Raw genomic sequence first — 72089 nt, forward strand, 5'->3', positions numbered from 1 at the left:
TTCCCTTCCTCATGCACAAGCAATTCACCTCAAGCATCAAGCAATGTTCTTTCGTACATGCATGGAGGCTATGTAATCCTTCCTTGAAAAAATACACCTTTTTCTCCCCTGTGCACACTTCTCAATCCAGATTCGATCATTTGTTTATCTCTAAAGAGTTATCACAACACTTACTAAACTTGGAGATTGGCACAATATTAATTTCTCATCATGTTACGGTTATTGTAGATGTACATCTCCTCCCTGTTTATAGTGTTAATATTGATAGAATCAATGCCAATGTTTATAATGATAAATTTGTACATAAGAATGAAATCACATCACTATTATCAAATTTGCCTGTCATGGACTCTCCTTTAACCCAGCTCTGAAATATATGGTCAAGCAGGCTCTGCGAACTAGCCCTGAGGTTACTGATTGACAGGTCACAGGTGGGTTGGCATGTAGCCAGCAGACAAACGTGCGAAGAGGAAACTAACGTCCATCCCCCAGATAAGCGCAGCGACACAACAATGGTCCAAGGGGATTCGCCCCAATAAAGCACACATGGCCAGAGGGGTATGCACATTCCCCAAAAAAACATAAAGTCAGACGCCAAATGAAGTTAGGAGCACACAGCCAATCACGACACAGCACACACAATACACGCAGTGATCTCGTGCCCCTCAGGCTGGACATCTGGACACATTATCCACCGGCCCACATTGTGTCCATTCAAGGTCGAGGCCCACCTGCATTTGCCTTCAGGGGCCCTACTTTTTTTTTTTACCAAAAAAGGATCTGCAGAGGTACTTTATGATACCCCAAAAAATGTATAAAAAAATGTTCAGTTTGAATGTACTTTGAGACAGTCCTCAGACCCACTCCTGCAACTGTTCTCCCAGCTGAAGTGTTTAATTAAACCGACTGTTCCTGTTATGTCAAACACCTCTTGTCTTTTGTTTTGTAAGGTAAATTCATATTCAAGCAACACTAGATCCACACGGAAATGGCAGTTTAATAATTTACTTTTACTGAATAATATTTGTACTGGCCGTTTTGCAGCTTTAAGAAGGAATGTTTTGTGTTTCAATCATACGCCTGATATATCATTACTAACTCTTTGGGACTCTTTCAAAGCGGCAGCCCGTGATAATATTATTTCATATGTTTTTCAGAAACACTTATTTTATACTATCAAATTGTCCACTTGTCTCACTGATTTAATCAAAGCTAAATTGCTATTGAACAAACTCTGCACAGAAAATGCTACTTCCTTCTTACTACGATTTAGTGCTAAATATTATGGAGGACAAAATAAGGCTAGTAAACTCTTAGCTAATTACCTACAAATTAAAAAAGAATGTGTTAATATAGACATACTACTAAGCACTGAGAAGATCCCTCTGTTTCTGGATAAAGATATTTTAGAGGAATTTAAGAAATATTATCAACATTTGTATACCCATGAAACATCTCCCTCTTCTGAATCCATTCAACAATGTTTTTACAATTGAGTTATAACGTTTCTTTCTCACATCTTTTGGTCCTTAAGTTATTCCACTTATTCACACTTTTCTTAGGACAAACAAAACAGGTGATAGAAATTCCTGGAATAATTAATCTGTCCGATCCCAAGGGAAGAGAAGGACCCGAAGTATGGAAAAACTATAGACCTATTTCTTTAGTAAACATAGATTATGAGATCATTGCAAAACGTATTGCTCTCCGGATGGATTCATTGTTGCCAAATTGATGGGAAAAGAAAAATCAGGGTTTGTCAAAGGCAGACTGATTTCTGATAACACTAGACCTCTGTTTCATGTTTTAAGCAATATCCATGAAACATTGCCCTCTTCTGAATCCATTCAACAATATCTTGATCCTATCCATATACAACATGATGTTAATCTTGATTTTTCCACTTTGGAAGATGATGTCTTATCCAAGGAAATACTTTGTACTATGAACTTGATCAAATTAGGAAAGACTTCTGGCCCATATGTTTTTACAAATGAGTTATAACGTTTTTTCTCACATCTTTTGGTTCCTAAGCTATTCCACTTATTTACGCTTTTTTTTAGGACAAACAAAACAGGTGATTGAAATTCCTGGAAGAATCAATCCGTCTGATCCCAAGGGAAGGACCCGAAGTATGTAAAAAAACTATAGACCTATTTCTTTAGTAAACATAGATTATGAGATCATTACAAAACGTATTACTCTCCGGATGGATTAATTGTTGCCAAATTGATAGGGAAAGAACAATCACAGTTTGTCAAAGCTAGACTGATTTTTGATAACACTAGACCTCTGTGTAATGGTTTAAGCAAATCCCATGTTCATGAACATGCCTTAGCCGCTATTTCTCTTGATGCAGAGAATGCTTTCAATAGAATGGGCTGGAACTTCATTTTTCACACTCTAAAATGGTTTGGTTTTGACCTAAATTTCAGAACCTGGTTTCACTTTTGTATTCCTCTGCAAGGGCGTCTTTTTTTGTTAATGGTTTACAATCCCACTTCTTTTCCTTACATAGAGGTGTCCATCAAGGATGTGCGTTATCTCCCTCGCTCTTCATTCTTACTTTGATCAGAATCCGACAAAACCCAAATATTCAAGCATTTCAATATAAAGACAATCAGGTGAAGATAGCTGAATATGCCGATGACATTTTCTTACTTATATCCAGTGACTTATTTGCCTGCATTTTTATCTGACGTAGACCAATTTGCTACAGTCTCAAGCTGTAGACTTAATTCAGATAAATGCTAAATTCTCCCTCTTAATTAATTTGGTTTGAAGCAGGACTTTACTTGTGCTAAATTTACATGGACCTCACAAAAAAATTAAAACGTTGGATTGTGGTTTACGAACAATATTAAAGAAACAATTTCTTTGAATCTTAATTTTTCAATGACTAAGAGCTTGATTTATATTTCGGCAGACACGTTACTCCGTCACAACTGTGATGGGTATCCTGTCCGCTGAAATATAAATCCCATAGGATGTAATGGAGTTTATATTTCGGCGGACAGCTTAGCCATCCCCTTTGTCACAGAGTAACCTGTCCGACGAAATATAAATCAGTTCCTGAGTTGGCTACTCTGCCTTCTAAATGGAATTCATTATATTTTTCATGGTGGGCTCTATTGAATTCAAATTAGATGATGCTTGTTCCTCTTATCGTGTACACTCTTTAAAATATTACTGTACAAATTCCATCTATGTATTTTAAGAAGCTTTATTAGAACATTGAATTGTTGGGAGCTTCATGGAAGACAATGGAGTGCTCGGGGCTTCTAATGGCAGGTAGAAACCCCGAGCTCCAACATTCCTATTTGTTCACATCTCTTGCTGTGAACAAACGGCCTCACGGAGCCCCAGTGGATTTCATTCCCCTGGGGTTCGTGAGTCCTTTCATTTACAAATTAGAACATTCTGCCCTCTGGAGGTGCAATGTTCTAATAGCCTTTGAGCCCTCTGTATTGGCCTCTACTGGCCATTAAAGACCCTCGACTTTGTCTCAGGCCTTTACTGCTGGAGCGGGCCTTTAATGGCCGGTAGAGCCCACTACGGTGGGCTCTAAGGCTATATGCAATCCTTTCTAATTTTTTATGGCATAATAAAAAACCTCAACTGTCTATTTTCAAATTACAACGTACTGATGAGGTGGAAGGTGTCAATTTCACTAATTTCCTTTCTAATCATTCAGATTTTTGTTTGAAACAGTCAACATATTTTCACTTTACAGATGATTCTACACCTTTTCCCTTATGGGAAAATATTGAATTGTCCAGTCTTTTTCCAATCTCCTATAAGGCATTTATTTCCTTTACACAGGGACCTATTTCCTCATATACTCTTATTTTTAAATATAGGGTAAATGATCACGTCCAATTCTTTTTCACTACCCTACTCAAAAGGATGCTTAGCAAACTGATTAAGATTAATGGTAGAGTCATGTTTTGAAAGGCATGGAGAGACATTGGTTTGTTATGGATTAAACAGCTTTTTCATTAAGACCCCTTTCTCTCCTTTCAGCGGATACAGTCTTTGTTTAATCTCCCCAATTCCTTTGAAATTAGGTTTGTAAGTCTGATTCCATTTCCTAGGCCCTTTTAGCCATTCCCTGTAACATTTTATCAGAAGGCCTCATTTCTCACTTCTCTCATTTTGTTTCCTCAAACACTTCTGCATCTGCTATTTACAGAGCTCTCCATTCATCAAATAACTCTGAACCTAAACCTAAAACTAAAATTGAACTTAAATGGGTAAAAGATTTTCAAGTTGCTTGGTCTACACATTTATAAAATTTGGATTAAAATCTGTAAATCGTCCAGAAATTCAAACATCACTCAAATGTTTTTTTATGTATATATAACGTACTTTTACTCACAGCCATTGCTTTAAATAAAATGAATCCTACTTCCTCTCTTCTGATTGTTGGTCCTGTTAGAACCCATTGAATATGTTATTTCATATGCTGTTTGAATACCCCTATATTTGTCAATTTTGGGTTAAACTATTGCTACGATTTAATGAAATCTTTCACAGTAACATATGTTTTTTTAATTCAAATGTCTTTCCGGTAGTCTTGTAGAGGAATGGTCAATCTCTTTATTAAATGTTAAAATTAACGATCTTTTATTGGCTGTTGCATTTCAACAAATAACTAGGAATTCAAAAAATACATCAGACGTTTCTTTCAAAGCTAGTAGGAATGTTGTGTGCTACCATTATAGATTAGACAGTGCCTATGTACATCCCATTACTCTTCCTATGCACAGATGTGCTCTTTGTTTACCTGTTACTGTTTTTTAGATTGTTCTTCCTATAGAGGTTCTACATATCAATCGTCTATTGGAGAAGGTACTTAACCCCCTTAAATATCCCTATGAATTGTTTTACGTTTTGCAACTACAACAAATATGTATGCTTTAGTTATCATTGATGCACAAATAATCTTTTACAACTGTTTATGAAGCAACCGTATGACTTCAACATATGTAATTGGAAGGTGTTACTCTCATCTATCTCTCATTACCCTTTCTTTTTCTTTTTTCTTTTACTTATTTTTATATTAATTTTTTCTTCTTTTGCTCCTCTTTTCCCTCTGAGTATTTTCTATCCTGTATTTCTTATTTTTCAAAAGCATATAGCTGGATATAGTTTGATTTTCAAGTCTTCTTCATGTGTTCTAGGTAGATATAACTAACTATATTACAAATTACATGCTTTGCTACTTCAATCAAATAAATTCTATTTAAACTTAAAATAAGTCACTTATGATAAAATATTACTATGGTAATTTACATGCCATAGCAGTCTCAGGTCATACTGTGTTTTTTAATACCGAAAATCAAATACTCAGACAAGAGATTAACACAACTTCAACAATCCTTAAACATAAGTAGAGGGATGCTTCTGTCATTCTTTTTCCAACTCTAATGCATGATTTGATGTGAGTAAAAGAGACATAGCCACATTCAACTTAGTTTAGAATAGATTTAATTGTATCCATATATTCACAGATGGCTTTTGCAAACTCTAAATGTAGTTGTCTTTGCTTTGTTCTGGAGAGGATAACATTATGAAAATAATCACATGACTTTTTCAAAACATAAAGAATTTATTAATCTTCAAACACAAAATAATACGTGCTGGGGTGTTCCAGTCCGCTTCACATTTTGTTCCCTATCGCTGATATTGTTTTCTTAGTCAGGCAATTTTATTTACAGTACTGGTGTCCAAGTGGTTAACCATAAAAATATAAGATGAAATCACAATTTTCCATCAATAGTTCACACGCAGTATTTCCAGAAGCACTCGGACAGATTTCCACGTTTTTTATACTGTTTCCTCTCCTTTGATAACAAGCGGCTTAGCAGGGCATTCCTTCGGCGTGTTCCATAAAATGCCTGCAAAGCAAGCACATATATATGTTTTTCTGATTAACAATTGATTGTTATATACTACAACCTTATTTTTAAAATCTCTATTCTTGCACTGTCATCTGACATTATTTACTGAAAGTAGACACAATTAATCACAAACATGGAAGTGGCTTCTATGTCGTGGACACCAATCAATAAACTTAATTAGGAGTATATTACTAAGTAAATGCGGGTTAGTGGTTGCTGTATCTTATTGTATTTAATGACTTCTTGGGCATTTTCATAACCTATTCTCTATATAGGATTCAGATATCTACACATAATAATTATAAAAGGATTTTGGTGATGTAGGTCACAAATATGATGAGGCAAGTGGAAGTACAAAAGGTAAAACTGTGAACACGTTATTCTATGGCAGTCTGCGTATATGAAGCTAAAATTTTAAAGTGTTTGCAGTGTTGCTGAGTACTGTGGATAAGTACTTGTTGCAAAGTAAAAGAAAGCCTGTAGACCAGTTTCAAATGAACCATTCTACTGCTTGTGCTTTGACCCCTCCTCTCACGTTGTGCTTAGAAGATAAAAGTTCACTGGAAAAAGTAAGTTAAAGTTGCTACACCGAGTTCCCAGGACTGTTGGCCGAGTAAACTTACGAAGAATGTTTGCATAAAAGAAACATAATTACAAACTTTATCTAGGTGTTTGGAGGTTATCTCCGGAACACCAAGACAAGTTTCTAATTGAATTAGGGGGGAAGTAACCTTTGCAGCTTTGTTCTAATGGTTTCCCACTAAACACATTTTGCACAATTAAGATGAGGCTAAAGGAGGAACACCTATTAGACTAATTGGCCCCGTGGAGCCCCTATTGGACTGTAGATTCTAGTCTTGCCTACAAAAGATTTGCAAGTTTTCAAAGCTTTTTGAGTCCAAATGTAAAACTCCTACTAGACTGCCCTACATTGTGATTCAGTCGCAAAGTGTGCCTAAGTCAAGGTTCACAGATGCTCACAATTGTTTTTTGCCTAGCCATTTTTAATGAAAAAGTTTTGTTTTTGCTATAACACCTGAGCCCTATATTCTATTTTATTCATTGTTATATCTTCCTCTTTTTATCTAGCATTGTTCGAGGATGGACCATGTGTATTTTTCTGATTAAACTCCTTCTCTGATTAAATTGCTGCTGCTTGAGCTACAGAACCAAGGTTGAGGCTATCTCACACTGACTGTGAGTTCAGTTACAGCTCTCGTGAAGGGCACAATCAGATTTCCTAAATTTACACTTCCTCAATGTAGCCTCACAATGACAGAATACTTTTCTGACAATAACTTCACAGATGAAACAGCCTTAGCAAAACCCATTAGAAAAATAAGGGTATTATATTACATTATATGCCAAGTAATGCCTTTGGGATTCCACCATAATGTTTCACCAAACATGTTTAATTAATGTATTTATTTATGCAAATTTCTCGAGTACTCATGTCGCCCTGCTGACTCTTCAAAGTGCTAGATAGCTTTGTGACTTTAAAATCAGCAAACAGTAAACTAAAGGTCCTTAGAAACTATTATAGTGCCAACACACCATTCGTCCCTACTGTATAATCACTTGTCACCTCAAGGCTTGACCACAGCAGTATAATTGAGTGGTCGTAACGATATCTTCTTTGAATAGATTATCGACTACTGGATTCATATATTGCTTCAGTCCTAGGAGAGTTTCACTATCTAGAGATGAGGACAAGTGACTCTGCATCATACACAAGCACTGTGTGGAACCAACAGAGTTGACCTATCAAACAAATTTAAGCAGTCCCGTCATATTATTAACGATCCCCCCACAGTGTAATTTATGACTCTTCTAACACCAAACTCGCTTAACTGAAATGTGAAAGACAAGTCTGTACCTACAACACAGTTGGAGAATGTAATCTTCTCCTTACTCACATACACATCCAAGCAAATGTTAGGCTTCCTCTTATCATCTGAGTCCAGGCAAGGAGACTTACAATAATGTTAGAACGACCACGGACAATACCATAGACATTACTTAACAAGGTAGAGCGACAGCAGATTACATTTCCCCTAAGACCAACATCACCTAGGAAACCACCAACCATGTCTATCTTATGAAAGACACTTCGATTTTAAGGCTACCAAGAACAGCACCACATAGTCATGATCAGTGGCACGATTAATCTCATCAACCAACCAATACACCACCAACAGCATCATCAAAACTAACTGCATCAAGAAATCCATGGTTGATCTTCAGACCAACGCAATGACCGCCCTCACTCTTTACCTACTGGAAAAGTAATTAGCTACATTCATTGCTACGAAACTGCTTGTACAAGATGTCTAAGAATGAAATCTAGCTGTGAAACATTCCTATGTTAGTTATGTGTGATTCACCACGAGGAACTCCATTGTGATTGGGTATCTGAACACTCTGTGTAGTGCCTGGAAGGACTCTAAGTTGGTTTGAATATTAGAAAGTGTGCCTACATATGAATGTTGCGGAGACTGGGGTAATTCTCATCAGTCAATGATGAATATTCAAAATCCCTCCATAATTGGGAATGGTACTTCTGAAAGCCATAATGTTTTATCAAAGACACCAGATTGACAGTAAAGACAGAGTCTGCTGTCTCCAAAGCAGTAGATTTCCAGTGCCATAAAATAAAAAATGTTATGCCACTGCTTTGCCTAAAATCATATGTATTTTATAATGAGCAACATTTAATTCTTTTAGTAACTACTGAAACTTCTCATATAGTGACCTCTCAGCGAGGGTTGCGCCGAGTACCAGGAAGCCTATTTGTTGAAAATGTCTCTGAGGCTGCCTTGGTGAGCTAGACCAGATCTTTCAAGAACAGAAACTTGACACTGACGTTTAAATCACATTAGAGATGGTTGTGTCATCTGAAAATCTCTTAATCGTTTGGTTAACAGGGCTCTTAAAGTCCGATCCAAATATATCTAATTTATTTTTCATTTTATTTAGTGCTTTTTGAAGTGTTGGAAGAGACGCAAACCATATTGCCTTAGAGTCCAGGGGTGGGAGAGCAGCTGGGAAGAGACCACAAAAGTATGATACTGATGTTGATTGGTGACTCCTTTGCTTAAATACTTTGGGGCAGATGTAAAAGCCCCATGCGCCGCTGGTGCATCACGTTGCGTGACGCACCGGTGACGCAGCCTGCTGAGGGATATTTACAAGCACAGGTAAAGTACCTGTGCTTGTAAATATCGCCCCTGTTCACGCAACACTTTGCGTGTTAGGGGTGTGACATGGGTGACTGTGGGTGTTCCCATGAAACACCCATGTCCACTGATGCATTTCCAGATTTATGAGAAATCTTAAATCTGGAAATGCGCCAGAATGTTACCCCGCCCTAGGGGTGGCATAGCGAGGTGCAATAAGGATAAATGTTTTTATTTCTCCTTGTTTTTCTCCTCTTTTAATGCGTGCTGTAATCTACAGCACACATTGGAAACCACCTCAATTGATTGTTTTTGTGCAGGAAGTTGCCCCTTCCTGCACAAAAACAATCTCCCCACGACGCAAGCATCCTTGCACCATGGTGCAGGGGTGTCTGTGCCGGCGCATGGCTGCAGTTTGTGCGCAAGCGCAAGGGGAAGCACAGAGATGCGACATATCGTAGTCATTTGTTTCTTGTTAGACCTGCCCCTTTGTGAGTAATTGCTATTTGCATTTATAAAGCTCTGATATATACAGCCTGATTTTTATCTCAATTCGTCATTAAACAGAAACGGTCGTTCTCACATGGCCTGTCTATGATTGGTTTGTATCATAAAGCACCTTCTGATGACTGGATAGATAAATGCAATATTTGTACTACTAATGTACATAAGAAAGGCCCACTCACCTCGTTCAAAGTATCACTTGGATTGTAACCAATTTGTGTTGCGTCTGATTGAGCATGAAAAAGATAAACATGAACTGTTATTTCACGTCTATGCACCATAATGAATTCTAGTATTATCACATCATGTTTAATAACTACCTATGTGGGTTACACATGAATCCGATATTGTTATTGACCAATAACTTAAAGGCCCACATTTATTAAGAGTATGTGCTGGAGCTTATGCAACTCAAAGTGATTCATAGCATCACAATGTGGTGAAAAGAATGGTAACAGATCAACTTTCATATTCAAAAGCTACTTTGCACTGACAATTAACCCTTGCTTTCTGCCCAACCCCCTTTGATCGATCACACATTTAATTTCTGTTAAATGGAAATATCTGATGTGGGCCAGTGCAAAAAAACTACGTTTTGGCACAAAGTCAAATGGACTGAATTATGCTGATCTGGCTTTGAACCAAGCCCTTACATCAAGTAAAAGCCGGTACAAACAAGAGGTCAAGCTATCCCATACCTGATAAGCCTACATGTGCGAGCGTGCTTTATTCTAAAGCAGTGCTTCCCAAACTTTTTAGAACCACTATACAGTTTTTAGATGGACAAACTTTCTAGACCACCTAGTTTTAAAAGACTTGGTTTGGTCATTTTTTAAATTCAGTTGTAGACATGCCTTCAAAGTGTTGTGAATTAACATAACAACATACTCCTTACATGCCCTTTGATATGACATTATCGGACTATGGGCAAGATATTGATCTGCCGGTTAAAGTGGCAGAGGGTAAATTGCACTGGAGCTGGAACACTTTTCAGAGTGAGGTGCTGGCCTGTGGCATCAGTTTACTAAAATCCCAAGGCTTCATAAATGTTGATAGCAGTGATGTTAGAAAATCTGAAAAGACTATTCTGTAGCAGAGTATGGGGTAAGTCCTCATATTCATTATTGAGTTAAAAATAGCGCCAGTGGCGCATGTTGGGCTCCATACATATCTATATTGAGGTTTTATAAAGCACAAACACGGCCCAAGGGCACAGGAGCACTTTACATGAGCACCAGCTCATATCACATAAGGACAGATTCATTTAATTTTAAGCACTGGAGATTAAGGACCTGATTCACAATGGGCCTCCGCACTCTGGGCGGAGGTCCCGCAGTCGTGAGGGAGTCTCTGCACTCGGGGCAGAATCTTGCAATTAGAATTCTTATTGCAGAGATTCCACCCCGATTGCAGAGACACCCTCACGACTGTGGACCTCAGGCCCTAAGTGATTTGCTCAGAATCAATGCTGAGACTCACACCTGTCTCCTAGATCCAAAGTCAGCAGCTCTGGCCTTTAGGAAACATCCATATTTCTCAATGTATGTGTGAAAGTCATACACAATTAGAATGCTTGTGTATGATCACGTTTAGCAAGCACATTCTCTGTTGAAATGTTCATTGTCACTGAAATAGCCACTACATTTGCAAAGCACATACAGTTTTTCTGATAAAACTATATAGCACACAAATTATAGATAATGTGTGGAAATCAGGTTTCAGTTAATTTGTATCATTTGCGCATCGCCTGTCTTGATTGGTTTTATCTTAATCAAAAAATTGTTGTTGCCATCGCGCTTCAGAATTGCAAAAATGCGTGTTTCTTTTTCCTTCCTAACTCCTGATATATTCCAAAATATGTGTGTGGTTCATTTATGGGTACTTGCGTTTTGTTGTGTGTTACATAAAAATGACATCATACAGCCTTTCACAGTCCCTGGACCTAAGCAAGATTGTCACATAATTTACTTTAAAAGTCCTCTCACTTTGAAGACAGAGAAAGAAAAGCATACACCATTGCCCGTGTTAAAAGAATAAGCAGTAATTTGTCAGAAGACATAGCCTGACATTTGACCTCTGTCTCTGAAGCACAGCAAATGTGATAAGATAATTATAATATGTAAGGCATCTTTCTTTATTGCTATGACCCAGCAGTGAATTGCCCTCAATGTCTGGGAAAAAGTGCTCTATAACACTAATCTTAAATTTCTGACTCCTTTTTGTTTGGTCACACATACAAATTTGTGCTGAAGAGTGTGCCTCTAGTACAAAGCCCATGTACGACAGCGCAGATTCCCCTTTCAACCATAGCACAAGGCCACACATTTTGCAAGCCGGTAACATAATTTGCAGGTGATTCTTTTTTAAAAAGGCACATAGCTGCTTTCTGTGATTCGTACAGTGCACTGCCGCTATTCTACACACTGCACTCCGTTGTGTGAAAAATAACAAATTTCAGCCTCAGTGTCCAAATTGTTAGAGTGAAATTCATTAACTGCAGGATGCAAATTTGAAAACAAATATTTGCTCATTGAAAATGCACTGCCCCGATTGTAGGGATTACGGTCTGACCAATGCTCCAGAGGTGTTGGTCTGTCCCTCCACCCGCTGCGGTCCAACCGACCGCATCATAATGCGGCAGTCGGACCGCTATCCTAGCTGTCAGGCGGACCACCACCAAATGACTGCCAGTGGCCGTCCACCGACATCCTACTCAGGCCCTAAATTTTTGAAATTTATTCTGTAAAATAATATGCACTATAAATATACAGTCTTTTGACAATTCGCCCAGGTAGAGGTTGATTTAAATTTATCATCCTTTTTAGGCAAAGCAAAGAACTTAAAAGTCTTGAAGGGATGTGCAGTGTCAGTTTCATTTCATGATCCCTCAGTACACAACATAACAGTTTGTTGAGTGCTGTATTTGAAATGGGATAAACCTGCTCTAGAAACTCAACATAATTGAGAAAAGGTAATTTCCCCAAGTGCAATTTGGGCTGGGAAGAAAAGAAGCAATTGGTTAGGTATCGGCAGAATATCTGAGCAAGAAAAGATTCTCCTTTGAAGGAGGCCTCGCAGTTTAATTTTGGCGGTACGCCATTTTCTATAGATACTTACTCGACCACTGGACCAATATACTTCTGATCATCTCTTCCAAAGAGAATCATCTTGTGTTTTGTTTGTTCTTAAAATCAAACGCTTCTCTTTGAAGGCAATATATAATATAATATAATATAATATAATATAATATAATATAATGTAATGTAATGTAATGTAATGTAATATAATATAATATAATATAATATAATATAATATAATATAATATAATATAATATAATATAATACAATACAATACAATACAATTCAATACTATATTATATTATATTAAATTAAATTATATTATTAGAAGTCAATGGAAGCCAGCCTCTGAGCCAGCAATTTGATGCAGCTTAGATCCTCCAATATTTTCCCTAAAATATGATAACATGAGATAACAATACACCACCACATGTCACAGTATGCATGAAAATTAAATTCTTACCATTTTTTATCACAACATCTTCTGGCACTGACTCAAAGTTTTGTTTGTCCAGAATTGCTGGTAGATTCTGCAGGAGGTATGTCCGGTCTAAGTTGTTGGCTTCTTCCAAATCTGATCTAGTATCTAAATAAACATAAAATAATTAATATTATTGAAAGTAATAGACGATTGGTATAAAAATCTGACAAAACCTGCACTTTTGTGAGGGGGCTACAGGATTTTTGGTACTATGGCCCTTATTTACTAAGGCTTTGTGCTGGTGCTCAAGAAACACAAAACAAAGCATAGAGTCAATGTATTAGCCATTTTAAAGGCCCATCGGCGCAGTGGGATAGATCCTACATAAGAGCCTATAGATGCTACTTCTTCCAATATCTAACAGCTTACATCTATCAGCCCCTTTCTGGAACCTGAAAAGTCAAAAAAGGCAAATAGTACAGATCATCTAATGAAATACTTCTGCTTTCCGAGATGGCGTGTCCTGCTGCTTGGTGCTCTACGCCACCACTTGTATTTCCTAATCGATGGGCCAGGAATTATCAGCCAAATTAAAAAAATGGTATGCTCTGAAAAAATAAATCCACACATCACACGGAAGTAGAACACTTCTGGTTTTAAGGTCAGGCCCAGTACTAAAATGTTAATATTAATTAAAAAAAAGGTACAAACTTAATATGATAACATCACTTTTTTGAGCTGGAACACAAGTATAACAAATACAAGATCTGTTGTTTGAGCACTGCCATACAATGCGATTAAAGGTTTGAGTTTGGTGTTTCCATAACATGTAAAAGGAACAAAGTTTTACTCACCTGTTACCAACCTATGTCACCATTTCAATACCACTGCATAATAAAGGTTATGATCTTATTGAAGTGAATGTAGGGCCTCTTTCTGACTCGGTTCAAACACAAACGGTTCTTTAGACCCAAAGTGAGATTACTAGTAGTGTAAAAATACCACACTTTTTCCATAAAAAATGAATGAGGTACAACCTGGAATACTTTGTGCAGAGAAACACCGAAATAGTCCTGAGCATCACACCTCAGAAACGTTTGCGTTGCCCAATTCCTAGGTGCGAAACTGTCAATGGGCTGGTAAAAACAATTCCATATTTGTAAAGCGCAAACTACTCACCCTTGCGGGTCTCAAGGCGCTGGGGGATGTCGTGGAAATTTAGGGAGCTATTGCCCAGCGTCACATGGTGCTGAGCTGAGCTGCCGCCGGAACCAGGGATCTAACCGTGTGCTCCGAAGTCAGCTGCCCTGGCCGCTGCACCACACCTCTCCATGTGGAATCAGTATTTATCACATGAGGTATTTTCACCCAAAACAACGCAGCATCCTTATCGAGGCCCTAAGACTCAGATTGCTAAAAGGTGGAAGGCTTGCATGGGAGTTTACATACCCTCACCTTCTGCTCGTAGTTTGTTCTGGAGTTAAAGCTAAGGATTTTGTTGAATTGCTCCTGACGGCTACAAGGTCTTGCATACCATGCTAGAGCAAACTAAGGGAGAATATTATCCTTTTATTGCAGGATGTCATTTGTTATGATCTAGGTCATTCGTTCAGTACATGCCATATCAGTCCCTTATTTGGTTATTACAAAAGTATCTTGAAAAGCAAGGTGTCATAGTTTAAATTGTGATGCTTGATACGAATATTTCAAATCATCATCAGAAACATATTGATAATTTTCAATAAAAAGAATACACTACGCTCACATCTCTGCTAGATGCCAAAAACCATCGTCTGGACTAATGCATTTGGTCATGTCTGCCACATTACTGCACTCATCTGAAATGATCATCATGCAAGTTAGATTTAACGTTCCTAAGCCCTCAATAAAAGTTGGACAGAATAGTGTGAGGTATTTATTACATCTTGTAGATGGAGCTAGTTATTTACTGGGTGTGTTAATATCTCCTTTTGCGAGTTTTTAACTTTTAAAGGGGCATACTGTGCAGAATTGGTATTCAATGCGTAGAAAGCACAGGTTTGACCTGATGGAATCTATTGGGGGGAACTGTGAAAGTGTGATAATTATCATAAAACCTGAAATTCCAATCACTGTCCAAACTCCTGTAAATATCGGGCCTTTTCCCCCAGTTAAGTTCCAGCAGGTTTGCCATGCCAAAATTTACCAAAAGGTGCAAACTGCTGAGAATGAGCAACTTGACTGGAGTCCAAGTTGGAACTGAGCAGTACTGCAAGAAATGTACTGTGGTGAAGTCCTCTCTGTTTTGCAACACAAATAAACTGACAAATGCCTTTTAGATCATTTCTAGATCAATGGAGCAAAGCAGGCAAATCCCATATTCAAGGATATGTCACAGTATGCCACAGTCTCCCTCACCATCGTAGAGTGCTTTAAATTAAAGTTTTCGAACATGTTTATGTAGCCTGACGTGTGTGACGGATTGTATATCAGCCTCTCAGAAACAATCCTGACTCAATTAAATCTCTCCTGCATGCAGCAGCTCATCTAATATCCGATAAATGAAAATTTGCTAACTTTATCATATCGCCATCAAATAACTTAGCAAAATCCACCTATCAGCCAGGATCAGTTTCAAGCAGTACCTCTTAATACAATTTCTTTAGAATAAATAACAGACAGTGGTTCCCTAGTAGAAAAGGTTAGTTTCTCCTCTGCATCACTTGTAGCATTTCTATTCAGGCTGGATTGTTTCTACTGAAGCACACACAAGGCTGATTTGCATATCAAAACTTCCTATCTTGCAGCCCTGAAAAATTACCACAAAGATCTCAGGCATGCCCGGGCAAACTTCTAGGCTCTAAAAATCGTCAAAGGAACGCTTCCAAATAATTAAGGGGCATATGTATCAACATCACCATTTGCGATTCTCAAATAGCGATTTTTAAAGAATCGCTATTTGAGAATTGCAAAACGGGATGTATTTAAAAAATTGCAAACTTTTTGCGATTTCTTAAAATTCCTTAATTGCGATTAGCAAAGTGCGAAATCGCAATTAAGGAATACCTGCCCATTCATTTCTATGGGCCAGGAGACCCATAGGAATGAATGGGAAGTAATTCTCAAATAGCGAATCGCAATTTGCTAAGCGCAATTTGAGAATAATTTCAAAGGTGCAAGGGTGTCATGATGACACCCTGATGCACCCCTGAAATTAGCATGTGTGTGCATATGGCGCACATACATGCCCTAAGGGCATGTATGAGCGCCACGTGGCACTTTGTAAAATTCAAAAAAGTGCTTTTTGAAAGGAAATCGCAAATTACCACCAACTGGAAGTTGGTGGTAATTTGCGATTTCTTAAGGATAATTCGCACAACTTGGGTGCTTTTTACATATCATTTAAGAAATCGCAATTTGCGATTTCTTAAATGCTTACGCAAAATTAAGAAATCGTTAAATTAGCAATTCCTTAATTTTGCGATGGGATTTGGCTCATACATCCCGATTACCGATTTTTTAATCGCAAACGCTGTTATTTTGCGAATCGCAGCATTTGCGATTAAAAAATCGTTTGATACATATGCCCCTAGGTCCCTAACATCTCTGAAACAAACACCTGCATCAATTCCACCCTCAACTGGCCTTTGCGATCAGATGGCACAATCTTTCCTAGAGAAAATAAATAATATGTAGATCTCCGTCCCTGAGAGTGCCAGGAACTTTCAGCCTAGATTCTCTGCCTGGACCCCTTTAAATGGCCTTTGCAATCAGATCGCACAATCTTTCCTAGATAAAATAAAAAATATGTTGATCTCCTTCCCTATAAGTGCCAGGACCTTTCAGCCTATAATCTCTTCCTGGACCCCTCTAGATGCTCCATGAAGGCTCTTAAATTTAAAAACCATCTCGGATGTGGAAACTGACAGTCTGAAGCTGAAAGTAAAGCATGGATCTCCTTTAGATCCCGCATCCATGAATATATTAGAAAGGGGCTGAGAAGCCCTCGTTCCAGCACTCACTGAGCTGTTAATTATATCTTTTGGCTCGGGCTTGTTCCTCAAGAGTGGAAACATGCAGTGGTGAGCCTGTTTCTGAAGAAACCAACCTTAGATCCCTCGCTGTCTGAAAATCTCAGACCTATATCCCTCCTGCCTTTCTTCAGAAAAAAATTGCTGAGAAACTGGTCAACTAACAACTTATGAACTTTGTGGAGGAAAAGCCTCTTCTCCATGAAATGTAATCTGGGTTCTGACCCTCTTTTAGCACAAAATCTGCACTGCTACTCGCGTCTGAATCCCTCCGCAAAATAGCAGATGATGGTAAAAGGGCTGCACTAGTCAAGCTTGAGTGGTGCCTTTGATACTGTCTCACATGGTCTGCTGTTAGAAAGGTGACACAGTGTAGGGGTGGGAGAAACGGCACTAGGATTGGTTAATTTTTTGGTAGGTCGCACCTTCCAAGTCTTCCTTCAGTCATTTGTCTCTACCATCCGGAGGTTGAAACAAGGCATGCCTCAGAACTCGGCTCTGAGCCCGACCCTCTTTAACCTGTATATGCACCAGCTGGCAGACCTTATGGAAAGTCATGGTGTGCAGACAGTCTCTTATGCGAATGATAAACAACTGATTCTAACCTTGGCCCAGGACAACGGCCAAGCGGCAGTAGATTTTAAACTTTGTTTAGTTGACTTTGCAAATTGGATGAAAAATAGCTGCCTGAGACTAAATGCTAGTAAAAATGACATTCTAGTGGTAGGGAAGCTGCCATCTATTTGGTCCTGGATCTGCTGGCCGAGTGAGCTGGGTCCCTTACCTTCCACGAACCACACAATTAAAAATCTCGGAGTTTGGTTTGACTCCACCTTATCCTTCTCGGACCAAATCTCCACTCTTACAGGTACCTGCTTTGGGGTCCTGAAAATGATTAGGATGATCCTAGGGCTTATTCCAGATTGCGCAAAAAAATACAGCAGTCCAGGCCCTTGTGGTATCAAGACTGCATTATTGCAATGTCCTCCATTTGGACACTGGACCATATGAATGCTCCTCTAAGAGGAGCATTCATATGGTTCAGAGATTTCAAAAGTAGCAGCGTGTATGCTGCTCAACATTCCCAAAAGTGCTCCCACAGGGTGAGCTCTGGACACACTTCATTGGCTCCCCATAGAGGAAAGGATATCTTTTAAAGCCCTAAGCTACATTCACAGAATACTGCAGGGCAAAGGCCCGAGTTATGTTCTTCCCAAGATCAACTGGTACAGGACTGGTCGACGTTCCCAAATTCAATAGAAAACACATTGGTGGTAATTCTTTTAGGTTTCTGGCAGCCAAACAGTGGAAACTACTTCCTTTGCATCTCAGAATAGAGCCTTCAGAAGTTTCCTTCTGAAAACACCTAAAAACCTGGCTGTTTAGAAGAAGTTTAAACCATCAGTAGAGGCAGCCCAGTCACCCTCTCGGTCTATCGGAATTCAGCGTTGGGACACTCCGAACTGGAGTAACCATGTACTCTACAAATTGCTAACATAGCATAACATAACGTATGGTCTCTATCAGTAGAGCCATAGTAAATTGGCTGGTATGGTTCACTGCCAGTATCTGATAGTGCTGAAAGCATGCCACCATCACCTCTGTGTTTTCCTGATCAGATATTTATAAGGCTCTAGATTCTGTAACCCTGAAAAAAATCACACAAAAGTAAACCTTCTCCATCTATGCACTAAGTCTTTGAAACAAACTCAACTTCATCTTTCTTAACGTATCTCTCAACTTCTCTTGTCCCTTTCAGAAAGGTACCGAACAATCAACACTTGCAATAAAAGAGCATCCTCGAAAGCACTTAGAACAAGAAGCTACGTGCGAGGCATGAGTGATCATATGCAAATGTCTGCACTGACGTCTGGGGAAAGATAGATCCATGTTATATTGTAGGGCTGGGACAGAAAATAGGCCCAATTACCACAATAAAAGTCAGTGGCAGCAGGCACGGTTCGGGTGTGGTGAGGCAAGAGGCAGAAGGGGGAGACGGGGGAGCGACTGTAAAAACAAAATTTACTTTCTCGCCGCTTTATCGCCGCATATCTCCTCCTTAGTCCCCTCAATCTGGCCTGGAACAAGAAGCACACTCAGGCTCCCCATAGCCATTCACAACTCTGCAATGAAGCGTTGTGATTGGTCTGAGATCAGTGGTTCGGCAATCAGACAGGCAATGGGAGCCTGGGCATGTTCTCCACCCAGGCTGCAATACAGCCTGGGTGGAGAACATGCAAAGTGCACATGAATGTTTGGCCAAACCGAGACAGCCGGCCAAACATACATGCCCACTTCGGGCCAGCTAAACATTCACGCATACTTAAAAGGTGTGCTCACCATTCCCCTACCCTTGTCATCAGAGCAGCCCTGCAAAGCTGCCGAAGGAACAAATAAAATAATAAGGTCCAGTTATTATCATTTAATTTTCCCTTTATTTCCCTGAGTCTAAGATCTTAGTGAAAGAAAGGTACAAGTGCAAAAGAACCCACTCCCAATCCCAATAACCTCAGGTGAGTGTAATAGCTTCATGTCGTATTATGACATCAGTGATGCCCCTTGACCTGACCAGGATTCCACTTCGTTAGCCAAATAAGGAAATGATAACCAACTTTTCCTAGATTTAAGGGAGGGAGCAGACCTGCCCAAAAGCAGAGAGGCAAGGGTTCACCAACGATGGAGCTGACTCGTGTGTTTTTTACTTGTACCTTCAAGTGTATTAACATTGGCAGCAATGAACCATCAATTGCTTTAGATGGGCAACCATTAAAGCATTTTAAGTAACTGACACAGTTCCATACTGTAGATATAAATGTCAAAGCAGGAAAAACTAAAAAGGGAAACTTTCAAAACCGAAAATCCCCCTTTCATAAGAGATATCAAAGCCATTCACCATGTTCATATAAATATTGAAAGGATGAACTGTGGATTTTAAATGGATTTAATTCAGCCTTGTATGTCGTTTTGGAGCTCTACTGGAGACCTACCTTTGGAGGTGAAAAAGAGAGTTAATAAGCAGCAGTCAATTCATCCTCTTTTAGGCAACTTCACCAACTACCCCAGTCCAATTCACATGTCCCCCATTCGCTGAATTTGGCAGTGATTGCATATTCAAGTTTATTAACTCTATTTAAACAAGCATGGTGACCTCATTATTGAGTCTGAACTGGCGACCTGGATAAGCAATTTGGATAAATAAATACATGTTTCCCTGGCAAAACGAGATTCTTTTAGTGCACACTCTCCTCTAATGGCATTATTTACAAGCCCCTTGTTGCGCCGGTGCATCAATTTTTCCCATTTTAAAAGAGGCGCACCGGCGGCGAAGGGGCTTGTAAATAAGCCTCTTCTAATTTTGAGATGCTGCTGGAAAGCTGAGTCCCCTATTTCTCCTACAGCATACTATCTGCTCCCATGTTTCCCCCAGTCTTTCCTCTATAATTGGACAATTAGACCTGGCCATTGGGATCACCACCTAGAAATGGCGCTCACCTCATACCGTATTGTTTGAATGCAGTTTGACTTACATTTTTAGATGGATGCTTTACAATGTTAGCTGAAATACTATAACCAGTTTAATTATGGGCTACTAACCAGAGGGAAAAGCGTACTGCTCAGCACTGAATCCATATTTTGCTTCTGCAATGTGCTGCAAAATGGAAACCAGACAGACCTGACTTATTTATACACATCAAAAAAAGTTCCATATTTCACAAGACGTCTGAGAGAGGAAAACTTTCCTAGGGTACTCCAATGGAGGAGTTGAGTAGGAAGAGACAACTTGCAAGTCCGCCCCATACTATGAGACATACATGAGTAATTTGTGTTCTACTCCCAACATGTTCCTTATTTTATAGTCTGATTCGTCAATGTTTATGTCGATCTCAATGTTCCCTGCTGTCTAGGCCTTCTGAGGCAGCTACTTCAATAGTCAATGCCATTCTTTCCAGGGTGTGCCAACTTCAATATGCTTCCTGCCAATTTTGTATGAGTGGTTTTATGAAAACCTTGTAAATGTATTCACTAAACTCATCATTTCACTTATGGATTTAAATATTGAACACAACATTTTGTTACAGGCCGCATGTTACACCTAGGGGAGTTTTCTTGACATAAGCCCATTTTACTCTAGTAACCCATGTTGGACACTATTGGTACCCTACACCCTAAATGGCATCCATTTTCTTATTCACTGTATTGGTTATTTGTATGCGACTGCTCTTCATAACCACCTTCCAATCCACCAGGTTCCTGGCCCACTGTTAGCACAAGCTTCTAGAATGGAGGCTTTCAAATTCCAACAGGAATTTTCCTGTAGAAGCAGTAATAATTTGTACTCAAAGCTGGCTTCCAGAATTAGAAGACATGATATAAGGCTGGAGGTGGTGGGAGGGCTTCAGAGTATCATTCCAAAATATTTTTCCTAGAAATGATAGAAAACACATAGGAGACCCGCCAACACAATCTCTAAAGTCCAAAACAGGAAATGAAGTTTAGGACGGGCAGACATTTAGGTGATGTCTGGTAGCATGCTACTGCCAGATCCATGCAGCCAGGTTCAGAGACAATATCTCACCATTACCAAGCAGTTGTAGAGCAAATGTGGCTAGAAAGGTAGTGATGCGGCATGTCTCTGTTGACCGGTGCATAAGGAAGCGAATAAGCCAGTGTTGTAGTGTGTTTTTCTATTCAAGAGCTTTGCGGACATCCTGTAGACTGTTTATGCTGTGAGACTGGGGTGATGCATGGAATGTTGGTGGTCTGTGTGCTGGAACAGGCCTGGGAGTTAGCCCTCTCAGGAGCTAATGATGCTGTAGTTGTAACTGAGGACCTGACATGACCTCCCAACTGAACGACTGCTGCCTATTCTACAGTGCCCGCAATATACACAGAGAAGCAAGGTCCTTTGAACTCTGAGACTGTGCTATCTTCACCTGTCAACCATGCAGTATCTATAAAATATATAGCTGGGCTGTTAAGCACTCAATATTAAAGCAATATAAAGCACACTTGGGTTAATAATGCATCGATCAGTGCATTGATAGTGGGACTACCGAGGACTGAACAAGACAACTGATGAGCATATGTTGCTGAAATCAATGATATGCTAAAAACAAATCATAAAAACGAATTAAAAGGGTAATGGGGGAAGACTAACCTGTTATGACAAAAGTATTTCTGGCAATGCAACCTGATAGGTGCAGTTTAAAGTTGCATCTCCATTTTTTCTTATGATAACCCTATTGAAACATTTATCCTTCAAAAACGTAAACACTTGAGGAAAAGCATGAATGCAGGGGTGCAGCCCTGCAGCATATAAGGATAGCCATGACTATATATTTGCTGCAGTTCGTGAAGTGAAGACCTCATTGAGAGCTTTGAGGTTTGAAGATTCCTAGCAGTTTCCTCAAACCCCTATTACAAGGTGCAGATCTGCAGACCCATCACCAGGCGGCTCTGCTTAGCAGTCTCCTGTTAGCTCTTGTTGCGTCGCAATGGTTGACGTTACTCTGCATTAGCGGAAAATGGCACAGAAGCATTTATCCAAGGGTCTTTATACACGTACATCCACTACTTATTCCCCAACTTCTTGGCAGGCTTTTTTTATGCTCAGTGGCGTAATGAAACTTGATGGGGCCCCCCCTGCAAGGTACGTGGAGGGGTCTCCTCCGGACTCAATCAGGAGCTCCCCAGCCAGGGTACTCTGCTGAGGGGGTCCCCGAAGCGTGCCCCCCTCCCTCAGCACAGGGGATGCGGGGGCCTCTGTTACGCCACTGCTCGCACTGTTCTTCTCCTACTCTTTGCTAAGGAAAAATGACCTTCCTCATGGTCTCACTTCCTGCGTATACCTCGAGACAGGAAGTGGGATCCAGATTCCAGAGCTCAGCACTCGGACAGGGAGGATCCAATCATATTATGTCCTAGTGCTCCTAATCCAACACCACTCCTCGCTCTTAAAGTGTAGCTACTCCCATTGGTGGAATTCCAAACACTGGAGCACCCGAAACAATTGTTTAGCGTCCCCTAAAATGTCACCAAGGCTGCCTTCCAGTCCCGGTGACATGGCTCTGTTTCCTGGGGAGTCTATGAAACCTAGGGACAGGCACAGTCAGTGGCAAACGGTTTATATCAAGGACATCTGTCAACCCCACAGAAGCTGTGAGAGGTTTAGGCTTGCAGTTTCTTAATAATTTCATCCAGTGCCAGTAGGGAAATGTTAGGCAGTTGCCTGTGACACTGAGAGCACCAGACTGGTGTTTAAAACAACAACTATGTCTAAGGTTCACTGTTGTCCTATCCATTTTACGGACTGTTAGACAGAAGATCACCTAATCTATGTCTCTATTTTTTGTTAAACAAGGTGAAAAGTGGAAAATAGGACTTTTTTTGAGGAATGTTTGATGCTGTCAGGCATTACTGCTAAGCTAATAGCTATGCACACTAAAATGCTGAAGTATATGGCTCCCAGTAACCCTAAAACCCACCAGATACCAAATTACAAGTGTGCCTTTACTGGTTAAATAAATGTGTAAATATATGTATTTCAGGTTTTTTTTCACAAAGCACAAAATAAACACGATAAATACAGCTAAAAGAGCAAAAAAGAATTGTGGATAATTACAGACAAAATTTCTAATAACACTAGGAGCACTAAATATGGGCCAATGCCATCCGAATGCGTGGGAAGCAATTTAGGGGCATATTATCAAGAAACAGCGTTAAAATTATCGCCACTTTCGCGGCAGAAAACTGCTGCTAAAGCAGCGATAATGGGCTTGATAATATGCCCTTGAGAATTCCCATAGAAGCCCATGTTCTGGTGTCAACATGAGCTTCTATTGGAATTCTCTGCGGCATATTATCAAGCCCATTATTGATGCTTTAGCGGCAATTTTCTGCCGCTAAAGCAGCGATAATTTTAACGCCGTGCTTGATTATATGCCCCCATGATGTTTTGCCAAGAGTAACGAAACCTCTCACAGTGCACTGGGTTCTCCCTGGTGCTTGAGTTCATATATTAGTTAAACATCTCTGTTTAGAATTGGCAGTGACCTGTAGTGGACAAGGATGACGTTTATCTATAGTGGAGAAGTGTAGCTCAATGGTTAGAGCGGCAGACCTCGATGCAGAGCACTGGTCCGGGACCAGGGTTCGATTCCCACCGCGGCAGGGTCTCAGGCTATAAATTCCTCGGACTGGATATTCTCGCCTCAGTGCCTATTCTAATCATGGGTCCCACGCTGCAACTCTGGGCAATAGCTTGCTTAATCTCCACAATGGCCCCAACAGTGCTGGGATTCCTGGCTTCACCATGGGGGTGCCCAGGAGTGGACACTTCACACGGAAAGCCAGGAAGGGTTCCTTCAGCGGTATGAGTACAGCGCTGAGATACCCGTAGTGTTGATCGGCGCTATATAAATACCTATACATTTACATTTACATTTTACATTTATCTGTATGGGGCTTTCAACTAGTAGCTCGTGAGCTTATTGGTAGCCCTCCAGCTAACCATGAGAAGCTCTCTGTGTGCAGCCCCGCCCACTAAACTAGAGGCTTTTGCTTGACTGAAATCATATATGTGCACCAAAATTGAAAAGTGTACAGTTGAGGAGAAAATGTTTGTAATTTCCGAATTCACAAGCTAATGCTTGGAGAAATATAGTTGCATTTTGAAAATGTACTTAAAGCTGATATTTGAATGAAAAATGATGCACTGTTGGGGATTGTTATTACTAATACTTTTACCCTGGTGGCAGGGGCATTGCAGCTATGGTTGTTATATATTACTCATGTAGAGGAATTCCAAATTGATATAGTGTTTTTTACATCACTTCTGGCAACCGTACCTGATGGGGGATCACTCCTGTAATCCTGTATAGGGTGTGACTAAATTGATCTAGTCTAATGTAATAAGCATTGTAATAGATGTTCCGGGTGAGTATCATTGAACAGCAGAAGCTCCTATCACAGAAAAGGTTGGAGACCTCTGGTGTATGTAATGGTTAGAGAGCAAATTACCAGTAAGGACGTAGCAGTCAAATGTATGAGCCCATACCCAGCATGCATTGCAATGCTACAGCATGCCCTGCTCATAAAAGGGAATGGTAATTCGCGTAATATTTCATATGGCACAGACAGACTTCCCTGGCGTTGCTCACTCGCTGGTGTCCTTAGATGAAGCAATGTAGACCTCTGTGTGTGTAATTAACAATCTCAAAGCCAACGTGGCAATGCGACCTGAGCAGAATGAAAATACGGGGATTTTACGTAAGTGCTCTGAACTAATTGACACTTTCCCTTAAGTAGGCCATTTAAGGCAGACAGACACAGACGCTTGCGTAACAGCCCAGTGAAAGGGTGTCTGCCGGCTGAGGGGGAGGAGTAGTGATAAAGAGTCGTCTGGGAGACAGCTCGCGCCACAACTTCCGATTTACAGCCAGAGGAAAGTCTTTGTGAGTTCCTGGGCTTGGCGGCCGGCACTATATACTGTGCTTTGCAAAACAGGCACTGCGGCCACACCCGGACAAATACTCATACCTCAACCAGACGCCCACCCGAAAAGGACACACCATCATGCAGACAGGCACACAAAAAGACAGTTACATGCGCAGACACATACAAAACGTATATAAAACTCATCCAAATGCTGACACATAGCACACAGAAACGCAAACATATCCGCAAAGCCAGGATACATCCAGACACGCAACCCCAAGCACATCAAGAAGCACACCAGTCACACGCATATACAAAAACACTCAAGTGAAAACAAACGTAGACACGCATACCTACTAAAACGCGCGCTGAAACACACGCATTGAACAAGCACAGAAAGGCACACGCACAGAACCATGGTCTTGCTAGAAGAGATAATCACCAGATACAGGAACATTAACAAGCACACAGATAAGCACGTGTACAGAACAAATAAACACACCGATGGACACATGCACAGATACACACATACACACATGGACCTGCAGTATTCAGAGAGAACCACATAAAACCATCAGCACACATAGATAGACACAGACATGCTTGCACAGGTAAACACACTCCAGGCACAATAAACACATACAGATACACACCTCATATATACCCCACACAGTCACTCCCACATTCACAGGTACCTATTGACATGCACCTTTCCACTCATACCATGCACACACATGGATTTAGGGCAGGTTTTCATGCTTCACGAAAAACTAAAAAAAAAAAACATTATCTAAATGATTCTGCTAATCCTTCTAACTCAATCACAATACCCAAAGCAGCATTTCCTTAGTCTTATAATTTCTAGGTACCCTTACAGAAGGCAAGCAGTCTTTTAAAATCACTCCAAGCCTGCTCCCTAACCAGTAGTGAGGCCTACACTGCTAGGCCGCGCCCCCTGCACCAGATGACAGGCATCATAAATGCGTTCCGCCCCATTGAGCATTGGCAGCGAGGTGTGGCTTGAGTCTGTTGGCTCAGTGAGCAAGAAGTCCATGTCTGGGCATAGTCACTAATCTTGTAAAACTCACCAGGGAGCATAAATGTGATGGGCATGTGAAGCCAACGCTTCAACACCACTGCAAGCACCAATGTGATGATCTATCTTGCGTTTGGTTCAGTAAGGCTCTCTGCAGCTCCTTGGCACAAGGTGTTGCTTCTACAGCTCATTGGTTTAGTTTGATTGTGTTGTTTTATGTAGCGCAAAAACCAAGAACAGTATTCAAGCGCAAAGACTTACAAAAATAAGCAATGGCCAAGCGTATGAGTCTGGCATTTTTTTTCAGTTAGAAGCTAGACCTGCTGACGTTGCAGAAGCCACTGGGTGCACCAATTTGTATTTCAGTAGTGGTTCAGAGGCAGTAGGAGGGGAGCGGCTGGCCACTCTGAATTCTATCAGCAGCCCGGCAGCTGAATGTGGTGCCAAAGGCACCAAAGAAGTGTTCCTGTAATGGAAACCACTACTGTCTCCCTACTCTCTCACAACCCGGCGGCTGAATATGGTGCCAAGGGCACCAAAGAAGTGTCCCTGTATGGAAACCACTACTGTATCCCTACTCTCTCACAGCCCGGCGGCTGAATATGGTGCCAAAGGCACCAAAGAAGTGTTCCTGTAATGGAAACCACTACTGTCTCCCTACTCTCTCACAGGCCGGCGGCTGAATATGGTGCTAAAGGCACCAAAGAAGTGTCCCTGTATGGAAACCACTACTGTATCCCTACTCTCTCACAGCCCGGTGGCTGAATATGGTGCCAAAGGCACCAAAGAAGTGTTCCTGTAATGGAAACCACTACTGTCTCCCTACTCTCTCACAGGCCGGCGGCTGAATGTGGTGCCAAAGGCACCAAAGAAGTGTTCCTGTAATGGAAACCACTACTGTCTCCCTACTCTCTCACAGCCCGGCGGCTGAATATGGTGCCAAAGGCACCAAAGAAGTGTTCCTGTAATGGGAACCACTACTGTCTCCCTACTCTCTCACAGCCCGGTGGCTGAATATGGTGCCAAAGGCACCAAAGAAGTGTTCCTGTAATGGGAACCACTACTGTTTCCCTACTCTCTCACAGCCCGGCAGTTGAATGTGGTGCCAAAGGCACCAAAGAAGTGTTCCTGTAATGGGAACCACTGCTGTCTCCCTACTCTCTCACAGCCCGGCGGCTGAATATGGTGCCAAAGGCAACAAGGAAGTGTTCCTGTAATGGGAACCACTGCTGTCTCCCTACTCTCTCACAGCCCGGCGGCTGAATATGGTGCCAAAGGCAACAAGGAAGTGTTCCTGTAATGGAAACCACTACTGTCTCCCTACTCTCGCACAGCCCGGCGGCTGAATATGGTGCCAAAGGCAACAAGGAAGTGTTCCTGTAATGGAAACCACTACTGTCTCCCTACTCTCTCACAGGCCGGCGGCTGAATATGGTGCCAAAGGCAACAAGGAAGTGTTCCTGTAATGGAAACCACTACTGTCTCCCTACTCTCTCACAGGCCGGCGGCTGAATATGGTGCCAAAGGCACCAAAGAAGTGTTCCTGTAATGGGAACCACTACTGTCTCCCTACTCTCTCACAGGCCGGCGGCTGAATATGGTGCCAAAGGCACCAAAGAAGTGTTCCTGTAATGGGAACCACTACTGTCTCCCTACTCTCTCACAGGCCGGCGGCTGAATATGGTGCTACAGGCACCAAAGAAGTGTTCCTGTAATGGGAACCACTACTGTCTCCCTACTCTCTCACAGCCCGGCGGCTGAATATGGTGCCAAAGGCACCAAAGAAGTGTCCCTGTATGGAAACCACTACTGTCTCCCTACTCTCTCACTGTGAGTTCATTTAATCATCCAAAATCAGTCTCAAAAACACCAAACACAGCCGTTCCAGTACTTTCTTGAGAACCTTCTTAACACCACCCACATCAGCCGCTCACTTGGTCCCTCTACATCCCACTTGACTGAATTAACCTCATTTTCTAAACAGGATTTCTCCAGTACCTCTAAGTAGGTGTCTCTCCCTGCCATCATAGTCATCATTCCCACACTGCTTGGAATGACTAGTGCATAATTCACTCATCTTTTACCAACTTCCCTCGTCAACTGCCTGCATTAGAGTTCCAATGACTCTACTCAAAAAAAATGTGCATGTTGTCTTCATCTGCTGCCTTCTCCCATTGCCTACTCTCCTTCTCCTACCATCTGCCTTCCTGCCACCTAATATTTCCCCCTACTCGCCGAAAAAGTGCTTCAGCGCCTAGTCAGGGGTAGTAAGCGCTTTATAAATGCAATTAAAGCCTTCCCTATTGGTTTTGAATATGTTTTTTCAATCTGGGGTCATTTTTAGGAGATGACTGTGAATAAGTGTAACTGTTAATGTAAACTGAATTATACTATTCATTCTTTCCTCAGTCTTGCATGGAATGTGTTCTTCTACTTAATCATAACAGCTCTATGAACACTTCAGTTAATTTTAGGTTTGGTGTTAGCTAAGACCTTTTGATTTTACTCTCTCTCTATTATATATATATATATGTGATCAAGGCTCCTGCGAGAGCTAAAACGTGTTATGCCACAAAGCAGGATTACAATTTGCACCAAATCGTAGTCCGGACCTGTTGTTTGTGGAATCGAACATGTTACGGGTATAACTGGATATATATGTATATAGAACCGAGGCACAAGAAAAGCGAAAAACAAATGAGCAAAACACAAAAAGTGGGCAGGGTAGAAACACCCTGACCCCCTAGGCCTGCTCAGGGGATCCCACAAGGACCCCCAGGGCCAAAAAAAAGCATTTTAAAAAAAACAAAACGCTGGATGCATGGAGGATCAGCGGATCCGGCCACGAAAATTAAAAAAAACTAAGCGCGGGCTCCTGCACTTCGTTTTTAATTAGCCCCCGGGTGGGCCAAGTCCCGGGGGCAATGTTTAGATTATAATGGGGGACCCAAAGGGGCCCCCCAGCCCCGGGGACCGCCACCCCCAGGGCTTTTCAAAAGTATTTGCGGGGGGGGCTCATGGCCCCCCCGCAGCCCCGGGGACCGCCATCCCCGGAGCGTCTATCTTAAATGGGTGGGGGGCTCAAAGGCCCCCCCAAGCCCCGGGGACTGAGACCCCCCGGGGCTTTTATAAAATATTGGCGGGGCACATGGCCCCCCGCAGCCCCGGCGACCACCACCCCCGGGGCTTGTTCTTTAAAAAAAATTAACTACCTGTGTGGGGGGCTCGAACCCCCACACACGCCCCGGGGACCACCACCTCCCTGGGGCTCTAATTACTAAAATTGGGGGGTCCGTGACGGACCCCCAAGCCCTGGGGACCACCACCCCCGGGGCTTTGCAAATGATGGGAGTGGGGCCGTGCGGCTCCCCTCCTGGAGCCCTCGATGGCCCTGGGGACCGCCACCCCCCAGGGCCGGCTCCTGCTGTGTCCCGGGGTGCCCACCCCCAGGACACTGCTGTTTGCTATGGCAGGGCGGGAGTCTCGCGGCTCCCGCCCTGCCATAGCAAACTCTGCTTTGGTTTTTGGAAGCTAGGGCAGGAAACCTGCTCTCTCTTCCAAAAAACAAAGCTGATTGCTTTTCCACATGGGGAGGTGCATCTTAGCAGCTCCCCATGTGGAAAAGCAATGCCGGCTCCCGCAGGAGGTGGGGAGCCGGTGGGACCGTGGGGGGATTGGGGACCCCTCCACGGTCCCCAACGGAGAGGGCCAGCCCCGGGGATGGGGTCCCCGGGGCTAGAAGTGGCCCGGGAGTGGCCCCCCTCCTCAAAAATGTGGTAAAATAATAATAAATAAATAAATGAAACAAAGGTCGGCCCCGGGGGATGGGGTCCCCGGGGCCATAAATGGCCTAAGAAGGGGGGCAATGCAGCCCCCACCTATTCATTTGAAAGAAAAAAAATTGCCATGCCCCAGGGTATGGGGTCACCGGGGCCGATTATGGCCTTGGGAGGGGGGCCACGGGGTCCCCTTCCAATTTAAAAAAAACAAATAAAAATAGTTGTCAGGCCCAGGGGGGATGGGGTCCCTAGGGCCAATAAAATAGGAAAAGAAGGAGGGCTACACAGCACCCGTTCTTAAAAAAATAAAAAAGACCGGCATCGCGCCGGAGGCCCCGCCCCCTCCCTGCAGCACTCTGCAATCGCGCCCCCCGGCTTAATGGAGGTACCTGGTGGGCTAGTTGCACCCCAGGTACCCTCAGGATTCAAGGGGAGTTAATCTCCCAACTTAAAACGCGCCACGGGGCACGTTTGCACAGTGGTGAAGAGAGGGGGCGTGGCCTGAGGTGACATGTGTGCAAACACGCCCTGTGGGGCATTTTAAGTTGGGGAATTAATTCCTCTTCAATCCTGAGGTCCCCTGGGGGCCAACTAGCCCACCAGGTAACTCCAGTAAGCGCCACGGAGCTGCGTTGCAGAGTGTTGTAAAAAGGGGCGTGGCCTCTGAACACCTCTCTGTAACGCAGTTCCCTGGCACATACTGGAGGTACCTGGTGGGCTAGTTGGCCCTCAGGGACCCTCAGGATTGAAGAGGAATTAATTCCCCAACTTAAAACGCGTCACAGGGCGTGTTTGCACACATGCCACGCCCCCTTCCTTCACCATTGTGCAAACGCGCCCCGTGGCGAGTTGTAAGTTGGGGAATTAACTCCCCTTCAATGCTGAGCAGAGCAAGTAGGATAGAATCAAGTAAAGAAATACATATACATTGTAATAAGACTAGCCTCAAAATCACATCAAATACATAAAAACCAAGTTTCAAACAAACATGGACACATTTTTTCAATTGGATTGATACAATAGATACTAAAAAAGAGAAAAAAAAATATATGCGAGTTCATAAAACAGATTCATGAACTAACCCACAATTCTCGACCCATATTGCTTTTGCCTTCCGTTTAATATTATTTTAACTCCATTCTCGCCTCAATTTTCAAGTAGCTATCTAAAATAAAATCTTCTGGGTTTCTAAAGTGCAAGAGTGCTAAAGTGCAAAAAATGTGAATAGTGCAAAAGAACGACCTGATTTATATTTCTATAGCAGCTAAATATTGCCAAGTCGCAGTAAACTTTTTAATTGCCCCCACACGCATTGCAAAAGCTTCTTCCAAAGTCCTGGTATGCTTCATCTTATTTAGCCATTTCTTGTATGAAGGCGCTTCTGTTGATCTCCAATTCTGTAAAACTAGGGAGTGAGCGACCAGCGTCGAAATAGCTAAAAAAGTCCCTTCAAATTTAGACACATTAATCTCTCTGCTCGTTATACCAAGAGGACTGCCTCTGCTGTTGGGTCGAGTGATTTCTGAAATGCCCGGCTTATGGCTGCGAAAATCTTATCCCAGAACATCCCTAGTTTTGAACAGGTGAAGAATGTATGTTTCCATCCTCCTTCACCTTCTGTCAACCAGCGAAAACACTTATTCTCCACCTCGGGATGGATTTTATTCAACACCTTAGGGGTGAAATAGGCCAAACATCGGGACAGAAATGCCATTCTTTTAAAATTGGCTGCTCTTACAGGCCTTATTGCCTGTTTGGGATATGGCCTGCCACTCCAGACTAGAGAAGGAACATTGGGTCTCCTGAGTTACTTTCTCCAAAAACTTCTCTACCAAAGGTGTTTCATTTTGGATGCTCAATAGCCGATACCAATTGTCAACCCCTCTAACGTTAGCACTAAATAGCGCAGTTACCAATTTGGTTGGAGTACCACAGAGTATAAGGTTGGTATTTTTTTGGATAAAATTTACTATTTGTAGGTATTCAAAAAAGACAGGTTTATTACTGTCCCGAGATCTAGTCTGTACTTCCTGCCAAGTAATCACTCTTTCCTGAATAATAAAATGTCCCAATACTTCCAACCCACAATCCTTCCAACTCTTTTAACGGCTGGAGTGAATATGAAGGCCCAAACTTTTACACTCGCTTAATTTTGTGAAACCCAGAATAGCTACTTTGTTTGAAAAAAACATGTCATCTACTAGAAAACTCCAAAAGAGTTTTATACCTAGTTTTTTTGGAAGCTTTGAGTTTTTAAGGAATGTTTGGGTCTGCTAACCGGCTTCTTGTATCATCCTGTCCATAAAGTAATTGTCTGATCGTACTGCAGTTAGATCCAATATTGCTGCCTCGTAGTATGTTTTAATGTGCGGTAAAGCCAGCCCACCTAGTTTTACATCGAGTTGTAACACTGGGAGTTTGACTCTAGAAGACTTCTTATTCCAAACAAACGATCTGATCATTGATTCAAGGCCTTTAAAGAGTGAGTATAGACATATTAATAAGTGCGACACGGCCAATCAAAGTTAGCGGTAGGCGAGACCAATTTTCCAATAATTTCTCAATCTTTTTGCTTGTTGCCTCGTAATTCAATTTGAATAACTGTCCATACTGGCTTGTAACAAAGATCCCTAGATACCGTATTGGATCTGATTTAAGAGCCTGTTGTTTTAAATTTTCCGGGAGAAAATCCATATCTGAATTCAGCATTAGAATCTCTGTTTTATTTTGATTAATTTTATATCCCCCAATAAGTTCGAATTGACTAAATTCCGTTAGCGTCCGATCTAGGTTCTGTCTTTCAGGGCTAAGATATAATATAGCGTCGTCAGCAAACAGTTTTAATTTAGCCATGCCCTGAATTGGTGCTTGGAAATCCATGTTAGCTCGGATTTTGACAGCCAGAGGTTCTCTAAAAAAAATGTAAAAAGTAGGGGCGAGAGTGGGCACACTTGTCTGGTCCCTCTATTGATGTGTACTGACCTTACTTGAGTTGCATTAATTAACAACTGAGCCTGGTCCCCTTGGTAGATGTTCTGGAGCATGGTAAGGACTTGAGACGGAAAGCCAAACCTCCCTAGGCCAAAAAATAGTGCACCCCAATTAACCAGATCGAATGCTTTTTCAGCATCGACCATCATAATACATGCCGGCGTCTTATTGATATTAAAATAATCGAGCACTTGAATCAGAATCCCTGCATTGGATGACATAGTTCTCCTGGCCACGAACCCTGACTGGTCGTCATGAATCACTTCCTGGGCTAGTGGGGTAAATCGCTGTGCCCATATCTTCATCAAAATCTTGTAGTCAGCGTTCAACAAGCTGATTGGTCTATATGAATTTACATTATTGTGCTTCTTATCCTTTTTCACAAAACTCACCACTATCGACCTCTTAAACTCAGTGGGTACCAAACCTCCAAGCTTAACATGATTGAACAGTTTCGTCAAAAAAGGAGTCAGCTCGCTAGCGAATACTTTATAAAATCCGATAGGCATACCGTCTTCACCACAAGCCTTAGCTCCAGCAATAGATTTTACGGCTGCCAACATTTCTGCTGGAAGTATCTCACATTGCACCTTTTCAGTTAAGCTTTGGGTAACCTCGGGAGATCTACCCCTGCAAAATATTCCTCAATTGCTTCCTGGCTAACCGTATATTTCATGGTGTAAAGCTGTTGATAGTGTTCAACAAAGACACGAGCAATCCCTTCCCTATCAGTCACTACAGAACTAGTCTTAGGATCTATTATCTCCATGATAAGGACCGATTCTTTTCATGTCCTGGTGGACCACGCCAAAAGCTTTCCCACCATTTGACTTTCTTCATAGACCCATTGTTGATAGGTCCATGAACTTTTAATTTCCTCAACAATCAAGAAGTCACTCAATACCTTCTTCGCTTTTTCCCACTGACCCCGTGAGGGGGAGTTTCGTAGACTTGAAGCGTTTTCCAGGGCTCGCTGTAATTCCGCGATTTTTATGCGTTGATTTTTCACCTGTGCTACTGAAATATCAATCATCTGACCGCGAACTGCCGCCTTGAATCCACCCCATACCGAGAAAGGTTCAGCTGACCCTTCATTCCTTTAAAAAAAGTCAAGTATCCACTCTCTAAAGCCTTCTACCCATTGATGGTCTTGGAGAAGGAGGCGGTCCATCTGCCACCTGGACCTCTTCATCCCCAAGTCCTCATTTTCAAGATTCACTCTAACATAAGTGTGGTCTGAAAAAGCATTCACATCAATTTCAGCTTCTGTGAAAGCTAGAGAGCGAGATATTAAAACAATCTATTTGTGAAGCTGTATGGAACTGGTGGGAAAAGCAGGTATATTCATAACTATCAGGATTAATTTTACGCCAGGTGTCGTATAGCTGCAGATCTTGTGTTATAGCCTCAAAGACTGTTTTTGTCATTGGCTTCAGCGGTTTTTTATTCCTGTTCGAGGTGTCTCTTCCTAAATCTTGGATATGATTAAAGTCCCCTCCTAAAACCATCTGCCCAGGGACCCCAATAAGAAGCTTGTGAAGTTTTAATAAAGGCCATGGATCGTCTGGAATTGGACCATAATAGTTGATAAAATTCATAATGTTCCCATTAAGTTTTGCCATGACCCATATCCATCTACCCTGGGGATCTCTCTTTACTTGAATAAACTCCCAAGCCAGATCCCTACTGAAATAAATAGCCACCCCCTCATTGCTACTACAGCTGAGGCAAAAAAGGGTTTTGAAAATACCCCCGGAATAAAAAGCTTTGGTAGATTAGTTTTTAGATGAGTTTCTTGAATGAAGAGTACTTGGAGTTTTAACGTAGTAAGCCATCTTATAAGCCCCCCATATTTCGGTCTATTCAAAATACCATTAGCATTTAACGATATGATACTACACCTATTGTTTGAATTCATGATTCATGATTCATATATTACCAATGTCTCAGTAAAGTTTTTGAAATCAAACTCATATTCAAATCATATAAATCCTGTTTGCAACTGCTCTTTTTACTGCCACAATCCCAAACACCCTCACCCCAAACCCCGTGAACCCCCCTCTGAAATGTGGTTGACCCGTCAGACCCCGCAGACCACATCTCCCCCCCCCCCTTCTGTGCTATGGGGTGCCTTGGACCTGCACCCGAGATGATCTGCCCCCCCAACAGTGAAGACCTGCCAATCAAAAATACCAAAAATCAGAAGTACCCACAAATTCATTTTGCAGTTTTCCTGCTAGTCATTAAAAAAAGAAACCAGAAACAGAAAGGAAAACAAGCAACAGCAACCAGAGATATATTTTACAGTGGAAATCTCTTTCAGTAAATCCTGAGCCTCCTCAATATGAGAAAACATGTGAAATTTCCCTTTAGCCAACACCCTAAGTTTGGATTGTTGCGCAATGGATGCCTGAGCACCTTGTGCTTTAAATAGGTATAGGAGCTTCACAAATTCTTTCCGTCTACGAGCCGCTACCGCAGACATGTCTGGAAAGATCCGAAATTTAGCCCCCTCGTTGATGGTAAATTGGCTCTGCTGAATTGCTTTTGGCAAAATATTCTCTTTTACACTAAAATCAGCAAAGTTAATCAGAATTATCCGAGGGAACTTTGAATTAGGAATGGAGTGGGCAGGGACCCGATGTGCCATAGTTAATGTTAGGTCTCCTGTAAAATCTGGAAGCACTTTTTGTTTTGCTTAAAGAAAGTCTCCACCCATACAAGAGTAATTGTTCCCTCCATCCCCTCAGGTACTCCAACAATCCGAAGATTGGAACGACGTGAATGATTTTCCAATTCTTCAAGCTTGTTCTCAAGGGCAATTTTATCGACCGTCACCAAGTTGATTTTCTGGATCATTGAACCCATCTGGTCCTCCAGATGGGCTATCCTAGATATGGCTTCCTGAAATCTTGCGGAGATGCCTGCAACTGATTCTTCGTTTTTTTCCAAACGGAGATGGAGAACAGCTATCTCTGTTTCCTGAGATTTTTTCATATTCCGAATCTCATCCAGTGTAAGATTAAGTAGAGTATTAATTTCTAGCTGTTGCATGTTGACTCCGCTGGTAAACATTTCCGAGTCATCTTGTAGCTTTTTACTCCAGGGACTGGCTAATTGACCTGATGGTTCCAAATCCCGCTCCATCGGTGCTCGAGCAATTTCCTGAGATGTTTCCTGCGACTGCGAGCCGCTCGGTAAATTCTGTTCTAGAATGTCAGCGGGTGAGAATCAGTCAGGGTGCAAAGGATGGAGAAATGGAACCTGAGGGCTTGCCTGATAATATGGCGGGCAACCTTCCCCCAACTGAGTAAACACCTTCGGGATTGAATCTTGAACGGCCTCCTGAGGCGGTAGAGATATGTGTAACCTCTCCAAATAATTAACTGCTGTTGCTTCTTCTTCCTCCACCTCTGGTGTTGCTACCACACCTGAATTTAAGTGTCCCGAATCTTGAATGACTGGGAGCTGAATAGGCTTTTTTGTGAACAAAGGGAACTCTTTATAACTCTTCAGCTCCAATTTTATTGCCCCTGGATTTAGTTAATCAGTCTGCCCCTTCTCTACTTCGTTGGATCCTTCCAATACCACAATGAGGTTGTCTCCTTCTGGATGTAACTCAGACTGAGGTTCAGTCAGATCTTCTGCGGAACTCTCAAAGCTCGAATTTAAGCCTGAGAGATTTATTGGGTTTGATGCCTTTACAAGAGAAACTGTCCCTTTTGCTTGCATTAGCAGTTTTTTTTGCTTTCAGCCCAGTGGTCGCCTCTACTTTAGCTACTGCAGTTGCGTGTTTTAAATGTCTCCCCATCTTGCTATGGTTTCTTAACTCCTAGAGGTGTGTAGCAAATATCCTGGGTCTTGGCTCCTCACAACACAAAACCCCCGAATTGTGCTAGGGGGCTAGCCCGGATTTTCTCTGGATTTTTTCTTTTTTTTTTCCCTTCCCTTCTTTTTTCCCCTTCTTTTTCGCCCCCCCCCCCCCCCCCGGTTTTTCCTAGTGTTGCTGAGTTTGTGCTGCAACCAGCGTCTAGATTCATTTCTCTAGTTTACGGATTTGAGCAAATCCTGGCATTCGCTCTCATAATTCCTTGTATTCTATATTCAGTTCTTTATCCAGTGCTTTTGTCCTTAAAGCAACGGGTGCGATCCCTGCAGAGCGGGCACCTCGTCTCCCCTTACTGCGTTAATTGGGTCAAGAGTTGGACTTAAAGAGTCCTACTTTTTTCTTCTTTTTTTCTCAGAGCCAGTTTAGAGGGATAATTTATAGATTTACAGTTCTTTTTCCCCCTCCTTTACTCTCCTTCTCCCCTTGCTGTTCAGATTTCATCAGATCGTTTGTATGAGATTGTTTCTGGGTAGAGGGAAAATACGGTGTTTCTGGGTAGAGGGGAAAATACGGGAATCTGAAGGTAGGTGCGGTAACCCTTGATTTCAAAAAGGGAATCCAGTAGTGTCTTAAAGCCTTACACCTTCCTCCACCCGCTGTTCTTGCAGTCAGCTTTTTTAACGCAATCTTACCGGAGCTCTTTGCCGCCTTAAATCATAGAAAAAGCGCAGGTCTCTGGCCACCAGATAGTGTGGAGAAGCTGCGGGGCCTGGCCTTCCACCAGGATAATGCCCCCGCACTCCGCATTTAACACGTCCCTGCCGGAGTTTTCATGCAGCTTGACTTTTGGTTTAGCAGTGGATCGCTGGTCCGTTTCCCGAACTTGTTGATTTTTCCCCGTTTAACATTCAGGCGATTCGCGGGGTTTTACAAAGCATTTTCACAGCGGTTGGCGAAGGTAGAAGTTACATATCACTTGCGGCTAACAGCGTTCACCACGCTCGCGTTCGCAGTGTCCACCATCACAGTCTCCACTACGGGGGGAGGAGCATCAATCACCTGGTACTACGGAGAGGCGGGAGTTTCCATCCGCAGCTAAGAGCAAAATTCAAGTAATGGTGCGTTGAAGGACATTGTTGTTTCTCGATGAGTCAGTACAACAGCACAGCAAATATCCACATAGATCAGTACACACACCACATCGGAAGATCTTTACCAGGACCAAAGTAATTTTACTTTATCATGGTTCCACATGAATCATTGCTAATATGGACATTCAACCAATCCCTACTAGCCACACACAGGCTGTCAACCATACATGATGGATGGATACAAATTGAAGAACCATATAAAAAGGGGAAAAGATAAAGAAAACATTTTGGTGCCATACTATTGGCTGACAGCACTGTATGAATACTGATGAAAACATGGCAGGGCATAGATGCTTATTTATTGACCTTATTCAGGAAGTACTTTAAAGTGCCAGATTACATAACAGTGCTTTCATCCATCTGGAAACATTGGGCCTTTCAGAGAGGCTGCAAGGGACTGAAACTGTGGCCAGGACCATTGCACAGTCCTATTTGTTTCTCCTCCAGACAGGCACAAACAAGCCCATCACCACTGCCCCACAAATCATCACCCTATCTCCTACCAGCAGTTGCGCTGACATATTTTGCCTGCAGACAGCAGGCGGAAACAACCAGTGTTATCTTGACCAAAATGATAAAAACTGCTTGCAAAAGTACCCTGTAAATCGAATTCAAACAGTTATTCCCCATTTCGGGAAAAAAACTCCTAATACCCCAAATTTGTGTGGATACCAGCTTTTAAACTCAGTTCAGTCTCTCTGGTCTCTCCTCTGGAAACTCCGGCCATGAGGCATCCATGCAGGCACAGTTTCTCTCCCAAGCTGGCTCGTGCCAGCATGGTTGAACCCACTATAGGAAAAAGCTCTATGACGGCAATTCCTTGATGCTTGTCTTCTGTGGTGGTACTGTTGCTGTTTAATGTGCTTACTGGACAATGATTCCAACGTGCAGATACTTTAGAGTAACCATATCAAAAGTGTCCTGGATATACTGGGAGTTTAATTCTATCAGACCAAACACAGGCTTTGTGCCGTTACATGCAAGAGTGTTGTGGTTTACATTAGGCCTGGGCGGAGTTTGCAGAGTGCCAGAAAAACTCCACTACTCTACGTGGAGTTCCGCGAGCTGTTGAGCCTGTTAAGTTGCACCGCTTGCACTAACTTTTAGCGCCGGTAGTTTGCCCTGCATTGTAAAATCAGCGCAAACAGCACTACGTGTCGTGCCAGAGGACCCTCCTGCTTTCTGCCACTCGAGTAGAAATTCTACTCGAGCACCAGCTTCCTCAACGCGAGCGGCAGATTTCTCAACACAAGCGGACACGACCATCCGCGTTGAGAAATCTCACTTGGAGGAGGTCTAGCGCACATTTTTTTCTCGTGAGCGCTTGCCAACTTAACATTGGTGAGCCACGCAAAAGAAAAAGTCCACTCTGTGTCACTTCGAAGAGTTTTCGGGATCTCCACGCCGAGTGCAAAGTGGGCAATACTCCGTTAACTCTGCTGGTACAGCAGAGTTCTTTGCCCATCCTAAGTTTACATGACTGCCTTTCCCGACGTTGACCAATTAAAATGGTGGCAGATTGGCATGCCTAAATTATGTAGCTGCTCAATTCAGTTTCCCTCAAAGATGCCATTGCTTTATTGTATTCCCACAGACAAAGAGGTGGTGGCTCTGCCATCGTGAAGGCCATATTCTCCTACCCTCATAATTAGGTGTGTGAAAGCTGAGAAGGGTGGACAAAACTTGTTTTTTGGCACTAATCCTGTAACCGCTCAAACATAACTGCTTAGGTCCCCAATCCAGTCAATTTTTTTGGCCAGATAATGCTATTTTAGACAAGGAGTATTCTTATGGGAATTATAAGTGTGCAAAGACATTTCTCTATAGATGAACCTTTTGATGTTTCACAAAGAATGGAGCCTTACTGCTTTTATCATCAGCACAGTGTAATTGTAATATAGGATTTGATTTGGGATGCATGAAACTAATTCTCTAAATTGAAAGCTATTTCTTTTGATCGAGTAGATTTATGAGTTCGAATGTTAGTATCTACGATAAGTGAATGTATGAATGAATGATTAACCAGTTGCAGTCTTCTAGAATACTCCAAAATAACCTCTATGGGTAAGAAAAGTTTTTAAAAAACGTATGAAATAAGCGGCAGTCCTAGCTGATCGTATTTCTGAATGTCCAGCCATTTATCTGCCAATCAAAAAATGTATATTTTAGTATGATTGAAGCAATGTGGCCTAACTAATGCATTCATTCATTTGACTGTAAACAGAAAAGATTGTCATAAATGTCTTAAGCATCACAATTTACAAAAACAAGACATGAGCTTCCATCAGAGACGACAACACTCTAACATCATATGCAAGGCTTTAAGAGGGATGAAGGGGTTAATGTCCAAAAGGGGCGTGGCCTATGTAATAAATGGCACGGCTAAAACATATAATCTACATTTCTGTGTTTTCCATCATGTGCCACACAACAGGTATTTTGGATCCTCCCTGAGCTTTCTTTTATTGCATTCACACATACAGCACAACAACTGACATTCACCTAAAACCAGGTATTGGCTTTGTCAAATGTTGTCGGTTCAAGATAAATGAGTAACAAGAATGATTGGGGTAAATAATAATGTTGACTAGCACACTGAGTAACTTGCACTGTCTTTAGCCTCCACTCCTGGACTTTCAGTCGTAGCCTCTTATAAACTCCTGGACAAGACTTAGGGGCATATCAACAAGGGCTTGATCTCTGCTTTTTTGGCTTTAAAAGCCAAAAATGCAGAGATAAAACTAGCACCCTATCAGCAACAGGGTGCTAACACGCAAATTCGCATGTTAGCACCCTTTTACTCTATGCTTCCCCTTGCATCTCTAATGAGATGCAAAGGGGGCGCTCCAGAGTAAAAGAATAGGAGAAATGTCGCTAAGCGACATTTCTTCTATTGTCAAGGATATCGCTAACCCTGTTAGCGATAAAAAAAGCCGCGCTAACCGCGGGTAAAACTGCTTTTTTACGTCTGGTATTTTTCTGACTTAGCCATGATATCCTATGTGAGGTGGATATCATGGCTAAGTGTGTCTATCCCTATCAGCAAGCTATCGCCAAACCTTGTGGGATTATCGCTGTATTTCCAGCGATAATCTCACAATTGGCAGCTTGCGCTCTGAATTTTATTGCTTTGGAGATAAGCGTTGCTGATAGCACACTATCTCCGCGATAAAATTCAGAGTTGGCCAGCGATAATTATCCTCACGCTAAGAGCGCTGAGCTATAATTATCCCCGGTCCTTGCTGATATGCCCCTTAGTTAGAAGAATGCACTACACAAGAGTAATATGCTATTCAGAAAAAAAAATACAGAAATACAACATCCTTGAAATAGATATAACACTTTTATGGAATGCAAGATTAAATAAATCATGTGAAATATACAAGAAAGTAAATCGCTGACATGGATTACCTTAACATTTATACCATTAATTGTTCGGAAATCGATTAGTGTTTTTACCATTGCAGTTAAGGACATAGGACCTGATGGGGACCCATTTCAATGTCTATTTTTAATTACTGCTTGGCCCGAAACCCAGACGGACCCGGCCCACTTAAAGCCCTAGTCATGTGGTAAGTGAGACACAAAGCATGATTTCTATACCCACCTGACATCCACAAAATAATATCGGAAGCTGCAGTACTGAACATTAAGGGCCTGATTAGAAGTTTGGGGCTGCGGCGCCGGGTCCGGCTCGCCGCTGCACTGCCAAACCTGTGGTCGCGATGCCCGCCATATAGTGTTTCTCATGTCTGGCAGGCTTTTTTTTATGTTCCCAAGACGATGCCACTGAAAATAAGCCCTTCAATGGGAAATTCCAAAAACACTCCCTACACGGCTTGTCCTGTAAAGGATCACATGTTGTGCCCCCTGCATGCACCCCTTGGCCCCTCTGCCACGGTTTTCATCGAGGAGGAACCACCATGAAAACCATGGCAGAGAGGCAACTGGCAATATGCTTTGCGGGACTGTGGTGGTCCTGCCAAGCATATTGCTACCTCTACCACCGCCAGGAAACTGCAGCGGGGCACTGGCGGTCTGACCGCACTAATTGTAATAAGGCAGTCGGAAGACCGCCCCCGCAATGCCCCAGCGAGTCTGGTGGTTTGTGGACCACCCGATTCGTAATCGAGCCCTAAGGCTTTACATAGGACTCCATGTTGGGTTGTATTGCTCCCAGTAGTGGTCCGTGGATGGAGTTCGGGGGGGGCAGTGAGGCGGGGCGGGGGAGGGGCAGGGTGGGGAAATGTAAACACCGGAATATGGATGAACGGAGGCAAGTACACATTTAAATAAATAAAACAAATTTCGTTGCGTGCGCTGCATCGCGTTTTGACTCCTTCTCTCAACTTGAGATGCCGTTTGAGTCTACATTGCCTACCCGTATGATTCATAGCAGACTTTACCCTCGGCTATATCAATCTTCTCTAGTCTACATGAGATCCCACCCAAAACTACAACGCCCACCCATAGGCTGTGCACCACCAAGATAAGCTATAGTACTTATTCTACCGGAGGTCTCTTTGCAGTCTACAATGCTCCTTACTACATGCATCAGCTTCCATTTAAGACTGTGACACCCTATCCTTGAGACGTGCATCTGATTCCATTTCAGGGTTAACTCACCAAACTCCTAATGTACTCGTACCAACTTTGGGATGTACGTAAGACTCCCATCTGAGATCAACACATCCCACCTTTGGGATGTCACCTCCCAAGCCAAAAGACACCATCACTACGGTTTATTACAAACTGCATCTGGGCTGATGAACTGGGATCCCATTGATTCCATGTCCTTGGGGAGAACCCGAACTGTTGCTGTTCTGTACTTATGAATGCTGTGTAAGTCTGTGATATAACTAGTTCCGGGGTGCGCGACTGCTGATGGGGATCCAGCAGCACAATCCTCTCTCCAATATTTCACAGACTAAATTGGCAATCGCTTAAGCAAGGGATCAAATTGAAGTCCTGTGCAGTGTCCAGAAAGCAATTCCTTCAGAACGTCTCTCTTTTCCTGCAACAACATCCAGCGCTTTACAATTCCAGGAGCTGTCTGGGATCTTCCCATGTCTCTCTAGCTGGGACAAGTAAAAGCACTGGGGGAGGTAAACGTTTTGGCAGCATAACAGCAGGATGTGGACAGCTCTTCATCTTTTCCTATTATCTAACTCATTATGATGGGTCTAAAAAGCATCTAAAGGCTCGTGTGGTCCTCAAGGGAGTTTTCGGCTTAGCGCCTAGATACTCCAGGGTAATTGCCGTGCTTTAGAAATTTTACTTTCATTTCAGTTGTTAGTTGTACTATGCTGTAACTGCAAACCTGCGTCAGTAGATGGTACAGCACCACCTTGACAAGAGATGCCATCTCAGTGCCAGATTGTGTGCTCTGTAAGTGCCATTATGAAACATAACACAACAGAACATACCACAGCATAACGTGTACATTAAGGAACCAGAAGTTAATGTAACCTTGCAGAACATACGGTAAAATAACCACATTAACATTGTGTAACACGGAAAAACAAAGGTAAAACAATAAAGCACAGTTGTAAATAACATAACAACATAACATGAGATAATGTATTATACTACATAAGGTAACATAAACACATTAACATCATGCAAACAGCACAACAAAGCATAACATGCCAAACTATGATTGAGAGTAACATTACAGACCAGGACATAACATGATATGTAAAATTGATTTACAAAACATAATACAGCATAATTCATGTAACGTAACATGACTGACATAAGGCAACATGCCAGCTTTATCATAATGTAATACAGCAGAACACAGCGTAGCATTGGATGACATAAAATACCATGCTGTTCAGGCGCGCAACACCCATTGGACTCACAGGGCTTCAGCCCCCCCCCTCGTGTGTGGCAGCCCGGGATGAGACAGCTTCCCGGGCACAACACAGCCGCACCCGAGCACTTCACAGGTCTTTAAAAGACCATTTGCATGTTAATGAGGCCTCGCTGTTGTTTCACCCCTTCTAAGAGCCCCTGCAGCTCCACTCTGCCTATGGCTTAAACGATTCGGCCCCCCCCCCCCCGAATTTTTTTCTTAGCCCCCCCCCCGAAATGTGGCTCTAGTTGCGCCTCTGATGCTGTTGCACACTGCGTTTTCACAAGCTAATTATGTGAGAATTTGATCGCCAAACTAATACTATAGCGCACTTACTCGGTACTTTATAATGGTTCTTATCTTATTAATACCCGACTCAGTGGTGTCCGTTGAAAGTAGCGCAAGTGACCTGAACTCTACGCACGTGCACACGCATCTCTGATGGAGGTGCACAGCCCACTAAGCTATGTGAACTGTTATGGCGGGGATAAATTAGACGCTGAAAACCTGAACATAAGAATTGACAGGCGCGGCACCCTGCCAGACCTCAAACAGGCAGTTAACGCGCAATGCCAGCGGTTGACTGATTTATGCCCAAGCACACACGGTTCAAGTGCAAGTGAACGGGAGCGGGCACGGCACATCACGTGAACTCTGGTCACAAAAAACTCTTCAATTGGAACTACCAGAGGACACTAGGGAAAATCTACAAATTATCAGCAGAAAATAACAATCGTAAGCGAACGAAGATGGATGTCTACTACATGTCTTCAGATTTGGAATAATTACAAAACAAAAAGAATTGGTGTGACGCTATTTGTTTGATTCCATGATCTCTGTACAAAAGAACATATGTTATTGGCAGTTCTTTTTCTGCTAGCGCTACCTTAATGCACTGGGGCAACGCGGCGCTTTACACGCAGGGGTTTTCCCACCGCTGGTTAATTGCTGCGTATTCAGCAGCGGTGGTGTGAGCTGTAAGGTGATTCTCGAAGACTGCTGTGCTGGGGTGCATGCAACGCTCCATGGAGTGTAATAAATCTACACATATCCCACGTGCGAGTAAATTTAACCATGGAACACGATCGAATAGTTCACATCGATTGCAAATCTTGCTTCATTTATAGGGAGTGGCTGTGGTAAAATGTCATTACTGCCGGGATGGCAAAAAAACAGGGACCTGCGTATGCATTTGTGTGGATACCCTGCAGTTTGCTTTTTGTCTGGTGAGATCAATTTAGAGACGAGAGGGAAAAAGTTCAACTTAGACATTATACAATAACATCATAATGTGAGGTTCTGCTCTATACATTAGTATGTGTCTTAAAATGCAGGTCTCAATTTCAGCATGCTCTGCTACCTCAGAGTTAATTTCAAAGCTGGTCCAATAATAATGATCACAACACCCACATAATCTAACTTAAACAAGTGAAATATTTTTCCTTCTCTGAAACACTGTTAAGGAATTAACTTTTAAATTTAAAAAGAGTTACTTTCAGCAAAGTCTACTCCTGAACATTTTCTAAATCATCACACTGAATTTATTTTATCTCATTCAAAATTTTGCTTAGAAAAACGTTCAGAAAAAAAGTATGCAATAAACTATGAATGGTTAGAACTCGTCTTACCTGGAAACTGATACGAGACCTCTCCGGAGCGGTCAATAGGGAGTGAGAAGAGCGGGCAGGAGATGGTGATGAAAATGAAGCAAGACACCACAAGGTTATTCATTGCGGCGGATCAGAGGTATAACTCTTTCTGACTGCTACTCTTGACTCACTGGTGTCTCCTCAAATGGATTTTGCCTTATATATATCCTTTAATGACCTCATAAACACAACCGTCACCGTCATCGAACAGAAAAAAAAAAATCAGGAGGGAGGGAGAATCCGATGAGTAGGTTATTGGCAGGCGCGAAATGGGAGCCACTTTGCATTGATGTCATTTTTTCGAGGTAAGAGTTCGTCGACAATAAATTTACCGTCTCATAAGCATGCCATCGAAGTGCACATTACATTAAACGTGGTCCAGTGAAGTTTATAAATCTGGCGTGGAGAGGGGAGGAAAAAAATTGACTTCCATTTATAAATCATGTGTTATGAAAGGGGTCAAGCGATGCATGAGGTGACCTGGGCAGTGAGACAGCTGATTTATGAGCCTTCATCAGGCTGACGCAGATGATCAGACATGAAATGTAGCTTTTTAGTGAGGTGGATGAATGAGTTGTCAGGCATTGTTGGGGAACCTCGCGCCAAAAGAGCCAGGAAGATTAAGCTGGAGTTGATTGAGGCTTGCATTTATTTTTTTCTTACAGGACAAAACAGGGCGCCATTTCGAGTTGACATTTCCCATGTTGTAGTCAAACTCTCTTCACGGTTCATTAAATATTTCCCAGGCAGAAAATCTGCCTTTTTAGATCAGCTTTATTGTGCTTTCCTATATCTACTGGGATTGCTTATGCAAGAATACATCCTACTTCTTTCGCTTGTCATAAAAATCTGTTCAGAATCCACTTATTTCCTACCATTTTCAACACCACTTATATAAAATATATCTATTTGTTCATACATTGTCGTGTCCAATTCCTCAACCTCTGTCAGTTCCCTCTTGTAATATCACTTAACTCAGTGTTATGAGTCTGAAATTTGAGGAACAGTACATGTAGTTATTAAATTCACTGATTTTATATAGTGCCATTCAGGATGAGCTGCCACTCTTCAAAACACTATGGGTCTGATTTTGACATTGGTGGTAATTGTAAATCCTTCAATTTTTATAGTAAATTCCAAATATGAGGAAAAAGGAGAATCAGCTGGCTGAACCACATCATAAAGATTGTAGTTTAAGGAAATTCAGCTTCTAGATTTCTAGATGTGTGGGCTTTATGTTGGTATAGCATAGGAAACGGTTGGAACAACTCGGGCAGAGCCACACGTGTTCCAGCTCTGCAAGCACTTTCACGCTTGCCATAACCACGTATATGCCTGCATGGTTAAGGCAGAGCGTGGTCCAGTTGCTGCCTGGAATAGGTGGAAACAGGAAGGATAGGGAGAGGAGGTGGGAGGCGTTGAGTTAAGTGGGGCTCGGGCCAGGTTTTGAGGGGCTGAGGGCAGTTTATAAGGGATAGGGGTAGGTTTAAGGGCTGGGGGGTCGGGGATGTTTTTATGGCTGGGGGAGGGCAGTGTAGTTTTTAGGGCTTTGGTGGGCAGGGGTGTTTTAAGGGCTCGGAGGAGGGGTTCGTTTTCAGGAGGTAGGGGTTAGTTTTAGGTCTCAGGTCAGGAGTTTGGGGGCTTTGCAGGGCTCAGCTACAGGGCAGGGATCAGGATACTTTTTAGGGCTGGGGGCAGGGTAATTTTTAGGGCTCAGGGTAGTATTTAGGTCTCAGGGGAGGACAGGTAGTTTTTATGGCTGTGGACATGGAAGTTTTTATGGCTCGAGGAGGGAGGGGTTTGGTTTTGAGGAGGTAGGGGGTAATTTTAGGTCTCAGGGTGGGGGGCAGGGGACAGGGGTAGCACTTACCTGAAAAGTCTTTGCTATACATGCCTAAAGAACAGATATTTCATTGTAAAGGCATGTGTGGTAAAGGCATATATGTGGCTAAACCATGCGTGGGTCAGACCGTGTGGAACCGACATGCGTAGTAAACCCACGCGTGGTTTTTTGCTCGATGTACCACTGTTTTGACAAGTCTGACTGGGATCCTGCTAATCAGGACCCCAGTCTATCTGCTTTCTCCTTGAAACATTATGCCATGTACTTTGGTACACTCCAGATTGGATTCTGGGGCACCCTTATAAGTCCCTAGTGTGTAGTACACATAGACCCAGGGCATGGGTACCCCAGAGGCCTTCCATGGGCTGAAGCATGTATTATGCCAACTATGAGAGGCCATGCGAAATGGAACTACAGGCCTGCCATTGAAACTTGTGTAAGCTGGTGCTTGCACCACTTACTTTAGATATAGGTTTACTATATCTATAGATCACTACACTTAAAACTTATGTCACCCTATAGCAGGCCTTAACAATCCTGCAGGCAGGGTGCTGGATTTTACTTGAGAGGGTGCCCCTGCATGAGCAGAGCCCCTCTGTAGCCTTCAGAGACCATTCTCTCGGGTTGCCTGTGACTCAGCCAGACATATAGGTAGAGGTGCATTATAACCTCGCTGTAAATGCTATCTCGAAAACGGCTGAAACGAAACATGTCGTCTTTGGTATCAAATTTATTGGAATCATACCTCCACATCGGTAACCGTTGCGGGAGGTATAATTCCACCCTTCTGAAGTGAGCTTCGTGGGGTCACTGGTCTTTCCGGTGCCAGCCTTCTTGACCCGGTCAGCACAAAATGGATGCTGCCGACCACAGACACATTTCTGCCCTCCAGCTGCTGAGCCAAGAGGAAGGAAGCACAATAGCCATCTGGTCACAGGGAGGTGTGACCACCTCCCAGACAGGATTTAATGTATTGGGGCTGGGTGGGTGCACTTCCAAAGTGCCTGAAAGTCTGCACCTGGGGTATATTTGGTGTCCCTGTGCATAGTCCAGCTCAAACCAGTTCTGGGAGCCGTTGGCTCTTGGTCTGACGCGAAACTGGACAAAGAACATGGGAGTAACCTCCCCTCTGTCCTGAACCTCCCCTAGGAGGGTCCCCTAAATTTGTCCAACCCTCTCCCGTGGGCACAGAAGGGTTTACCTGACTGTTAGACTCTAGATTTTACATGGACAAGATTCTGCAACAAGAAATCACTGACCTTCGACCATCTGGACACTCTGGACTTTTCTGGACTTCGACTGGGCCCGACTTTGTCTCCCTCTCTGTCCAAAACATTGTCTGTGCCCTTGCACCATACAGGCTCCGTGCAGGACCTGTGGTGCACTAAGGACAACTGAAGAATCTCCCTTGGGGGGAAGGAGTCACTCCCCTGCATTCGCAGGCACTGTAACACAACTAACCAGTCTGCTGATCCTGAGCTGCTGCGGACTCTGAAGGCTCCAGCAACACAGGAGGTGGGTTCCAAAGTTCCATGAGGTTGATCTGCCCTCTCATCGAGTTTGAGGCCAGTATCCCTCGTGGGGACCGCATAACCTGAACCCCTGTGCACAGCGTACTTTTGCAAGTGCATATATTTGTTGGCAATTCCCGAGCTTGTGCTTTAGACTCCTTGTAGTCCTGGCCCTGAGCAGTATTTCCACCAAAGAACTCTAGCCTCGTTGAACCGAGTGCTCCATGGGCTGGTACTTTGTGATCTTTCTTGAGGTCCCCTTGTGACTCTTGGTCATTCGACCTGTGGGTCCTCTTGAGGGTCATCTTGATTCCTATTGGGCTTTCCTGGTTGCTCCAGATGTGCCCTGACTCCCCATTGCTTGCTGAGTGCTCTGGACCTTGCTGGTCCACACCGTAACCTACTTGACCTTCCTGCATGGGTTGCTGTTGCCAATGCTTGTTGGTGATCAAGCGGGACAGTGACCCCTCAGCACTCGATATCCTTCGTGGGACAGCTCGCATCCAGATCCTGGTCATCCTCAACATTTCTTGGACCTCATGTCTGCAGAGTTAAGCATCCCTTCTTCGCACCTGAAGCACCCAACATCGATGGGCATTTGTCTACCGAGCCCCTGGTCACCCTGAAGTGACCCAGACTCTGTCCCCTCTGCCTTCAGGTTCCTTCCATCTCAAATCCACCCTTGGATTCCTACGGACACTTTTCTCCTTCCCGGCTGCTGCTCTTCTTCGCAGCCCTCCACTGAGAACGACATCGGTTTCCGACAGCAATCTAGGCCTGTGCAGCCGGCTCCTTTGGGATAGGTAACTCGGGTACTATGGTTTCCATGGGTGGGGTGGCTCTCCAACCTCCTAAGTTCCAAAGGGTTTCCTCAAAGTCCACTGAGAATGGTCCTTAAACTGTAAAATTGTTACAGCGACTTCCCCATAGAATTGTACGGAGCCCGCGGTTGTGTTAGCACACTGCACCCGTCCTCCGTGGGGTCACTTTCTACTCACCTTGGGTGGTTCCTTGGGGTCCCAGCAATTCTACGTGATCTAGACACTTTCTCGACTCCAGTCGTGGTTCTTATGCCAGTATCTTAGCATATGGTTTGGCCTCCCCCTGGAGCCCACTGTGTGTGGTGCTACTTACAACTGATTCTTTGCCGCTCGCCGCTGCTACTTTGACCACGGTGTTTTCTGGACATTCCTGGGCTACTAATCCTGCAACATCGGACTCTGCCTGTCCCCTGGGAGCTTGTGTTGAGTGGCCTTCTTGCCGGCGGGTCTGCGAGGACCAGCCTGCATAGCGACGACATCACCGCTGCAGCTTGGGCCTCTTCCCGCCCGCTCCTCCCATCAGCACTATTTAAGACTCGCGGCCCCCGCTTCGCGGGAGCCGCTCGCCGCTGCTACTTTGACCACGGTGTTTTCTGGACATTCCTGGGCTACTAATCCTGCAACATCGGACTCTGCCTGTCCCCTGGGAGCTTGTGTTGAGTGGCCTTCTTGCCGGCGGGACTGCGAGGACCAGCTTGCATAGCGACGACATCACTGCTGCAGCTGGGGCCTCTTCCCGCCCGCTTCTCCTCCTCTTCATCTACTTCCTATTTCAAACGCCCTGTGCACACGCGCTAGCGGGACGCGCGCGGGACTCAGCACGGGGCGAAGACCGGGCAAAGAGCGGGCCGTTTGAGGCCGTTCGAGAACGGGCGAGTTAGGGCTTGGGCCCACATCCCTTGCCTAAAGTCCCTACCTTATTCTTGGAGCTGTGTTTGAGACCATGACGACCAGAGAAACGAGGAGCAAAAGCGCATTGGCAACCGGGAGGACAACAGGTACTCTGGACACATACTTTGCCAAAGCGGGGTCCCTTCTCATTGATGAGATCACTATCCTTGAAAGGCGTATCTCGCAAGGAATCGATTGGGTTAGGAGATCTTCTTTGGGACCCCTTGCTCATGCCATTACTCCTGAACAGACGCCTAATTGTACACCATTAGTCTCAGGGGGGATAAATGGCACGCCTGTTTTACCTGACCCAAATTGCTCTGTTACTCCCTCTACTGATTGTGATATCTTTGCCACTGTAGAGCTCAGCATATTACCCCTTCCAACATGTAAGGTCCCCTTACCCCAAACTAATGCCGAAGGGGGTGTCTCTAATATGAATATAATTACTGACAGGGAGCCAATGCAGCTACTACAGGGTGAGAAGGAGGGAGCTACTCTGAAAAGGAAAAAAAGGGCTTATACGACAGGGGGTAGAAAACCTAAGGTTTCCAAGCCTAATTCTAGGGGTGAGGGAAACCAACCGGGTTTAGCTAACAAAGGGCTAAATTTGTCTCTTAAAACAAGGGCTTTGCCCCACCAGACTTCGGCAAAAATTCTCCCTAGTCAACATATTCCAGTAGGGGTGGGGGATTTCACTCTCTCAGGTCTTCGCACCCTACTGAGGGAGATGCTTACCCCCCTAGAAGACCGCTTGGCTAATATGGAAATGTGTTTACTGGACTTGCGAAAGGGACTTTTAGACTTAGTAGTAGGCCAAAGAGCAAGTCCGCATGGAGCTCATGGGACTATTGCTGGGACCTCTCTCACACCTACTAATCCAGTTACTTTGTCCCCTGCACTCCCAACAGCTATTTCCTTAGAAAACATCATTCCAATCCTATTGTCAAAACCTGCCCCTGTATCTCCTTCTAGGCAACTACCCCCGATAGTAACAGTCAGGAGGTCGAATTTAGCTGCCCCGGCCCTTACATCAGGCCAGGAGAAACCGGCGAAAAATAGTCAATCTGCCCCCAGAGGCGGCAGTTTATACTGTGGTCTTGAAGGGGGTACCTGTGCTCTGTGGTAATGTGGCGGAACCCTATGACTCCTTACGTAATAAGGTTATTAGCTGGCTAAACAGCCATAGGCCTTTACCACCTAATCTCAGAGGAGAAATCCTTATGGTCAGAAGGGTTCCATGGGTTGGATATACCGTTAAGAAAAGTGTGGGGGACTGTATAATTGTTAGTTTTAAGAATCCGTATGTTGTGTCTTACATCTGTAACTGGTTTGGGAGTACAGGAGCCACATCCATTGAATTGGTCCATCTGTCACATTTTTATCCCAACACATGTGACTCGATTATGAGTAGGGACGACGGTTGGACTAGGGTGGGATCTGTCGACGATGGGTCTAGATTCAGGCCCACTCGCAATGTTTTTACTAACTACGGCAACTATACACACCCTAATAGATATAGTTGTCTCGACCAGGTCGATTGACCTTACAAGGGACAGGGGATCGTGAGAGGTGAGACAGATATCATCGCTCGAGAATTTGATGCCCCCCGATGGGAGAATCTAACATCTACCAGCTCCCATGGTCAAGTAACCAATTTACTTCAGAGTCCACTGGGTAATAATAATAATAATTTAACTTTGATAGTCCCGCCTGCTTCCATCGTTGCCCCTACTGTTCCATCTATTTTGGAAATACCATTGCAAGTGCCCATAGCTCCAACATTGGACATTGTACTGGAGAAAACTGGGGGATTAGGATTAGAGCCTCCAGTTGAAACCTTAAAGGTTCTTTCTTGGAACGTGGCGGGCATTGCTAATAAATTATATACAAATGATTGGGACTCCCTAGTAGGCAATAGTGATATCTGCCTTTTTCAAGATTCCTGGGCGAGGGAACCGCTGTGCAGAGCAGGATATGCAGTGTTTGAAATTAATGCAATTTGGACTGGTAAAGGGAGGCCATCTGGTGGTTTGGCGGTTTGGGTAGCTAGTCACATTGGGTGTAACGCGGAGAGTGTACCAACGCTCTCGCAGGCCATACAGTGTGTCCTACTCAAGTGGCCTAATGCTTTAAACCTGGCAATTATTAATGTGTATTCCCGCCCAGTTAGTGTGGCCATTGAATTCCCTACACTAGACGATCTTTTGTTTTTTTTGTGTCATCTTCCAAATGACTACAAGATAGTGATGGGTGGTGATCTCAATTGCCACTTTGAACCCTTGGAAGGTCTAAAGGAAGGTGCCCTTACGGCTGAAGATGACTTCTGGGGTGTCCCGCCATGTCAATCTCCCCATGTTAAATCTTGGTCCCCTCTTGCTGTACAAATCATGTCCTTAACACTAAATTTTTCCCTAAGGGCCTGCAACGGCCGTACCTCCTCTGATGTCCCTTCACCTTGCACCTTTAATAGGAAAGGACCACGAATCTAGGTTGGATTATATTTTTGTAGATACCGGCCTTTGGTCTAAGGTCCAGGACTTCAGAGTAATTGCAAGAACGGACAGTGATCACAACGCACTTCTACTGGATATGGTGCATCCCATACGTGCTGGTGGATCACTCTCCGCCGAGCCCAGTGAGGACCTCGGGAATCTGGTTCTTAGCTCTAATAGACGCAGGGTCAAATGGGGGAAACTGGCAAACTCAGAAGAGACTATAAGTAAAATGTATCAACTAGTACTCCCCAAACTAAAAGAATTGGACATACTAATTACTCAGCCAAGACCCCTGGAATTCAATGAAAAGTTAGCCTTAATTCATGAAGACTTAGTGGGAGCTTTAGGCGAAGTTTTCTATTCAGTGGTACCTCTGCGAAAGAAAAAGACTCGAACCCCAACCTGGTACAACTCTTCTTGCAAAAAGATTAAGTCAGAACTAATAAATACAATAAAAGTAGGTTCTGACAAGGGCAAGGTTATTGAGCTCAGGCGGAACTATAGGAAAGCTATGGCATTAGCACGATCGGAATGGGATTGGAATAGATGGCAGGACCTCACACTAGCATTACAAGCGAGGGACCCGAGAAAATTCTGGTCCTTGGTAAATACCGGCGCAGGAGAACCCAAAGCTGCGCTGGAGCCAAACATTGCAGCTTCTGTCTGGGAGGCCCACTTTGGCAAATTGTATCAAGAAACCTCTGGTTTTGCCAGTGATGCAGCCTCCACTGTTTTATCTATTCCTGTAGCTGGACTGTAATTTACCCTTGGTGAGGTGGTCAGTGCAATAGAGGGTCTGGCGAGGGGGAAGGCCCCAGGTCTCGATAGATTGCCTGGTGATCTCTTCCGCCTCCATCCAGAGATCTGGGGTCCTTACCTCCTCATTCTCTTTAATTCCATTGCGGGAGGCATGGAGATCCCCTGTACTTGGCTGGGGGCAGAGATAGTACCTATTTTTAAAAAGGGCTCTCCTCTTCTCCCGGCCAACTACAGGCCGATCAGCCTCATAGATGTTCCCCAAAAAATCTATTCTCGCCTCCTACTGAACCACCTTTTAGATTGGATGGAGGAAAAGGAAATCCTTAGCCCCCTTCAGGCTGGCTTCAGGAAAAACACGTCCACCATGGACCAGATCTTCCGTCTCGTTCTCCTCTACTGGAAAACCGTGAGTATCGAGAGGGGGAGGCTGTACATGGTGTTCGTGGACCTGAGGTCAGCCTTTGACCTGGTTCCCCGTAAGAAATTATGGGAGGTCCTAAAGGAGCTGGGCGTTCCGATCCATCTATTAAATGCCATAATTAGGCTTCACGATAACAACTTTGCTCAGGTCAGGTGTGGGAGGGATGGAGCATTGTCATCAAGGTTCCCAGTCCTTAGAGGGGTAAGACAGGGTTGCGTTTTGGCGCCAACCCTGTTCTGCCTCTATGTCAATAATGTCATATTCCATCTCGACACTATTGGGGACAATGACGCTCCATCCTTGGCAGGCAGGAGGGTACCAGCCATTATGTTTGCGGACGATACCCTCCTGCTTTCAAAATCCCCGATGGGGATCCAACGGATTTTAGATGGATTCGGTCTTTTCTGTAGTCAATATGGTCTAGAGATCAACACAGAGAAGACCAAGTTCATGATATTCAATCCATCATCCAAAACTAGACCTAATCCATCATTGAGTTCATTCAATGGAGGTTAGGGACTTTGCCTATCAAAACTTTTACCTACAAATGGACAAAGAGGGATGATAAAATCTGTCCAGGGTGTTGTATCCATGATGAGGAGGAAATTCACCTTCTGTTCTTTTGCCCAGCTTACAATAGACCAAGGAAATACTGGTTAGCTCCACTTTGCAGAAATCTGGGTATAAGGAGCCACTTGCATTCGTATAGAATATTGAAAACGAGTACCGCCCCCCACATAGTCTTTGCAATTGCTAAATTCTTAATGGCTATGTGGCGGATGAGGACCAAATTATTAAAAGATTGATTAATGCTGTAATGAACTGTAACTGTCCTTCGTGATTAGAAATGCCATGTATATTGATTTCTCGGGTTTTATGGAATGATTTTAATATGTAGTAGATGTTTTATGTTGATATTGTACCATTGTATCTTTTATGGCCAAATTGGCCGAAATAAAGAAATAAAGAAAGAAAGAAAGATTCTTTGCTAAAGTATTGTGTGCTTTGTGTTGTATCCTCGTGTAGAGGATACTAGAGAGGGTTATATAAATAAATACATATTTGTATAACTACTGTGTGATTCACCTTTCATTTTATTAATACTAAAGCTGATATTTCTAAAGGTTATCTTTGACCTCATACATCATAAGGGTCATTTGGACTGGTGCAAGGTGACCACTTTAATTAGTGAACAGCATATACCAGGCCAACCTCTCACAAATTCCCTTGTAATAACATGCAGGGGACAAATAGAGTGGCACATGAAGCAAATTCATGGCCAGAGATTCCCCATCAAGTAACTTTAGTTATTTATTTTATGTTTTTATATATGTTTGGAAGAGCCTTGCCTCATGTTTGTATTTTTTCCTCGCCCTACTATTAAGATGTACTTCAGAACATGACATACTTTACTCACAAAGGCTTGTGAGAACCTCAGAGTGATTTAGTCTTTACAGAGGGAAACAAATCCACTAGGTCTATGTAGCGCGTGGATACTCTGTGATGCTTTAAATGTGTATCCATGATCAGGAGTGGAACAATACCTGTGAGGTTTTCAAACGAAGTTATTGAGTTGCTTGAAGTTCTTCACAGGCACCGCACACTCCTGGTTATGGGTGCGCAAGCTGGAATAAAGCTTGGAAAATTACTGCTGTCTCCACGCCTGTACATTTAACATCTTGCCAACGAGCAGATCGAGCCTACACCTCACGCCATACACCCAACAACCTCCTTCAGGGCTTTACATTTTGGCTGGACGTCTACCTGGGGTTTGGAAACACCCGGCTAAATCCATTGCTGTGCCATACCTGCCAGTCATGACCTTCGACCCCTGTAAGTTGCCGCACCTTTTGAGGATTATTCAGTACCTGTCAGCGCTTGTGGTATGCACGCACACCGCTCATCATCTCCTGGTGGCATTTTGCGTGCATACCCACTAGTGTCTGCCATTGTGGCTGTGCACACACACGCTAGTGTCTGCCATTGCAGCTCCGCACACACTGGAGACACGTTATCGTGTTAGTCATTTGTCAGCCATCTCTTTGTTGTAGCTGTCACATATCTCAACATTTTCTACGTCCTTAGTTTGGGCAGATTCTGGTAAGCCCATAGTAGGTGGTGTGCCGCAACGTCACATCTTGGCGGCCATTTCGCCTTGGGGCAAAATTGGCTTCTTCCCTCCAGGTTCAGCTTCTCTCTCCAAGAAGAGCATTTCCGTTGGAGTGGCAGGTACAAAGGTTAAACGCCTGTACTCATGGTGACAGGCACACCTGTTTTTCAGTATATCTTGTCTGGAGTGCACTGTTGTCGCTTACGGGTATTATGACAGGCACCCCTGGTTTTCGGCATTTAACAAGTATACCCATTATTTACTTCTCTTCCTTGGTTATAGTAGTGGTATGGTCGCAGCACAGCATTTTGCTCAACTGCTCCCCTTTCTGCAGCAGCCAGGGAAACCCAATATTAAGTGGCGGCAATGGGTGAAAATCTTTGAAAACTATCCAATCGCCATTGATGCAGTAAAGTTCCCACCTTGATGCAAGTTGGCAATTTTGTATAGTTGTCTTGGCCTTGCAACACAGCCGGAGTTTGAAAATCTACCAACTATTCCTCCACTCAAGGCAGCTCTGGTGATGGTGAGGAATGGAATTCCTATAAAGAGGCGTTAGCCTGTATGGGTAAACAATATGACGAGGAAGCAAGTGTAATGCTGGAGAGGCATATCTTTTTTATGAGAAGGCAGAGCACAGATGGGAGTGTTGACGAATATATTTCAGCCTTGCGGGTACTGGCAGCTTCTTGCAAATTTGAGGCACACACTGAGACATATGTCAGGGATCAATTTATGTTTGCATGTTTTTCTAAAGAAATTCAAGAATGACTTCTTAGTTGTAGGAAACCAACACTCCTGGAAAGGATTGACATAGCCATTGAGTGTTCGATGATTACAACAAGGGCACTTCATAATGAACCAACAGTCAGTTCTGTAAAGGTTACTGGGGATGGAGTGCCAGATTCTGTTAGTGTTGTAAATATAGGTATGCCTGGAAGACAACCCTTCAAGAAGGGTACTACTGTTTGTTTCAGGTGTGGCACAAAGATGCACCTCAGTAACAGCCTTAGCTGTTCTGCCACTGACAGGAGGTGCATTTTATGTAAGAAAATTGGTAATTTCAAGGGGGTATGTAGATCAGGCAAAAAACTTACATCATGTGTCAATATGGTTGAGTTATCAGATCCTGTGAAAATCTGTACTGAGAAACGTCATGATGTTTTGCTGACTGTTAAATGTAATCCTATCTTTGAATTCAAGAAGGTTAAGGGCCCTTGTGGCACTATGATAGTTGGTGATATTGAAATTCCTGTCATGGCTTATTCAGGATCACCAATTACCATTCTTTCGGAAGTTATGTTTCTTGACAAGTGGCATGGCAAAGCCAGTTAGGAACATATGGATTTAAACCCCAAGGTATTTGGTTAGTCTTAGATATGTCGGGGTACTTCATGTCCAGGTTGGAATGTTTGAGTAGGTGTATTCTCACCAAGATATATGTGGCCGTCAAGGTATGAAACATCATTGGGTGGCAGTACTTTGCAAAGATGGGCCTATATCTGATACTGGGATCGGAGCACCCCATAGCTTTAGGAGGTGTGCCTGAAGGATACTTAGAGGAAGTCCCTCATAAAGAGATTCTTCATGTAGAGTGTGTTGATGATGTTGCACAGAATTTAGATGTCGAGAGTGTCTTGAACCAATTTCCAAGTGTGTTTTCTGACAAACGTGGAACCATCACAGGGTTTGAACACCATATTTGTCTCAAGTCAGATGCTGAGCTAGTGGTTCACAAGGTACATCTTCTTTCCCTGAGTGTGAGAGACAAACTCAAATCTGTCCTTAAAACTTTGTGTGCTGAGGGGCTCATAGAGCCCTGTGACTCTTCTGACTGGGTTTCTCCCATTATGGTGGAGAGAAAAAAATCTGGCCGTCAAGGGATGAAACAGCTAAGTCGGGGGAACTCACCACTTTGTAACTCTATTTGGAATTTACAAGTACCTTAATTACCCTTTGGCCTGGCCTACATGGCCATTGTCTTCCAAAAACATATGGACAATCTATTGGAAGACATCGCGGGGGTCCAAGCCTACCAAGACAATATTTTGGTATTTGCTAGAGATTGGGAAGCACACAACTTAACTCTGTGTAAAGTGTTACCTGTTCTAGCCAAGGCAGCTATGATGATTAGGAAGGATGAGGAACATCGAGTGCAAGTTTGGCACACAATAACTTGAGTATTTAGGCCACATGGTATCACCAGAGGGCATTAGGCCCAAGTATTCCTTGATCAGGGCTATTCGCGAAGCTACACCTCCCAAGGACAGAGATGCTCTGTGGCCCTTATTGGGCTTGGCAGAGTACTACTCTCGGTTTATGCATGGCTATGCACAAATTGTGGAGCCCTTACATGCCCTATTGAGGAGAGGTGCGAAGTTTGCTTGGTCAAGTGAACTCACTCAAACTTTTGACAGAGTTAAAGATTAATTGTGGGGGCTTCTGCATTATATTCTTTTTGGGATGATTGACAGTGATTATTACTTTAGATGCAAGCCTAACTGGGTTGGAAGCGGTACTAGGGCAGTGGGTTGCAGGTAAGGAACACACCATAGCCTACACTTCCAGGATGTTGCGACCAACAGAAACACATTATAGCACCATAGAATGTGAGGTTCTTGCCTGTGTGTGGGCTATCAACAAGTTTAGGACCTACATTTGGTGACAAGAGTTTGAGGTTTTTAAAGATCACAAGCCTTTGATGCATATATTGAGTGGAAGTCACATGGAGAAGGCCTCAGGGAGATTGGTGCACCTGTTGTCCAAACTGCAAGAGTTTCCCTTCTGTATCAAACATTTACCTGGAGGGCAAAACTTCAGGCGGACGGCTTATAACGCATGGTTTTGACCAATGAGCATGATGTGGATAATTTGGAAGGGCAAGTGCAAGTTTGGCACACAACAGCTTGAGTATTTAGACCACATGGTATCACCGGAGGGCATTAGACCCAAGTATTCCTTGATCAGGGCTATTCGCAAAGCTACACCTCCCAAGGACAGAGGTGCTCTGTGGCCCTTATTGGGCTTGGCAGAGTACTACGCGCAGTTTGTGCATGGCTGTGCACAAACTGTGGAGCCCTTACATGCCCTATTGAGGAGAGGTGCGAAGTTTGCTTGGTCAAGTGAACTCACTCAAAGGTTTTTACAGATCACAAGCCTTTGATGCATATGTTGAGGTATGTGCCCGCTTTGGGCGCCATCTTGGTCAGCGCTCTAGTGCTCTGACAGCCGGGGCTTCATTAACAGGCCCATGCAAGCGCGCAGCGCAACAGATGACACCTTTGGCACGATTGATGCAGCTTAAAGGTCGGAAACTGTAGCTGTTCATTTGTGTGCTCTTCGTTTCACTCCAGCCCCCTCCCCTCTCCTAATTTGAGGAAAGGCATTTGCTGCGAGTTTTGAATGTGAGCTATTGTATTTTATGTTCTGCAAATTGATGTGACTTCACTTTTAAAATGAATGAAACATTCCTCCACTTACTCGCACACTAAATTGATGACACACCTCGCAACTTAGCGAGCTTCCGGGGTTTACTTTGGGAACTGTGCCCGCTTTGGGCGCCATCTATGTCAGCGCTCTAGCGCTCTGACAGCCGGGGCTTCATTCACAGGCCCATGCAAGCGCGCAGCGCGCCTATGGCGCGCCGGAGGCAGTCTGCCGCCAGGAGCCAGGAATTCTGATAGTTTATCTTTGACCTTATCATCTGCCAAGAATTCCTTACGCACTTACTCACGCAAGCACTTGATGGATCTCAACCGTGCTTGCTGTAATTCTTTGCCTCTCAGCTACCACTCACTGGAGGGCCCTTTCTCTTGTCAGTTCTGTAGATTTCAGAGTATGTCCCATCCTTGCCACTCAGTACTTGCACTACCACCGTGTGTTTGTACAACACTAACTGAATCCTTAAAGCATACGTCTCCAAAAGTCTCTCCTCTCATTGGGAACAACTGTGAGTGGAACTGTTTTTTAGCCAATGTTAGATCGCTCCCAAAACATGCTATTGATATATGGGATACCTTGACTGATTTAAAACCTGACATAGGTTTCATCACCAAAACCTGGCTTAAACCTGCCTCCACCCCTTCCATTGCTCTAGCTATTCCGGAGGGATATCGGATACTTAGACGCAATAGATTGGGAAAAATAGGAGGAGGTATAGCCGTAATATATAGAGAGGAGCTAATAGTTACTATACTAGATCAGTTAGGGACTGCAGCGTTTGAATGCGGATCTATCTGCACGCTGCAGCTGGAAGGGTGCACTGGTCTACAGACCGCCTGGTTCTGTACTTGACTTCACCAGCCAGCTGCTCGACTTTATTTCCCCTCACATAATTGCCTCACGTCAATTTCTCCTGCTCGGGGATTTTAATATCCACAGCGAGGATGCTTCCAATCAAGATGCAAGACTATGCCTGCAAGACCTAGCAGCATGCGGTCTAGCAAAAACCAACTTTGCCCCCACCCATATCGCAGGTCATACATTGGATCTCATCGTCGCCAATTCACAGGATATTAAATGTGGTGAGACCTTTCCACTCACTTGCTCTGATCACTCTTTAATACAGTTTCAACTTTCTGGTCCTACAGACCACTCCCCTGCCGCTACTAACAACCCTGCTACTCGACAGTATAGACCTTGGCATAAACTGATGGCTAATCATCTCGCCTCGCTTTTCTCGACATGGGACTGGGATAGCTTGTCTTGTGATGCCAATCAGTTACTTGACCTCTTTAACTCCAGGGTAATCAAATTACTTGATAAAGTGGCTCCTTTGAAACCTCTTATACACTCACCCAAAAACATCGATACGAGCTGGTACTCGTCTGCCCTTCACGAAGAGAAAAGTTCTTGCAAAAAGCTTGAGCGTATTTGGCGACTCTCGCATAATGAACAAGCCAAATCCATCTATAAGGCGGCATTAGTGACCTCTAATCATTTGGGAACGTATTTTCGCTCCCATGCCGGAAGCACTTCAACTTTCTAATTTTTGGCATTAGTGACCTACCACAATCATGTTAAAATGGCCCGTAAAATGCACATTGCTTGTATACTGGAACATGCTGGCAATAATTCCAGATTGCTCTTCCAAATTGTACGCAATTTCACAAATCCTAAATCCTGCGAAACCAGGGACATCTCTTCCCAATCGCTATGTGACAGTATCTCTACCTTTTTCATACAAAAGATTGAAAACATCTATCAAAAAATCACTCTTTCCAGCACCTTCTCCCCTGTCTCCGATACAGCTACTTATGATTCTGCCAGTGGAAAACCTTCCCTACTCACTTTCCCCGGTATTACTTGCACTGAAGTACAATTACTTCTGAAATGCACCAAATCTGGATCTCCCCTGGATATTATTCCAGCCAAAGTCGCCTCTAAACTCGCGGATCAGCTTGCCGCTCCCATATGCTCTATTATTAACAGTTCTTTGAAATCAGGCAGCCTACCACAAAGTTGGAAACATGCCCAAATTATCACTATACGCAAAAATCTAAAAATCTCCCCTGACGAACTTACCAACTATCGCCCGATTTCGTTGCTTCCCCTACAGAGCAAGATCACCGAAAAACACATTAATAAGCATCTATCTGCTTTCATCGAGTCCACTTGTGCACTCGATATTTCTCAATCGAGCTTTCGTGCAAAACATAGCACAGAGACTGCCTTAGTGGAAGTAACAGACAACATCAGGAGGGCCCTGGACCAAGGTCAGGCGGCACTTCTGGTGCTGCTTGACCTTTCAGCAGCATTTGACACCATCTCTCATCGAGTCCTGCTGTCCAGACTACAGGGGATTGGGATCACAGGACTTGCATTGAAGTGGCTGTCCGATTTTCTGACCAACAGATCTCAGGCTGTGACTCTTGGCTCTTTCTCTTCTGCTCCCTCACAGGTCACAGGGGTGTCCCCCAGGGCTCATGTTTGAGCCCGACTTTGTTTAACATCTACGTGACCCCCCTGGCCACCCTCATGAGGGAATTGGGATTTAATCCTATCTCCTATGCAGATGATACCCAACTCCTCCTCACCTTCGATAAAAATAGATCTGACATACAACATATTTTCTCCAAGGGCATGAGGGCTATTGCCTCCTGGATGAAAACTAACTACCTCCAGTTAAACTCGGGAAAATCTGATATTATGTTGTTTGGGGGTGCGACTATCTGATGGTCGCCTAGCTGGTGGCCCGAGGAGTTGGGTAAAGCCCCTACCCCTAAGGAGGAGGTTAAAAATGTAGGCGTTAAACTCGATCTGAAACTCAACCTTGATACTCACATCAATGCTACCATCGGCACTTGCTATCATATTTTGAGCCTGCTCAGGAGAACTTTTCCTTTGCTCCCCGTTTCCAAGAGAAAGACCCTGATACAGGCTCTCATTATGAGCAGAATTAACTACTGCAATGCCTTGCTACTCTCATGCATGTTGCCTCACTGGGTAAATTGCAGGTGATACAAAACACGGCAGCATGCTTGGTGACCGGGGCACCAGCTAGGACCCCCTCTCTGCCCCTGTTGTTCAATCTGCATTGGCTACCAGTGAAAAAAAGAGTGGAGTTCAAAACGGGTTGTATGATTTTTAAAGCTTTGAATAGGCTCAGCCCCTCCTATCTGGTTAGAAAACTTAACATCTACACTCCAGGATGTTCACTTAGATCTGGTTCAAAGAGGCTTCTCTCGACTCCTAGAATCAACAAGACGCGCATGGGAGGCAAAGCATTTTCTTATCTAGCCCCCAGATTTTGGAACAGTCTCCCCCAGCACCTTCGCGGGGAAATGCCTCTCCTACAGTTCAGAGAGCTACTGAAAACCCATCTTTTCTAATCCTCGGGCCTGGTCAGTCATCTGTTCCCAAGCGCAGAGATACCCCTTGGGGTGATTCGGTGCTATATAAGACCATAAAACATAAACATCTGATTTTGAGTGGGGGAGGCCTCAACGAGATTGGTACTACTGTTGTCCAAACTGCAAGAGTTTCACTTCTGTATCAAACATTTTCCAGGAGTGCAGAAATTCAGGGCGGACGGCTGATCACGCATGGCTTTGAATGATGAGCATGATGTGGATAATTTGGAGTACCCTGAATGTGTGGTGGCTGCTTGGATGCTAACAAGGAATGTGATCCTGTCACTGATCAATCATGCTTGAAAGCTTACGCTAAAGGCGATAAGCTTAAGCAGGCCAGGGAGTTTATAAAGGGAGGTTATAATGGGAGGTTGGCCGGAGGTCAGAATGTTGTCCGGGCCGTTAAAGAGCTTTTCTCAGGTGGCCTTTGAGTCATCTGTGGTTAACGACATGATTATGCATTATGATTTATTAATTCCACCAATAAGTCTAAGGGAGGATTAAATAAGGGTGCACACCGTGGTCACTCAGGGGTCACTAAAACATGCAAACTTCTCAAGCTGTATTATCGGTGTCCCTCTTTAGAGTCGCAAGTCAAATTCTTGGTTGATACATGTGCGGACTGACTTGTGTCTGATAAAAAGTGGAAAGTGATCGATAACCCGCTCCATCCTGTTCCATTCCCGGACAAACCACGGGATAAAGTTGGTATAGCATTTTCTGGACCTCGTGAGGAATTACCTAGCAACATCAGATACCTGATTTTGTTGATTGTTTATCACTACAAGGGGTTGTATCACGTTTTGTGATGCTCCCAGCACTGATAATGCCATCAAATTTATGAAAAATGTCTTTGCAGTTGAGGGCATTACCCACAGTGATTGTCACAGACAATGGCACACACTTTGTGTCTCACAAAATGTGCAAGTTTTTATCTCTCAATGATGTGAAGCATGTCAAGATTGCCTTGTATTTCCCACCCTTGAACGATTTAGTCGAGAGGGTGAATAGAATAGTGACGGAAAAGATATAGACAGCGCTTTCATCAGGGCAGAATGTGCAAGAGTTTGTTGACACCAAGGTATAGTGCTACAACATAGCACCACACAACATGACTGGGGTTTCTCCTTTTACTCTAGTGAGAGGAAGACAGGTGCACATGAATTTATTCCCTGAGTGGTTGCAAGGTAAAACATGTGTAAAGATGTGGGACCCAGGAATGCCTCGGTGGGTTCCCATGTGTTTCACAAAACAGAGCGGCATGAAGAAAAGATTTGATGCTGGAAAAAATGTTCAAGATTCTGGAGATACAGATTGATGATTGGGTTCTAATAAGAAATCCCAGGAGAGTGCCCAAGGGTTTGTCTAAATTCACTCCTCTTGTTCAGGTGACAAAATTGAGTAAAGGGTCAGCGCTACTTGTCAGCAAGGGGGGGGTGGTGGAACAAGAGGTTGCTGCTGTGTCTGTCTAATGCCCAGGCGGTCTCCTTGAGAAAACTTGCTGATGAAAAAGGAGACCAATATGATTGGCCTAATTGGTGGCAGGACACACAAGAAGATTCCTCTTCGTGTATAAGGGAGAGTTCTTTAGGTTGCAGCACTTCACGTGCTGTGGAGGCTGGCCAACAAGGTGCAATTTGGCCTCACAAAGAGCAGTGGAGTCGTATTTTGCCAAAGTGAGGTGCCATGCAGATTTGTGTCCCTTGTATCCTGATATTCTCATTTTGTAGCTCATTAGGTAAAATGTCTTATTTTCTTTTAGATTTATATATTTGTTAGTATTTATATGAGTATTAGTGGTTTTAAGATGGTAAGCCACAACTTGTTTTTGTTAAAAAAAGGGAAGGGAAAAGTTGTAGTATAAAGAATCCTCGTGCGTCTATGTAGTGTGAGGATATTCTGTGATGCTTTAAATGTGATTCCATGATCGGGAGTGGAACGATGCCTGCAAGTTTTTCAGGCAACGTTCTTCAGTTGCTTGGAGTGTCTGGTAGGCCCCGCACGCTCCTGGTTGAGGTAGTACGAACTGGAATAAAACTTGGAAACTTACTGCTGTCTCCACACATCCTCATTTAACAGAGATGTACTTGACAACATGACATACTTTAGTCACAAAGGGTTTTGAGCACCTCAGTGTAATTTAGTCTTAACAAGGGGAAAAATGTTTCCCGTGGTTCAAAATAATCTGAGCTATAGGATTTTACGCTTATTTAATAGTAGCATGTGTTTTATGAGTATCTCTTCTCACCTGGTCTTGGGTTGCTCCCTAATAAATACAAACGGCACAGACAAAACCAATAAAGATGATATGTAACTGGAAAAAGCCAGAGACTGGAAATATTGTGTCCACTCCTGGGCAATCCGCACTGGCATGCAAATTGTATTTGTTTCTACAGGCACACGTGGGAATTAAATCATATGCAACGGAAAGGCGAATGTAAGAGACTGAGAATAAAATTGACCAATATTTTCATGAGGTGCCGCAGCTCATTATGTTCCTATGCCTGTTGCGACCAACCAAAAAGGGAATGGAGAAAATACATGTCCCCATTAATTTTATTATAACTATACTATAGATAACTATACAAATGTTATATCATGTTGTATGATATGGCATATTAGCTGAGAGTTGTATAGACATGAATTGCCATTAGTGTGGTTGGTAGTGGTGTCAGGTCTGGGTAGGTAAACAGCATTTACAACACTGTCTCTGCAACGCTGTTCCTTTACAACGCGGTCGCTACAATGACCCCGTTGTTACCATGTGTACCATTACATCGCAAGTTGTTTCAATGACTTGCTGTAGGGGGCGCGCTTGTGTTGGATTTACAATCTAACACCTTCCCTGCTGTTGCACAAACTGAAGTAGAAATAGTAAATAATACTATTCCTAAGTGTAGCGCGCCCCCTACAAGTCAGTTAAATGACTTGCAATGTAACGGTGTGCGTTGAAACAACGCGGTCGTTGTAACGACAGCGCTGCAATGAAATGCGTGAAAAACGCATTCATTGTAAAGAACCATATTCGTCTGGGTATCTTCATATTCTGCTCTCTCTGGGTTCAGGTCCAACTCTAGGTGGTGAGACAGGTGCCTCTGCACCAGACGTTGATTTTGGGGGTGCCAAGTTTGAAAACATATTATAGTTTTCAAAGCACCTGCCAGTGGCGGCTGGTGGTATTTGAAACTGGTGAGGTGTAAGCAGAACGAATCAACGTATGCGAGCGAGCACCGCGAGAAAGCCTGACGGCAATAAGGGGAATTCGGGGGGTTCTCCCCCGTGAAGAATTTTTTTTAAATTGGCATCTCTTTGGTGCGATTTTCAGCACTATTGGTGATAAATGGACTAAAAATTCAGTTCTAGGCATTCATAAAAGAAAACTCATCCATTATTTCAGAGAATCTGGGTTGCCAAGCAAGTCTGACTTCTGAAGAGGGCTAGGGTACTAAGCAAGACTGCTTTGGCTCGAAAGCCCGTAGCCTTATAGGCCCAGTATCGCACACCATAAACATCTGGCACACAGTGAACAGACACTTGGGTTGGACTGACAAACTTACGTGAACCTGCTGCGTTCACTTGAGTTCATTGTTGTACCTTACCCTTTACTAACCACCACTCAGAGTATACCTGCATGCGCTGCAGCATGCACTTGAGTGCATGGCTGTACCTCTCGAGGTAATGATCTTCCTTCCCTGTATGCCGTCTGCACGCACTTGAGTACACTGCTGTACCTCTCTTTTTAATGAGCCTTACTCCTTGTTTATCAGCTGCACGCACATGAGCGATTTGCTGTGCCTCGTCATGCAGTGATCTCCGTTCTCCGAACTCTTGCTGTATGCACTTCACTGTATTGACCTTTCTCACCCCAACATGGCCCTTACTGCATTTTAATATGCTGCAGGCGCCTGGGTGAGTTGCTGTCACGCCTTGAGAGCCCCACTGCCTGTCAACATGCCACGTGCACTTGGGTTCATGAGAAACCAACTTCACTATAAGAAATTAATTAAAAAAAATTTATGTTATGTTACAACAGACTACAATACCTCGAGCAATCGCAATTACTGTAATAAATCACAATGTCTTACTGTACCTGAAACTGACTATAGCACTTGACCACGCACCCTAAAACCGAACACAATGCCTTAAACTAACCAGATTGCCTCTTAGTGACCATGCTACAAAAATCGACCACACTGCATGAACCTAAACACAATACTGAACTTGACCATGAAACTGGTACTTAGCACAGTTGCCAGAACTGCCCACACTAACTGAAAGGGTCCACAATATGTGACATTAACCACGCTACTCAAAAGTCGCCACAATTTGAAACTGACCACACTAGTTGAAAATGTCTACACTGCCTAAGATTTGCCACAAAACCTAAAGAGAAATGAATTCTGAAACCTGATCATGCACCTGTAAATAAGTCCAAAGCTTAACTTAACCCACTTCTCCAGGAAATTACATCAGCTCGACCTGCCAAACCCCATGTCACTCGAGCTTCAGATGGTTCCATGAAGTAATAATGTATCGTTTTTTTAATTTAGAGGAGCCTCCCGGAAAAGCCAAAGTGGTCTCCAATAAATGCACTCGCTGTGAATCTTACTGTACTAATGGACACAAGGACAATGCACACAGCTGCAGACGAGTGCTGTCTTTTTCTAATGTCCATTTAAAGTGGCGGCTGGGGGCTTTAGATTATAACATTATTGTATTCCCAGCAGCAGTACCAGTCAATAACTAATATTATTTAGCATTAATGAGCGGCGTGAAGGCCCGTAATGTTGTTGGCACATGCAGTTGTGGCCGGCAAGAGGGGCAGGTGGGGGGGTAGTAGTGTTGCGCGGGGGACGGTAATTAAAACAAAGAAAACTTACCTTCCTCCGCTCAACTTCTCCACACTCCGGATCTCGCTCTGCCTCAGGCTTCTCCACCTCCTCTCACGCGCCTGGCAACCTCATTGCTCACTGCTGTCCTTTTCACTGCAGGTGCTCGTGCTGGCCTATTACTTTCAGTGGCGGCCTGGCAGGAACGTCCTCAGCAAGTTCCATAAGGGTGGTGGGCATCGCCTCACACAGGCACAGGAACAGCCATGCCAATCCTTCGCTGGCTGCCTCACATCACCAGCCGAGTTCTAGGCCACTTCACAGCAGCTTTCATGCAGCGGCAGCCGGCATGCTCGACGGAGGGGGGGTCGGGGGGGGGTTCGCGGCCCGCGGGTGGGGAAAGAAACAAATTACAATGAATTATATAAAAGTAAACGTACCTCAGCCAGAGTGCCGCCGGGATACCGCACTGCCTCTGCTCCGGCTTGTACTGGTGGGTAGGCGTGTTCCTGCTGCAGGAAGCGGGCAGCTTCCCTCCACTATGCAACGCAAGGGAAGCCAATCATAATGCTGGTAGGCGCAGGGGAGAGTGCCCCAGCCGGGACATTTTCTCTGCATAGAGAAAGACGCAGAGTGGGCGGTCCTGTTTGAGAGCCCGGGGGAGTGGCTTACCCACTGTTGTGGGTACTGACTGTTTGGTCGGCTCAGGGCCGACCAAACAGTCAGTACCCACAACAGTGGGTAAGCCACTCCCCCTGGCTCTCGAGCAGGACCGCCCACCCCCGCCTCCAACCAGGCACAGAGGCACTTCTGCTTTCTCGCAATGTGAGAAGGCAGACACATAAATGGTAGTTTATACCGTTATTTTTCTGCCTTCTCGCACTGCGAGGAAGCAGTGAGGCAACGCCCCCACGCCCCAATGGGGGAGCCGCCACTGGCACCTGCGGCGGCCGTGTTCCTTGCCTTCAACAATTTTCAGGCATCAATGAAAATTTCAAGATAACTCTGGTGATGAATGTTCTTCCTGGCGAGAGATCAGAGATTTGTCTAGTGGAAGTTTTGATTCATCGTACTGTATGTAGCACAGAGTGTTAATATGTCTGCTGCAAAACACCCTTACCATGCAGATCACAAAGTGCATATAATGTACATAGTTCAGTAGGTTACTGCTTTTATTAGAGAGATCCTTTTGTTACTTTCAGTTTATAAGTTTAAATCCTAATATCGAACATTGAGCTATTAACTGTCACCAAACAGCTCAAAGTAAACTGCATTGAGCGTTATGATTTTTCCCCTGTCTTTCATTATTCTAATATTTCAAAAAGGGTTAATTTGGGTAGAAATCAATTCTGATAATTAAAAAGAATCCCCAACCATGGTGTTACCTTTTAAATTATGAGTTTGTGCTTCTCCAGACCAAGCCTCTTAAACTAGACTGCCTACCAGTATAAATGACGTGACTTCTAGTGCTTGTTGTCCTCTGTCCTATGTAACATTTCCTATGTGTGAGTGATGTAAAGAGCTATGACACCTTACACTGGTATTAGTGTCTGTATTACACTAATTAAATGCATCTGAGAGACAGTGGTTATGGAGACTCGAGGGGCACAGTTAAAGGGTCGTAGTGAAGGGAATCCATTTCAGAGGTGGTTAATGGGGCACGAACAAACATTGTCGCACCGGGCGCAACCAGCTCTATAACTGGCCCTGTCGCGATCAATCACAGATTGAAGTATGTTTTCTGTCTGAGTCACATCATTAGTAATATGCATGCAATTTATTTTTTGTGTTATGTTTGGACATTGTTTTGTTTGTGTAGCTGGAGATATTTATCGATTCAGGTGTTTGCCATCTAAAGGACTGGCAAGTTCATGGTCTCTATTGAGGTATGTGTACAAGGTAACCAAGACTATAGTATTTTGTTAGGATCCGGGGAGTAGCCGTTTTAATCAGTATAGACATAAGATGTTGAGTAAGTGTTGGTTTAGTATGCTGTATGTTGCCTTGGTGGTGTACACTGTTTCTGGTAGAGTAGAGTGCTGTTGTGAGCTTGGTGAGGCCCGCTATATGGGGCTTCTGAACTTTGATGGACTTATGGTCATTGCTCTGATCAATGTTTTCTTTTGGAGATTTGATTGCTTGATACCATAATGGGTGTTGCTGGGAGCTTGGTGCTTACCAAGTACATAAAGGATCTGAATCGTGTTGCACTCAGAGTCCAGTTTAATATCTTCATGTGTTTGTTATGTGTTATTAATTGAAATATGCTTTTAAGTGTACTGTTATTTCTAAATACCAATTGCATCTGCATAGCTCTGCAATACATTGTGTATCTCTAGGAATTGTTCTGCCATTTCAGGCTGGGTGTGTGCAATCACACCTGTAAGGGCGCAACCTGTGTCTGCCTGGCCTGGGCATGGTGGTGTGCGTGAACTCGGCCCTAAGGTACTAGGGCATTGTTAAGCCCATGTGCCCGGCATGGCCTCACAGACCTGTGTGTGCACACTAGCATCTCTCATGATTAAACTCTTGAGCAGCCTGCCATCGAAGGGCGCTGTATGTGCGCATCTGCACCATTGGTGCCTGTGATTGCATGCGCAGACTGCCATCACAAGCTTGCATGTGCCCACTGACACCTGTTTAGTTAAACCCATGTCCAGTCTGCTGTTGCAGACTTGGGCAGGCGCACTTGCACCACTGGTGCTGTGGACTATGTGTCCAACCTGCCATTGCAGGTCTGTGGGAGCACTAGTGCACGTGCATCCATGTAGTGAGGAATACCTGTGTGTGTTTTCACTACCTATGAGGTTTGCTCTTCCTGTAGGTTAACATGGGGAAGTAGTTGACATTACTTCGGGCTGCAATAGTAGATTGCAGTAGAACAGCCTCATGATGTTTCCTATAAATGAACTTACCCTGCAAAACCATTTCCAGTGGTAAAGGGGGTTTTGGCATAACCCGCTTAGAAATACCACTTATAGAATATGGACATTTATATGTTCTAAGAACCATGTATGCCGTGGTGCAAGGCTCTTGTGGGCACCAGGGGTTCGGGGAGCACATCTGTGCATTCCTCAGCGAACGGCTATAAACCATGGGCATATCACTAGAATGACAGACTGGTGCCAGTTAAGGCGCAGATATGATAGAAGACATTGGGAGGTTTTCACACTTAGGGGCAGATTTACGAGGAAGTGCCGCAGCGTGGCACAGCAAGCCCTTTGGCTGTGCCATGCTGCAGTACTTCCAAAGTAGAGGAATGCAACATATTTACAAAGATATGTCGCATTCCTATGCTCTCCCCTGCACTGGCACACAAACAGCTGCCATGCACTGGCGCAGGCACCCTTGCACCATGGTGCAAGGATGCCTGTGTCATGGGGAGGTTGTTTTTGTGCAGGAAGGGGCACCTTTGTGCAGGAAGGGGACAGATAACCTTTCAATTTTGAAAAATGAAATTTACAGTATTTCCCTATCAGGACATGTCAAACACACACGAGTACAAGTCCTACCTTTCTCATACACTGCACCATGCCTATGGGGTACCTTGGGCCTACCTTAGGGCACCTTACATAGAAGGAAAGGAAAAGTCCACGTGCCAGGTCGGCATGACAGTTGTAAAAATGCACGCAGACATGGCAGTGGCAGGTCTGAGATGCCTTTACAGCGCTACTCATGTGGATGGCACAATCAGTGCTGCAGGCCCACTATTTGCGGATCATGGATAACCAATTA

At 43.7% G+C, this 72089-nt stretch overlaps 1 protein-coding gene across 1 annotated transcript; it reads right to left on the reverse strand.

Annotated features, from left to right (window-relative positions):
• Positions 1-5473: 5473 nt before the first annotated feature.
• Positions 5474-45939, reverse strand: UTS2 (urotensin 2). The gene is made up of 4 exons (XM_085614955.1): positions 45800-45939; positions 13125-13247; positions 9766-9809; positions 5474-5900 (listed from the first exon to the last, which is right to left on the reverse strand). Exons 1-4 carry the CDS (start codon positions 45900-45902, stop codon positions 5784-5786), a joined length of 387 nt encoding a protein of 128 aa, XP_085471081.1. The 5' UTR covers positions 45903-45939; the 3' UTR covers positions 5474-5783.
• Positions 45940-72089: the final 26150 nt, after the last annotated feature.

This window comes from Triturus cristatus, chromosome 1_2 (genome assembly GCF_964204655.1).
Source record: "Triturus cristatus chromosome 1_2, aTriCri1.1, whole genome shotgun sequence".
Lineage (NCBI taxonomy): Eukaryota > Metazoa > Chordata > Amphibia > Caudata > Salamandridae > Triturus > Triturus cristatus.

What these genes read in the sequence shown, in the direction of transcription:
- UTS2 (XM_085614955.1), bottom strand. Translation starts at nt 45,902, where the DNA reads ATGAATAACCTTGTGGTGTCTTGCTTCATTTTCATCACCATCTCCTGC. An exon ending in GGTCTCGTATCAGTTTCCAG is followed by an intron (nt 13,248 to 45,799) that starts GTAAGACGAGTT and finishes ATGTTTATTTAG; the next exon opens with ATACTAGATCAGATTTGGAA. An exon ending in AGATGTTGTGATAAAAAATG is followed by an intron (nt 9,810 to 13,124) that starts GTAAGAATTTAA and finishes ATGCTCAATCAG; the next exon opens with ACGCAACACAAATTGGTTAC.